This window comes from Chenopodium quinoa, unplaced genomic scaffold, assembly GCF_001683475.1.
Source record: "Chenopodium quinoa cultivar QQ74 unplaced genomic scaffold, ASM168347v1, whole genome shotgun sequence".
Taxonomy (NCBI): Eukaryota; Viridiplantae; Streptophyta; class Magnoliopsida; order Caryophyllales; family Amaranthaceae; genus Chenopodium; species Chenopodium quinoa.
The window spans coordinates 846,095-918,183 of record NW_018742412.1 but is presented as its reverse complement, the minus strand read 5'-3'; positions in this window follow the sequence as shown (position 1 = coordinate 918,183).

The window sequence follows — 72,089 nt, the reverse complement described above, 5'->3', positions numbered from 1 at the left end:
AAACTTAATTTATAACAATGATAGAGAGGAAGAAATTTAGTGGAGCCAAGGGTGAAGACCCAAATCTTCACATTGCCGACTATTGTCAATATTGCAATACCATCAGGCAAGCCGGGGTCACTCAAGACCAAATCAGGGAGATTCTCTTTCCCTTCTCTTTAACTGGAAAAGCTAAATTGTGGTTTAATGGCTTAAATATAATTGCACTTGGTATAACTTACTAGGAAACTCTGGTTTTGAATTTTTATAACAAGTATTATCTTACAAATAGAACAGCCGTACTACGGAGTGCGATTCTAAACTTTGCCCAAGAAGCTGATGAATCTTTATATGAGGCTTGGGAGAAGTTCAAGGATCTACAAAGAGACTGCCCCCACCATAATTTAGCACAATGGCAGTTAATCCAAGCCTTTTATAATGGCCTTGGAAATTCTTCTCGAATAATTTTAGATTCTGCAGCTAGTGGGAGATTTATGAATCTTGATGTTGAAGATGCAGGTCAGGTTATTAAAGACATGGAGATACACAATTCTCAATATGGGAATCCTAGAGGATTTGCTAACAAGGGGAAGCATAGTGTTGACTCTATATCCTTTTTGCAAGCTCAGCTGACCTCTATTTGCCAAAAATTAGATAATCTAAGCACTGCTAATGTAGCTAATGTTTCTGCGATTAATAATAATTATAATGAGGCTTTCTGTGAAAATTGTGGTATTTTAGGTCATTGGGAACAAGATTGCAGGAGTTCCGTGGAGCAAGTTAATGCCTTTCAAGCTTATAGGCAGAATAACCCATACTCCAACACCTACAATCCTGGGTATCGGAACCATCCGTACCTTTCCTACCGGAGTACTAATGTTCAGAATCCACCACCACAAGAACCACAGGCGCCACAACAACAGCAGCATAAATATTACCATCCCAATGCTGGCCAGAAGAATCAACCACAACAACCCTCCCCATATTCCGACCCTTCTTTGGTGGAAATTAGAGCAATGTTGGTTAATATGCAGAAGCACATGGAGAGTAGAGATGTGACAATTGATTCTATTCTAGCGCATAATAAAATTGTAGATAATCAAATTGCGCAACTTTCCGCTAATCTACAAGCCCGCCAACAGAGAGCTCTGCCGGCATAGCCGACCAGGCCTACGGATCAAGCCTATGCAATTACTCTAAGGAGTGGTTCAAACTATGAAGGGCCCCCTATGCCCAGAGTTGATGAACCTGTTTTATTAAATAATGCTAATCTTGATTCCGTTATACCAAACAAGGTAGTTAATAGCTCTGCAGGGCTAAAGGATAGTACTAATACATCTAATTCTACATTATAGGGTACGACTCCAGAGAAGGTGGCTACTCCAGATAAGAGCAATAATGCTCCAAAGCCAATTATCAAACTTCCATTCCCCAATCGTCACTTGAAGACAAATTTAGATAAGCAGTTTGGTAAGTTCCTGGAGGTGGTAAAAGATTTGAAGGTAACAGTTCCCTTCATTGAATTAATTACACAAATTCCTTCATATGCAAAATTTATGAAAGAAATATTGACGAGGAAAAGGTCTATTAGTGAGGTAGAGACAGTAGCTTTCACCGCAGAGTGTAGTGCCGTACTTCAAAATAAGTCTCCACCTAAATTAATATATCCGGGTAGTTTTTATATCCCTTGTCACATAGGCAATCTAATGATTGATAATGCTTTGTGTGATTTGGGTACTAGCGTTAGTGTTATGCCATTATCTGTGTGTTCGAAGTTGAATATGGGTAAATTAAAATCTACTAATATTGCTTTACAAATGGCCGACCGTTCTTTCAAATACCTCTTAGGTGTTTTAGAGGACGTCCCCGTTAGAGTAGGTAAATTTTATATACCTGTTGATTTTGTTGTTCTTGATATGGCTGAGGATATGCAAACCCTAATTATCTTGGGTAGACCATTCCATAACACTGCAGGAGCAATCATAGATGTGAGAAGTGGTAAGTTAACACTATCGGTAGGGGATGATAAAGTTATTTTTAATTTTAATAATACCCTTAAAAGCTCCATGACTGAGGAGAAATGTTTTAGTGTTAATGTGGTTGAGAATTATTCTAACAAGCCCTAAGCTCTTGAAAAAGATCCCTTGGAGGCGGTATCTTGTGTTGCATCATTTTCAGATGAGATAGACAAATGGCAGAAGGAAGTTGATGCAATAGAAAGAGCACTCTACAATGTTGGTATTGGTTTTGAGGACGAAAAGGTGGAATCAATCAAGCAAGTTGTGCGATTGGAGCCTACGGTAAGTGTTCCGCCAAATGGAGTTGCAAGTGTTGAATGCAATGACAGTTTGAAGCAACCTTCGATCAAAGAAGGATCTTTAATGCGTAGAATTGAAGACCCCCCAATCCAAGTAAAGGAGGATCCACCAGATAAAGTGAATGGCGCCCCACAGGGTATGTCATGAAACCGCGTCGCAGCCGAAACACCGTTAGACCGGGTGAGAAACCACCCGATCAAGCACTAGGACAAGGGTCCTAGTCATTGTACTTGGTAAAAAGGTCGTGCGGGACTTAGATAAACCAGCGCTTTGCGGGAGGCAACCCGTATTTTTAATGCTTTTAGACTAGTTTCTCTTTCCTTTTTCGTATGAGAGGTGAGATGAGGGAATTTAATGAGTATTTGTACAGGTTTGAAGGAAAAGAGTTAGTCAAATTTTGAAGAAATTAAGAAAATGTGGAAGCTGATAATTAGCCTCGGGCCCGATCGGGCGAATGCCTCCCGACCGGGCGCGAGAGCTAGTCTTCAAAGTTGAGCATTTCGCCCGACCGGGCGCGAGAGGTGTCGTATAAGGACTACTTTTTCCGCCCAATCAGGCAAGCCTCGCCCGACCGGGCGCGAGAAGGGGCAAAATTTTGAGCGATAGATCGCCCGACCGGACGAAGGGCGCCCGACCGGGCGCGAGAACCTCCAAATATTAGAATTCCAAATCGCCCGACCGGGCGACCCACCGCCCGACCGGGCGCGAGGGGCGTCCGCGTCTTCTACTTCTTTCTTTTCCTCTTTCTTCCTTCATTTCTTCTTTCTTCCATTACTTTCTCTCTCTAAAACTTAAATTCTCTCTACCTTCTCTCTAAGATTTTTCCTCCATCCCTCAACCAAATTCAAAACTTTTTACATTTTTGTAATCCTCTCTTCATCCTCTACATTTCCATATAATAATTTTCAGATTTTATTCAAATAAATTTTCAACCCATTTCTATCATGGCTTCAAAGAGGGCTAGGTCTATTTTCGGTAGGAGCTCTAGTTCGAGGGAGAAATACGACCCGGATTTGCAACTCCCGTACTGCCCGACGATTCGTATAGCTAGCCGAGAGCAAAAGGAGCGGCTAGAACACTTAATCGGGCGTGAGGAAATTCCTTCTCGGTGGTTACACCGCCCTACTTTGGAATCATTTGGTTTGTATGATTTTGTAAAACGATTTTTAAATGACATTGGCATGAGAAAATTTGTTGATATGCACTATCCTACATTTCGAGAAATTACTTGTGAATTCTTGTCTACGTTACATGTAGTTAGTAGTAGAAATGGGTCGAATTTAATTTTTAGGTTGAACAATAGGAATATTAGTTTAACTTATGTAGAATTTTGTAAATTATTTGAATTAAATTCTGAACTACCTCAACAATGGCATGCGGACTATAAAATGGGTGACATATATTATGCTTTGAGTGGTTTGCCTACTCCCGACCCCCAACATGCTAGTACCAAACCTATTCACCACCCTGTCCCAAAAATCTGGCAAAGATTTGCGGGTTTGTGTTTTTTAGGTAGGAACGAGCCCCATAATGCCCAATCTAATGAACTAGCTGTCATAGGAAACTATGTGTATGGGTACGGGAAATTAAAAATAGGTAGGTTTATTATTCACCATCTGAGCAAGCATGCCACGGCAAGCACTACCTCTCGCACCCCCATCCGTTTAGGAGGCCTTATCACTCGAATAGCAGTGAAAAAGGCCGATTTTGTATTGGTTGGACCCCACCAACTGATCAAATGTGGACCAGATACCTATATGACTGCTAGGTATTTTGAGGAGTTGGGGTGGGTACGACCGGATAGCGAGCAGACACCCTTTTAGTGTATTAGGTCTGGGAGCGAGCAACCTTTGCCCATCTTTCCCCTACCCAGTCCTGACTTGATCGCCTTTCCCCCAGGGCAACCATCTTACACATATGATGTTTTAGTTGCCAACTCTAGGGGGCAGGCACCATCACCACCAGTTCCACCACTCCAGCCTCAGCCTCAGCCCGAGGTGGCTTTCTCTCCACCTCGCATGTCTCACTCCGTCCCTCATGTTGACTCTGACCTAGTTTGGGACCTTCAGAGTATAGGTAAGGCTCTAGGACGTATCGAGCATTCCCATACTGAACTTAGGAGGATGGTTGGCTCCATAAACCATAGGTTAGGGTACCTAGAGAGGAACCAGGGTAGAGCTCTCTACCCTATGTATGATGATTATGCTCGTCGGGGCAACATTCTCGACGACGCTATTCACCCTGACTGGTTTTAGCCTCCACCCAAGGGATACGATAGGGATCCCACTGCCCATGGTATTTACACTGACTATTCTTCTTTCTATGGGTACGGCCAGGACATTCCTTTTGGGGGACCTACGGGGGGGGGGGGGGAGTTTTCATGCTGATTATTTTTGTGGTAGCTCTTCTGGTGCAGGTGGTGCAGGTGGTAGTGGAGGTGCGGGTTTCGGCTCGATGGATGAGGTTGATCAGGACTAGCTATGCTGGGCTAGTTCCCGAGCCAATGAGGACATTGTCTGATTCTGGCTTTGGGGAGATTTTGGATTTGATATCTTTCTTTTTCTCTTTTCTTTTTTGTGTGTTTTCTTAGGTTAGATTTATTGCTTTCTAGGTTAGTTTTATTACTTTCTTATATATGAAAAATAAAAAAAAAATGAAAATAAAAAAATCCAAAAATACATTCCAATGAATTGTAAATTATGCTTCCTTGTGCCCCTTACTTGAGAAAATTGTTTTGATTCTTGGTATTTGATGATAAGCATTGTGGATTAGTTGATCATGATTTGATGTTTTATTGCCTTGAAACCTTAACATGAGTCAATTTTTCCCAACTACTTGTGAATATAGTGCTTGACTAGTTGATTTGATTAGGAATGTGTGATAGTTCCATAGTTCACGGTATGTAAATGAATTTGAGTATTGGTTGGAAACTATAAGTAATATTTATATGATTCATTATTATGCATATTGTGGAGGATGAAGGCATTTGTTCTTTTAGGTAGCCTCCAGATGATTGTAGATTTATTTGTTCCCTTCTTGCTACCCATGTTGTTGCCTTGACTTTTTGTTGTTTTATTAGCCACATTACAAGCCTATTTTGCCCCATTGGTTACTAGTCCCAAGCTTGGCTTGGGGGAGCTATTAGTGAGTGAGGTGAGGGAGTTTGTAGTCTGCTTATTATTTGCACAGCTTGGGTGGGTTTTTGAGAAGTTGTTTTGTTGTTGATCATGTTTATTTTTGATGAGTTTGAGAGTTATATTTTCTTGAAAAAAAATAAAGCATGATTTTATGAAAAAAAGAGAATTTCAAGAAAAAAAATGTGAAAAATTAAGTGAACTTCAAAAGAAAAGAAAAATTGTTCAATGTTCAAATGTTCTAGTTGGAGGTTGATCAAAGAAAAAAATAGAGCTTCAATGAAAAATTCAAGTTTGGAAATAAAGTTTGTTTACTCACTCCACTTCTTCATTATTATAATTTTATGAGTGATATGTAAGAGTTGGGATTGTTTATTATGATTGGAGTATATTTGGTTGATGTTAGAGTTGGTTATGTGGGAGATGTTGATCATTATTTATTTTGATCATGGGTTTTATTAGGATTTGCTCCCTTAAGCTTAGCTTTTCTTTCACTTATTCCCAGATTTATCCTACCCTTTACCCTAGCCTTACATTACAAGCTTTAAAGACCTTCCGACCTTTGTGCATAGAATTGTATGAATGTGAAAGTGTTGTTTATCAATGCAAGTTATGATTTGGCATATTTTGAGTCGACTAGTAGGATTGAGTGTTCATTGTTTTATACACAGGAGAGTGTGAGTTGGGAGGGCATTGTTCACAAAAAGGGGTTGGATGGAGAGCGATCGAGTACATCTTTTACTCGCCACAAAAATGAGAGCTGAGTGCGTGAGCACTAGTCTTGAATTCTATATGCTCTTGTGGTTTGCTCTGTTTGACAATTGTTAGGGAAGAGTGGTAATTAGATGGATTTGATTAGTTGATTTTGAAGCATGTTTATTTGATTTAACCTGGATCGTTTGTGCTTGATTTTTACTTTTTGGGGTGAAGCGTATTTATTGATTCATTGATGAGATCTTTTCTTAGGGACAAGCAAAGGTTTGGCTCATCGCAGGCTGATGTGCCTATTTTATATAGTATTTTACCCCCTTCCCATGGTCATAATTAGTAGTGTTTTTGGCTCTTTAGAGACACTTTTATTATGGTGTTTTATAGTGTTTTCGTAGATTTTGTTGACTTTTGCAGGGATTTATGCTTTTGGAGTATTTTCCCGACATATTTTGGAGCAATCGCGAGTATTGGAGAAACACGACCAGATCTTTAGCTCAGGGCCGGTTAGAACCATCAAACCGGTGATTAAGGGCTCGGTATAGGTGATACCAGGGCATTAGGACCGAGTATTCAAGACCGGAAGAGGAAGCCCAGATTGGCCCGAAGAATTGGAGCCAATCGTAGTCCAAATAGTGGCCTAAGTGGCTGCCCGGCCAAAGAGGCTGGCGCCCGGAGCCGCGCTTGGCTGGGCGGGAGAAGCTAAGGTTGGCGCCCAGTGACGCGCCCGGCCAGGCGCGACATTTCACTTGAAGAACAAAAAGGCGCGCCCGATCGGGCGGTGCCTCGCCCGATCGGGCGCGTGTAATTGTTAAGAGATGATTAGCTTCGTTTTAGTTTAGGATTTGTACAGAGTATAACTACTCCTCCGTAATACGATTTTACGCTCTCTCTCTCTCTCTCTCTTTACTCCGACTTTACTCTCTTAAATGTTTTCTTAGATTTTCTCCTTTAATTCCAGCTATTTCATTTATTTCTTTGATTATGTTTTGTTTTATTTATTTGATTAGTTTAGTTATGATTATGTGTGAGTAGTTTCATTCTAGGGTTTATGGAGATCCACAATTAATATGAAGGGATAATTTGTTATTATTGGTATTGCATGATAATTTCTTATTGAATTGTTTTAATTCTTTACAATTAGATTATGAATCGAGCAGATGTAATTTGATTGTGAATGTTTAGCAATATTGAATTGATGAATCGAGTCGATGTTAATTTAATATTAAAAGCTATTTTTAATAGGAACTTAGATCTAGTAAATTGTGAGAGCCTGTTAGATCTATGTTGATTAATAAATTGCGAGAGCCTGTTAATCATGTTATTTGTGCAATGCTAAATATTAATTATTATGTTTTATCCCGAAATATTAATTTTTGGTGACCCTGTGACCCTAGGCCTTCTTATTATTGTTTCTCTCCTTATATTTGATCTTCGTAGTTTAATTCATTATTCAAATATCAATATTGGTTACCTCATAATCTAGATTATATTAGTTAATTAGGAATAGAGAGATCTGTTTCTCTTTGGATTCGACCCTACTTCCCTATCTACTTTAGTTAGAGGACTTAGGTATTTATTTTATTAGGGGATACGATTTTACCCTGTCACAGGCACCGACATACTAGTTCACAAAGCAACAAAAGCATCGACGCATTGGAATAGCAAAAGCAAAATTCAAGCAGCATTAAGGATCAACAAGCGTTGGTCTTTGATAGTTTCTTTTGGAATATTATCGCAACAAATGAGGATGACTTCAAGTGAAGTTATCTTCGACATCATTCGCTAAGATTGTGGAAGTTGTCACCAAAAATTTGAGAAGATAGCACGAGATGGGCGGTCTTCGACAACATTAACTAAGATTGGGGATGTTGTCACCAAATATTTGATAAGATAGCACGAGATGAAGTCTTTGACAGCATTCTCTAAGATTGTGGAGGTTGTCACCAAGAATTGAGAAGATAGCACGAGATGGGCGGTCTTCGACAACATTCGCTAAGATTGTGGAGGTGTGGAAAGTATAATGTTGTGGTTAGTTTTTATCTCTCTTTTTGTTTTTGAAAACCTGCTCTATTTTAATAAAATATCCAATCCAACTTAGTTTAGTCCATGAAAAGGGTCTAATAATGGTGTAGTTGGATAGGGCTTGAAAAGAGCTTTCAAACGATATATTATAAGCCCAATTTCGATGAATAATGAGGAAGTTATGGCAAAATACTAAACTGGGTCCGGGTTGGTTCTTATATGCTGCCTAATGATCTAGAGGAGGGCCTATTATGACTTATCATTCCTAATGAAATTAGGATTGATTATAATTGTAGGCGTCGTTCGAAGTGCGCCTACGTAAACGCATGTGGTGAATATGCTTGGCACTCATAGGAAGTAGGAATTGACATTACGATTAAGGACAACGATTAGGGACAAATAAATTAGGGAGCCGCCAACAAGTTTTTAAGGAACTTCTAAACCGTTCATGGATCATAAAAAGGCAACCACGATTAAGGGACAACGATAGGCAACAACAATTGACCCGTGAAGGTTACACCCCATTCATAATCCATGAGATTACTAACTCCATATGGTTCGGAACCACGAAAGGAGGATCGGGGATGATGGTACGAAGTGAGTCATGGAGTCACATTCGCCCGTATTGGCCTCTACTCGATTCTTATATTGAAAAGCATTCCTGTGATCTCAAAGGCATACAAACAAAATATTCAATTCGCTCCAAGCTATTATTTAACTAAATAGGTTTAATATTAATGCACACATAATTCTAAAATATTGGTGATCACTTGAATTAATTAACAAGATTAAAAAGGATCCTAAACCGGTTGTCCAAATTATCTTATTAGGCGTGATTTTCAATTACATATTCCCTTTAATATGCAATATGGTGATCATAATAACAATAGAACAAACATTAATATTGGAAACAATTTAATTACAACTCCAACAACATAAAATCGTTAGAAAAATAATAGAAATAAAAGGAACATGATCCTTACTTTGATTATGTTTGTTTGCAACTACAAAATAATAAACGAGTTAGTAACTTCAAGGAAATAATAAAATAATGATTAAATTAAATTAAATAAAGTAGAGTTAATTTGGGGCTAAACCCTCAAACAGTTCTACCTTTCACGCCTAGGCTTAAGGACAGAACCACGAGTAAAGTATGGACTCCTTTTAGTACTTGAAGAAGGAATTTTGAATTAGAAAAGGGTAGGCTAGTGTTTAGGCTAAATCATAGAAGAGAGAAAAATAAATCAGAGAATTACTCGGTGCCCCGTACATCAGAAATGAGGGGGTATTTATAGGGAAAATGTGTTGAGGGAGCACACGGAACCCTAAAATGATAAAAACCCTAAAAAAGTATCATGTTACACGGAAAACTGTACCGTGACACGGGAAGTCCCACCGTCAGACGACACACTTTCCCTTGTCACGATACATTTTTAGTGTGACGCGGGAAATTTTCAGAAAACGGGATAGAAAACGCGTTAAGGGTTTACGCGGAAAAGACACGGAATGCCCCGTGTCACGGCAAACTTCCCGTGTCACGGGAAATCCCATCGTCAGACGGAAAGGATTCCCGTGACACGGTGGGTACCTGCTGTGGCGCGGGAATTTCCAGCCTGTTTTTCCGTCTAAGTACATTTTTAACCCTAATTTCATTCGGCATTTTAAGTGCCGATTGATAATTTCGGGCCTTTTCTGACTTATTATTATTTGGGCTAAAATAAGAAAATATAAATAAAAATAAATAAAAGGTTTGGGCCAAAAATAAATAATAAAACAATAAAAAAGGTTTGGGCTAAAATTAAATAATAAGTTGGGCTGAAATTAAAACTATGCTAAGACTAATCCATGGACTGTTCAAAAATATGAATTTAATCAAATACGATTTTTAAGCACTCTCGGGATTAAATACTAAACCCGACCAATAGTGGCGGTGAAAGGTTGTTCATCATTAGGTTTGGTTTTGGGCAGACATTTTTAGGTGTCTATAGAAGCCCCCACTTTGACTGAGTTTGTAGAAACGTCAGTTTCGAAAACGATAGTCAAAGTAGCCGATAGGGACGGAGAATGACTTAAGACGTTCTACGATCCTAAATCACTCTGTATACGCCGATACCTGCAAAAAAATGTTAATTCCATAGATAAAAGAGTAAAGGGATAGAATACGTATCTGGCACCAGTGTATTGGTGACAAACGAATTTGCAGCTTTTTAAGCTTGAAGGAATCCACCGAGTGACATTTGTTGAAACACTTTCCATGCTTGAGGAAAGCCGACTAAAGAGCTTGGTAGCTTTCTAAGCTTGAAGAAAGCTACCGGATAATAATTTCCATGCCTGAGGAAAGTCGACGAACGAATTTGGTGTCATTCTATGCTTGAAGAAGTCCACCGATAATGCCTTCCATGCTTGAGGAAAGCCGACAAAGGAATTTGGCGGTTTTCTATACTTGAAGAAAAATCCACCAATAACGCTTTCCATGCCTGAGGAAAGCCGACACAGGAATTTGGCGGTTTTCTATACATGAAGAAAAATCCACCGATAACGCTTTCCATGCTTGAGGAAAGCCGACTTGGCGGTTTTCTATACTTGAAGAAAAATCCACCGATAACGCTTTCCATGCTTGAGGAAAGCCGACTTGGCGATTTTCTATACTTGAAGAAAAATCCACCGATAACGCTCTCCATGCTTGAGGAAAGCCGACGATTGCTGAAATTTGTAAGTGAATCATGGTTCGATTATCCCCGAACGTGGGCCGCAGATGATTCACACCTTTAAGTCGATTATCCGACCATATTAGGTGCTTAAAATGCCGAAAAATAGACTTTGATGCTTGCTAGGGGTAAAATGGTAAGTTTAGTCCCCTTTAAGTATCAATTACAATTTTCCGCGTAATTCCAGCGAAAAATAACTGTATAAAAATGTCAAAAAATCGTGCAACCTTAGTAAAAAATGTCAGGAATATTTGCAAATAACAGTACAAAGCCACCGTGTCACAAAAAATATTCCCTTTACACGGTAAGGGTCCCCCGTCACGCGGAGCTGCTTCCCGTGACGCGGCAAGGGGGTCCCGTGGCACGGGAATCAAGTGGCTGAAAAAATGGTCAAATGGCATCTTTGACCAGTCAAAGCTTGTGCACCACACAAAATCTGATCGTTACGTGGGAACGGGGTTCGTTGCACGAGATTTTTATGTTTTAAATATCAAACATTTTTCTCATTTTGGCTCATCCTCTTTCTCGTCCGATTTTCAACCAAAAGCTCGAAATTTTTTTTCCTTTTGCTCGGTTTGCCGTGTCTCGGCTGCTTCTCACCGACGCTTGGTGTTCGTTCCCGTCAGGCGGCTTGCCTCACCGTGTCACGACGGTTCTGTTTTCTTTCTCTTTTTTTTTTTATTTTTGCTGCGATTTGCTGCTAATAGTTGGTGCTGTTGCTGTAGCCTGAAGTTGCTGTCGGAGTCGCCGGAGCTCCGTCTCCTCTCAGGCTCACCGTGACACGGGACAGACTCACCGTGTCACGGCGTTATTCGACCGTGTCGCGGCGGTCTGCTGGGTTACCGGAGTTTTTTTTACTTTTGTTGCTCGATTTTCCACCAAATTTACTCCAAATTTTTGCCATACAAGGATCTATGTAAGTTCTTCTTAATTTGTGTCTCAAATTTGCTTCAAATAAGTAATTTCATGAAAAACCCTTAAAAATCAATTTGGGGATTTTTGATTTTAAGGTTTTATGTTGAAATTCTTGCCATGATTTTACTTGTATATGTATGTACGCGTGTTTGTGAGAAATTTGAGACAAAAATTGCATTATATTTTTGATGGAGAATTGAGTAAATCACCATTTTTGGGTACTACTTTTGTGAAATGATGTTCATGTTACTTCTTTGCACTTGAAATGGTGAAAATATGGTGGTAGACTTTGTAAAATATTTCATGATGTGTTGATTCATTGTTTTTGTGCAACTTTGAAACATATTTTGCGTATGTACTATATTGTCATGGAGAACATAGTATCATGCGGCTAGGAGAACTGTAGTATTAGTTTGTCATGAAGAAAGTAGATACCATAATTTTGCCAATTTTTAGCCTAGAGGTAAAAATTTAGCGTATAATTCGATAAATAACTAAATAACTTAGGAAATGATGCTAAGTATTTAGATCTTTAATTTTATAAAAATGCAACTTGAACTAAATGTCTTAGGAAATGATGCTAAGCATTTAGATCTTTATAATAGCATGCCTAGGCGACGGGATCGCGATCTTTCTACCCAGGGCCGGCGTCAAGCTTTTCGGGAGGACACTCCCACTATTCCTGAGGGTATGGACGACGATGCCTTGGAATCCGAGCCTCGGGCTTCCACGAGTAGAGGTAGGTGGGTTCCACCTCCGTGGACTCCAGACCAGTTGGTTTTCTGCCGTGAAAACCATGTTTCTCATTGCCCACTCTCCGGCATAGTCGACGACACGCTTCGCCACCACGGTCCTAGAGCCGGCGATTTGATTCCTCGACTTCACCAGATCATTACGAGGGATCCTGCTACGAACGCCCAATGGGAATCGGCTAGATTAGTAGATTTCTATACAGCGGTTGTAGGGTTTCGCAGCCCCTGGGGTTGCGGTGCGACGATCGTTCGCGCCTTGTTGGAGTATTTCTGGGATACTAAGCTACCAACACTTTTCATTTTGCTTTGTGAGAGATGACAGTAACCCCTCTGGACTTCAGTATGATTAGCGGGCTGCGCTTCACCGACCGGGCTGTAGCTCAGATGTCTGATCTGTCTTGGGGATCGGCTGAGGCAGCTAATTTGTTTGGTCTGATTGTTCAGCATATCAGGACCCGACCAGTGTCTCGAGGTGGTCCTAGGAGCGGGCGATTGGAGCTGGCTTCAGTTTTAGCTCGTGGCTTTGACATGGAGGATACATAAGCTGAGCAGCGAGTGCGGATTTTCATCCTGATTCTGATCTCCATGACCCTTTCTCCTGATAGGAGTTCACGCGTACTCCTTTGCTACCTCCCTTATCTAGTCAGGATCCATGAGATAGGATCCTATAGCTAGGCCAGCCTCGGATGCGCCGACCTTCTCTTATTGCTACGTCATGGGTGTCGGCAGCTGAATGACGAGTCTCGCATCACTGTTTATGTTGTGTGGAGAGTCGTAGAGGTGATGATCTTTCCCTCTTTTGGTTTCACTTTAACTTGTTCGACTCATGTGCTAAATATTACTTTTCATTGCAGCTATGGTTTTACGAGTACTTCCCAGGCTTGGCTCCTCGCCAGCGTCGTGGAGCGGTCCATGACTTCCCTGTCGTGGCCAGCTAGCGTTATCGAGGAGAGTCGCGGGTGTAGTCTGTCCCTGCACTGCGTGGACTACTACGCCGAGGCACCTCTTCTGTTGGCGTAAGGATTAGTTTTGTTGCCTGTTATTTTCCCTCTGATGTTGTTTCTATTGTTTCACGCCAACTTTTACGGTTTCCAGGTTGCCATTGATGTCCAGTATCGTCCTTGGGCCGGGATGGCTGATTTGCCTGAGGCCTTGGGTCTTTCAGCGCACCGCACCATTTTGGTTGGTACCGGACGCTTTGCCTGGTATTTGGGGGAGCGAGTCGTTCGTCAGCATAGCGGCGATCGCTTTGTGGTGCCCTCATCTCCACTAGAGTCGATGCTGGACTCACGCTTGATCAGAGAGTTGATAAACAGGGGAGAGCGCTATACTTTTCCATGGCAGGAGCTTGTACACATGGAGAGTGACTATGAGCGGGACTTTCTTCCCTCTCTGACTCCTCCACCCCGTCTTCTTGAGGTATGATTTCTTTTGAGGATCTTCGTTACTAGTCTCTATTTTAAATAGTCGAATAACTTGATTATTCGATCATATTTTCAGACGACTATTCGCCCTGTGGGGAGGATCGAGATTCCTCCTCAGTCTTTCCGCTATCCAGGGCCGATTGGTATCACCGAGGACCATATTGCTGATGCGCCAGAGGGTTACAGACAGGCGCAGGAGTCTCTGCCCGAGGTCTTTGAGCCGGTAGGCTTTTTGATGCATTATTCATCCTTTTAACACCACTTGTTACTGACTTTTCTTTGTTTTATCCTCAGCCTAACCGCCCGGAGATGATGGGATTCATGAAGCTGGTTGACGCTCTGAAGTACTGCATCATCAAGCTTCGGCGCGGTGCGAGTTGTCGGAGGTATCATTCATTTTTTTCAGTTCTACCATTTGTTTTATTTTGCATTGTTGACACCTTTTGATTTTGTATCTTTCGGGAGCAACGGAGGTCCCGCTCGCGCTCCAGGCATAGAGGCTCGGATGAGGAGGAGCTTAGACGTGTTAGACGATCTCCTGAGATTCACCGGCGTTCTCATTCTCGGCGAGAGCCTCAGACTACTCAGCCGTTTCAGCAGGCTCAGTGGCAGCAGCCTCAGTCTTCCCAGCGCTTTCCGGGCCAGAGTCATGGGCAGCGGAAGTCGTTTTCACAGCCTCCACAGCTGAGCTTGGGTCTGTTTTGACTCCCTTGGATCCTGGTTCATTTTCAGCTCCATTGTCCGGGATTCCTCCACCGGTGTCGGGCTTGTTCTCAGTTCCGATGTATGGGACGATGCCTTCACCGACGATTCTTGTGTCTTTGAGCCAGTCTACACCGTTTTCCGACTGTACGGGTCATGCCTTGATCAGGCCGAACGTAGCTCTAACTGAACTTTGCACAAGTGTATGTATACCTCAAAGAGGTCTTTCAAGGGTTGTAATGTGGTTAAGCTGATGGTTTAAGGAAGAAAGTAGTAAAAGGCTCAAGACCCGAGAGAAACCCTAAGACGGGTAATTGTGAATTGGACTTTGCAAGTTTTATTTTCAACATTTTTTGTTTTGAATTTTTTTTTTTTTGTTCTTTTGAATCAATGTAGGCAATCTCAAATCATGCGGTCCATCACTCACTTAGCATTCATGTTTTTCAGGCACGGTACCAAGCACTCGATGAGAGACGCAATTCGAGACGTGTTCGTATCAAAGACATTGGAACACTTGCCCTTAGACATCGTTTTATTTTTGCTTTGCTGCTCCTTTTTTTTTTTTTTACTTGCTTTTTGAATGTTACACAAATTGCACATCTTCCAATTCCAGGGTTGAGTGAATGTGGGTTGAAAAAATGAAGGACAAACGTTAGACGAGGCTCAAAGTGGTTTATGAAAAAATGGATATGTGATTGAATGGTTAATGGGGAATGAATGGGTTGCAAAGGTGCCTCAAGTCATTGGTGTACCTTGTGTTTAGTTCAGCAATTTATTTTTTGTTTTTTTTTTTTTTTTTTTGCTAATCACATGATCGAATGTAAGAAAGAGATGCTCATTTATGAAGAAGGTAAGAAATGTGACAAATAGACACATGGATAAGGAGAACCTATGCTAGACTTTTTAGGGGGAAGGGTTTGAAACAAAAGAAGAAGAAAACATGAAATATTGGTGAGAAGCTTGCATCGTGCTTTGTCTTCAAGGCTGTTTATGAGTTACTTCTTGCCGCCTACTGAGGAAAAAAGTTTCTTGTTGTTGATGCTTTGATTGGAAGGAAAAAAGGAAGGAGTGACGTTCCCCTTATTCTTCCAACTATTGCCTATTGATTTTAGACTCGAGTATTGTGTAAGGACGAACTCATCTAATGCATTAACTCAATACTTGGATTGGAAAGGAAGAGTGTATGAAACAATTTTGAAAACTTATGGGAAATACTCCACTCATTCCTATTACGACGGAAAGCGATGCATGCATGGTCCTAGTATACGATCATAAACAATATAGTGCATTACTCTAAGACAAAGTGTGTGCAATGACTCAACATGTGTGATTAGGTGAGTTTATTAAGACTCGTGGTATGATCGCATGGCTAGACATGAGGACGCTGTGAAAAAACAAAGGACCCAATGACCAAATAGCTCGGAAGATTAAAAGACAAACTAACTTGATTAATTTTGTCAACTTTTAATGTTTATGCTATTTACTAGGTGAAAACAGTCCATTGGCAATCATTAGTCATAAATAAGATCAACCACAATCAAAGACAAAGAACACATGTTAAGGTTAGCACAAAAAATCACAAGAAACTAGGAAGAGGACTAGAATTCTAGAAGAGTTATGACTCATTGGGGGTATAAAAAAAAATTAAATAAAAATAAAAATCTATAATCCTATGTTATACGAGTTGACATGAATTAAAGGACTCGGATAAGAATAGCTTGACACGAAAAGATAAAAAAAAAAAAAAAGAAGAAAGTTGACGCTAAAAAGACACCTACACTGGGCAGGATGTAGTGTATCGGTTATAACTTTCTATCTGTGACTCTGATGTGGACGAAACCAATTCCAAATGAAATATAAAACTCGGGGCTACAGATCCATAGGTGGTACGACACGTAACTCTTTATAGAACTCCGGATATGAACAAAACAAGTTGACTCTTGTGCAGGATACGGGAATAAAAATCCGGGTGACTCAAAAATTAAAAAAAAATAAAAAAAATCTATGGCTCGACTCTACAAAATAAAAAGGGTTTGATAAGAGAAAAAAAAAATAATTAAAAAAAAATTCAATAAAAAATGCACATATAAGCACATCGTTAAGCATGATGCAATGAAGTTCGCAACCTAATGTCAAGATCTATGTTCCACTATGGTCAAGCTTTTAGGTGTCAAAGGGTATCATGGTTAAGAGTTTGGACGCGTTATCAAGGCAGCCTCCCTTGAGGGTGTATGCCAACGGGCGGCTCCGCGAGTTCGTGATGAAATTGAACTCGACTCCATGGTTTGGGTGGATTTAAAAACTCGGATGAACCCTTATTGCCAAGAGCGTTTTCGGGTTGATAGAGCATAAATCCCTCGGGCTAGCCACATACGTAGAACACGTACTATTGTGGCAAAATAGGTAACCTAAAAAGTATATGCATATGTAACAATGCCAATTAAATCGCAGGAATACAATTCAAGAACCTTTCAAGTCTCATCTCCTCATCTCAATTAAATACCGATCACTCAAATCGATAAATAACCAAGAATTCTCCCCAGTGGATTCGCCAAATTGTAGGCGTCGTTCGAAGTGCGCCTACGTTAAAAGCATGGTTTGAATACGCTTGACACTCATAGGAAGTGGGAATTGACATAATTCGATTAGGGACAAGGAAAGTAGGGAGCCTCCAACAAGTTTTTAAGGAACTTGTAAACCTTTCACGGATCATAAAAGGCAACCACGATAAGGGACAACGATAGGCACCAACGATTGACCCGTGAAGGTTACACCCCATTCATAATCCATGAGATTACTAACTCCATATGGTTCGGAACCACGAAAGGAGGATCGGGGATGATGGTACGAAGTGAGTCATGGAGTCACATTCGCCCGTATTGGCCTCTACTCGATTCTTATAGTGAAAAGTGATTCATGCGATCTCAAAGGCATACAAACAAAGATTCAATTTGCTCCAAACTATTATTAAGCTAAATTGGTTGAATATTAATGCAACACATAATTCTAAAATATTGTGATTACTTTATTAAATAACAAGATTAAAAAGGATCCTAAACCGGTTGTCGAAATTATCTTATTAGGCGTGACTTTTATTTACATATTCCCCTTTAAACATGCAATATGGTTACCATAATAACAATAGAATTACCATTAATATTGGAAGCAATTTAACAATAAATTGTTAGTCAAATCAAATAATAATAATAACCTAATCATGATACTAGCAATATAAAATAAAATAAGAGTAATTAGTTTAATTAATTACTCACATTCCGCGCGTTCCTTTAAATTGCTACATCATGAATAAATTGTTAGTAACTTCAATAAAAAAAATATAAAGCAAATGAAAATTAAATTAAACTAAATCAAAGTAGAGTTAATTTGGTCCAAACCCTCAGTTAATTATACCTGTCACGCCTTGGTTTAAATATAGAACTTCGGGTATTGTATGGACTCCTTGGAGTGCTTAAGTGAAAAATGGTGTAATTAGGAATATAGGTTTAAGGCTTAGAATATGAGAGAGAGAGAAGAAGAATGATTTTTGGTGTGAAAGAGAGAAAGAGAGAAGGATTTGATCATCAATATTGTTGATTCGAAAAGGGGTGATTTGACCTCTATTTAAAGGGAAAAAAGAGGGTCGAAGAATCAAGAAAAAGATAAGAATTCGAATCGGATAAAACTCTTGCGATAGACAGCAGTTTTTGCGGTTTTTGTTTTTATCATATCTTTTGAACCAGAAATCAGAAAAATATGAATAAGATATGGTTGGAAAGATCTTGAAGTCTACTTTCTAATCCAGTTAGAATAAGATTAAAATATTTTGTAGAACAAAAGATATAGCCGAAATAGTGGAACGGTGTCAGTTTTGGATAGAGTTTGACATTTTTTCATATCTTTTCCGTTATAGCTCGGAATTGATATTATAATAATAAAAACGGTCGCAAAAACTAATTGCGACCGTCAACGGTCGTAAAGCGGTGGTCGTTATTCCCTTAGTTGCAAAAAAACAAAATTACGACTGGTTGACGGTCGCAATTTTATTACGACCGTTTCCTATATTTTCAACGACCGGTACCAAAACGGTCACAAATAAATTTAATTGCGACAGGTATTTAAGCGGTCGCAAAAATTGCCATTTGCGACGGCTTTAGGCGGTCGCAAATAGTTTTCAGCAAAATTAAATAAAAAAAAAAAGCAGCACCCACCCTAAACAACCCTGACCCACCATCGTCGACCACCCAAACAACCCTTAACCCAAAAAAATAGATCCAAAAATTAACCAACAAATTTATCAAAATCAAACAAAAATTAACAAAAACCAAATCAAAATTCTAAGTTAACAAAAAAATATCAACAAAATATGAACAAATATCATGATAATTCGAAAAAAATAAGACAAAATTCACGAAAATTTGAGCAAAATAAACAAAAACTAAAAAAAAAAGAAAATAAACGAAACCAAAACAAAAATTCAAACAAAAATCGAAAAAAAAAACAGACTATTCGTATGAATACAGACATAAAAATTCAAAAACTAATAAAAATAAAACCTAAAAACAAAGAAATTCATATTTTCATGAAATCAGACCCAATAAAAAGATTTTCGAATTTTCATAAAAACAAAGAAATTCGAAACTAAAAATCAAACCCAAAACTCAAACAAAAATCGAAAAATAAAATCAAACTTAACCAAATAAACAAGGAAATTCAATTAGATACAAAATAAATTAAATCCATGAAAATCGAAAAAAAAACCAAAATAAACAAAATTTTAAAACAAAACAACATACCTTATCCAATAGTTCTTCCTCTTTAGGTTTATACGGTCAAATATGACCATAAAAACACCAAATCTGGAATTATTATGGTCAAATTTGACCATGAAAACCACAATTTATTTGATGATGAAAATCCACACACCACAATTTGTTTGATGGTGAAAATCTTAAGAAAAAGCAAGAATGGAGAAGAATATGAGAGCGAAAATGGAGAAAATTAGAAGAAAGAGAAAGCAAAGAGAAGAAGAAGGAGAAATGAAATAGAAGGAGATGGAGAGGCATGAGAAAGGAAAGAGAAGAGAGAGAAAGAGAAGAGAGAGAAAAAGAAAGAGGAAATGCGGCGTGTAGTTATTAGGGTTAGGGTCCGTATATTTTATACCCAATTTTCCAAAAAAAACAATTACTGACGGCTAAAGGCGGTCGCAAATCTGCGACCGGTCTATGATCAGTCGCAATTGTTACAATTTGGGATGGCTAAAGGCGGTCGCAAATCTACGATTGGTCTATAGTCGGTCGCAATTAATGACATTTACGACCGTCTCTCTGACGGTCGCACATTATGACATTAACGACCGTCTTTGACAGTCGGAGATTATGACATTTACGACCGTCTCTTTGACGGTCGCAGATTATGACAATTACGACCGTCCTTGACGGTCGCAGATTATGACATTTACGACCGTCTCTTTGACGGTCGCAGATTATGACATTTACGATCGTCTTTGACGGTCGCAAACGATTTATTTTTAATTGTTCAAACATCCTAGTGACCAACTAAAAGGCTAAAAACAGTCGCAAAACGGTCGCAAATTTGCGACCGTTGTCAAAGCAATCGTAATATTGCGACCGCATAAAAAAGCGGTGTAGAAAAAAAATCGCAATTTAGCCGAATTTTAGTAGTGTATCACTAAGTCACGATGCAAAAAATTTGGAAATTTTTGACGAAATCCACGATCCATTTGCTGTCCATGAGAATCGGTTAAATTGTCTTGTTCATGTGGACTAGATTCAATAGAAGCCTGATCAAGTATTGTAGGTGTGGGTTGCTCAAGGGACTCAAGGGGCCAAACAGGTGTTGTTTTTCCATTATGAGGATCAGAAGCGTAAGTGGGCTTCTTGTGCGGCCTAGCGGACGAGTGGTTACCAGTGGGCTAACAAGATGGAGATGCGGGCTAGTGGGAAGATGGCCTAGTGTTTGCTGGGCTTAGATTTGGGCTCTGCTGAGGGGCTGCCTGCGTTTCTGGTAAGTCACCAACCTCTACTTCTTCATCATAAATAATGCATGAAAAATCCTCATGAATATTATGGTCATTATACTCATTATTTGCAATGTTTACAACCTCGGGACTCATAAAAGGGAAAACCTCTTCAACAAATTTCACATCCCTTGAAACAAAAAATTCTTTTGTAGCTAAATCAAACAACCTCCACCCCTTTTTACCAAATGAATAACCCAAATATACACACTTTCGACTGCGACTAGAAAATTTTTCGCCCGTAGTTTTCTGATTATGAGCAAAACATAAACACCCAAAAGTTCGAATGACATCAAAAGAGGGGGGTTTATCAAAGAGAATTTCAAAGGGATTTTTATTATGTAAAAGAGGGGTAGGAGTACGGTTGATCAAATGAGCAGCAGTAAGAACACATTCACCCCAAAAATAAATGGGTAATTTTGCTTGAAACCTCAATGCACGACTAACATTCAAAATATGTTTATGTTTCCTTTCTACCCGCCTATTCTGTTGAGGGATCCCTACACAAGATGTCTGAAATAAAATTCCAGTGGCTCTAAAATAGTCAAGTAAACAATTAAACTCAGTCCCATTATCACTTTTGACCACTTCAATTGTTTGGGAAAATTGTCTTTCAACCATTGCAACAAACGCCATAAACATTTGAAAAACTTATAATTTATCAACTAACAAATAAACCCAAACCGCTCTTGAAAAATCATCAACAATGGTAAAAAAAATACCGAGCTCCACACGACGAAACGTGTCGATATGGACCCCACAGATCACAATGTATTTTCTCAAATATTCGAGAAGCTTTATTTTAACTTAAAGGAAACTTGTCTCTCGGATGCTTAGCATACATACATACTTCACAACCGATATTTAAATGATCTTTACTACCACTAACATGAGGAATCAACTTAACTATTTTTTCGGAGGGGTGCCCGAGCCGGCGATGCCATAACTGCAAATTTGATGTAGCTTCAACACTTGACACAAATTTCGGTTTGCTAAAATAGTACAGTCCATCTTTCCTAGTTCCTGTTCCGATCAGCTCCTTCATTTGATCTTGTATAGCACAAACATTAGAATCAAATTGAAAAATAGTGTGTACATCATCATTAATTTGAGAAACGGAGTGTAAATTGCAATTCAAGTTTGGAACATAAAGAAACCCAATGAGAGTTATTTTATCCGACAAACTAACGGATCCCATCAAAGTAGCTACCACATTTGCACCATTCGCCAATCCAACAGGACATTCAAACTTATGAGTGTCAAATAGCCGAGAATCATCTCTAGTCACATGATGAGTCGCTCCAGTATCAATAATCCAAGAACAGGCATCAAATTTACCGGTCAAATTATTTTCAGAGATTTGAGAGTTACATACAAGTCCTGCAATAGTCTTCCAATGTTTAGGGGTAGATAATTGTCCCAAAGCCAAAACAAAAGGAGAATTAGGTAGAGAGTTAGGCTCAATTTTGGCAGGAGGTGGTGGTGGGAAATCGTTATCACCAGCCATTGCAATTTAGAGAAGAAGTAATATTATTGGCCTGATACCGTGATAAATTTTGAAACAATATGAAATGGGCCTGGGCAACTCGACCAAGGAGGAGGAGAGTTTGGTCCACAAACAAGGTTTTGGAGATTCCATACTAAAACCAATTGGCAATAGTAGGAGTAACTCCTCTATCTTATAAAGTGGAACCACCTCTCCTCTTTCTCCAATGTGGGACACACACAAGTGGGTTACAATGGGTTTCAACAGAAATGTTGGTGGCAGAGTCGATGGACTTAATTTAACGATGTTGTGATTTATAGGTATAGTTAGATAAATCAACCTCTGGACTACATAAGCACTTACATAGTTGCAAACAATTATAGTAGTTGGACTACATTCTCCGGAGCAATATTTGAAATATGGGTGTATTTACACAACTTTCCCAATGAGAAGGCGGTGGTGGTCACAGAAGTAATGCCTACCGTTTGTTAACTTGGACATACAGTTTACTTTAGATGTGTCAAAGTTGATGGATACTACACCGAATCTAGTTGGCCGGACCATGAATGTTAAAGTATTCGAGCGAAGATTAATTGTGTCTTGGTGGTTGCGCAAGCGGAAGCTCGTCCGTGAACTTGCTTGTTGCACTAGTTGCAATGCTTATTTCGTGGTATAATACTGTACATTACATGGATTTAGTTGTAGGTATGAAGTTTTAGAGGTAATATTTGTAAGTGATTTTGTTGATCAAGGATTTAGAATTTGTTCTGTAGTTGTGGGGGTGTTAAACGGTTAATGTACAATTCTTATTAAAAGTCAAACTCATGTGGTTTAGCTCTGTAAGCAATTTCGGACAATAGTGAACTTCTTATAGAACGTAAAATATAGTGGAAGGTACTTTGAAATGTGCTACACAAAACTTGCTTGATTGCAAGAATAATTAAGGGATTAGCAGATCAAATATATGATCTGCTCGCTTTAGTTGTTAAAATCATCTTCTTAATAGTGTTTTGCTGTTCTGGAAAAAAGATAGCAATATAACATCTGCTAGCTGTTTATTCTTATCCTATTCTTTATTAAACATCTAATAGTTGAACTGTAGGGAATAATTTCAAGCCTTTAAAAATCCCACTAGCTTGAACCCCATTGTGATCATACACTAAAGTACGGTGTCGTCCAAAAGGGAAGAAGATAGAGCAAAAGAGTCGCCAACAAGTTTTTAAGGAACTTGTAAACCGTTCATAGGATGAAGGTTACACCCCTTAACGATCCAAGAGATCGTCAACTCCATAAGGTCATGAACCAAATAAGGGTTCGGGGATGATGGTACAAATCCAACCTAAAAGAGATTAAATCTGTCCTAATAATAGGCCTCTACTTTATTCTGCTTGTATTCATGTGCGCTTTCTGACTAACATACAATCAATAGGATTAACCCTAAACCTGTTTAATCTATGTTGGTTGAATATTAATGCACAAATAAATCTATTATTGACGATCACTTGAATTTATAATCACAATTAACCCTAACTAGATTATTAAATATCTTATTAAGCATGGTTGCAAGTACCAATTCCCTTTAAACATTCAATAAAGGTGATCAAGCAATAGCAAATAAAATAATATGCATATCAAGCAACATAATAAATAATCAACATAATCAATAAATAATAATAATCAATCATAATCATAATCATCATGTTAAAGCATAGCAAGATACTAGGCATGATACTAACAAGATTAATAACAAATCCTAGCATGTCACTAAGCAATATAAATCAAATCTTTAGCCCTAACATGATACTAACATGAGTAAATATTAGGAAGAAAATAGGAAGCTTCATACTTTTAATCATACTTAATATTAAAGATACCCTAGACATGATACTAGGAATCAAAATAACAATCTAAGCATGATTTCTACATCATAAATCAATTAAACCATTAAAGTACTTACTTGGATGCCTCGTACCTCTTTCTAATAACAAAATACACACGTTAGTAACTTCAAGGAAAAATAATAATCAAAACAACTAAATTAAATAATTAAAATAGAGATTTGGGACCAAACCCTCAGAAATTAAAACCTTTCACGTCTAGGGCGAAGGCAACTTCGAATATGGCTAGGTGTTTCTAGATCTTGTGAATGCGGAATTTTGTATCAAAAATCAAGGAAGAAAAGAAAGAATGAATGTTAAAGAATTAATGTTATTGAAAATTGATGAATGAAGAGAGTTGATGATCGATGATGCTTGTTGATGAGAATTCGTGAATGAAGAGGGTTGATTAAAACTTAAGAATAAAGAGAATTGGTGAATGATAGATGTAGATGATGAATGAAAACGGAGTTTTTGATACGATATTTATAGAGAAAATCATCCAAAAAAGATAATTTATCAAAACAGAGTCTGAAGACCACAAAACTAACTTGGCGCCAGCCCTGGCTCATTGGCGCCAGGACCAGTGGCTAGCGCCAGGCGCCAATGGCTGGCGTCTAGCGCCAATCCTGATTCTAGGCGCCAAGGCCTGGGGTTGGACGCCAAATTGGATTTCAACGCGTTTTCGAAAATCTGATAAATTTCCCGTACTGGAAGATAAAATAATATAATTTCAGTCGAAAATGCTATTTGATCTTGATTAAAACTCTGAAGAATCCTAATTGAATTAAGAATGATAAGACCTTCTAGAATGTTCTAGAAGACCAAAACCATTCCTAATTACATTAGGAATAATAAATCATATTAGGCCCTCCCCTAGATCATTGGACCGTACTTAAAGCTCAAACCGGGCCCAGTTTAGTAAATTGGCCATAACTTCCTCAATATTCATCGGAATTGGGCTTATAATATATCGTTGGAAAGGTCTTTGCAAACCCCATCCAACTACACCACCATTGGACCCATATTATGGACCAACCAAACTGGATTGACTGTTTTCAAAAATAATGTTTTCAAAAACAGAGAGAAGAGAAAAGAAAAGAAATAAAACTTTCCGCAACACTTGACCTTTCCACACTTTCATTTCATTCGATTATGACTTGACGTGAAAGGGACTCATCACTGGGTTTGGTTTTGGGGAGACACAAATGGGTGTCTATAGAAGCCCCCACTTTAATTGAGAAACGCAAGTTTCGAAAACAAAAGTCAAAGTATCGATAGGGACGGAGAATGATTCAGAACGTTCTGCGATCCTAAATCAATCTTATAACGCCGATACCTGCAAAACTAGCATAGTTAAACAGATAAAAGAGTTAAGAAACGCGTATCTTGCACCGTCGAGCACACGTCTCTGAAAGTAACCGATTGTTGCTGTTGCTGTTGTTTTGACGACCTCCTGCAAGCTGGAGAATGCCATCCCGCTTGAAAACTGCTACGCCCGTAACTGCTTCCAATATAGAAGATTGCTTCGCCTGAAACTATCCTCCTCCGCAATGATAATATTCCACGTCCAAGAGAATACAATCGAAGATTTCTTCTCTTGAAACAATCCTCAGTTTTTTTTGTGACAACCCTCCACAATCTAGGGAACGCCATCTTGCTGTTTGTTTTTACGATCTTCCGCAATCTAGGGAACGTCGTCGATCAATGTTGCTACATCTTGAGCCTTTTCTTGAATCACTGTGACAACCTTTCCAATCATAGCAAAAGTCGTCGAAGACTGCCCATCTCGTGTTATCTTCTCAAATCTCGGGTGACAACCTCCACAATCTTAGCGAATGCCGTCGAAGACTGCCCATCTCGTGCTATCTTCTCAAATCTTTGGTGACAACCTCCACAATCTTAGCGGATGCTGTCGAAGACCGCCCATCTCGTGCTATCTTCTCAAATCTTTGGTGACAACCTCCACAATCTTAGCGAATGCTGTCGAAGACCGCCCATCTCGTGCTATCTTCTCAAATCTTTGGTGACAACTTCCACAATCTTAGCAAATGTCGTCGAAAATAACTTTACTTGAAGTCATCCTCAGTTGTTGCGATAATATTCCAAAGAAAATTACCGAAGACCAACACTTGTCGATATTTAAAGCTCGCTCGAACTTTGCTTCCGCTATGCCTGTACGTCGACGCTTTCATTGCTTTGAACCTATACGTCGGTGCCTTTTGCTAATGAACCTGTATGTCGGTGCTTTTTGCTAATGAGCCAATTCTTAGGCGCTTTAAGCTTAGTGAGACGATCTTTTTATCAGGTCGATCACTTTATGTAATCAAGCCGATTACTTAATCATGTCAAATTTCTTAGAGGGGCTAACTGGCGTACCAAGGAACCCAAAATACGTTGCAGAAAACTAGCACAACCCCAACAGGTGGCTGGCTGCTTTGGCGTCGCTGAAAATCAATCAGCGCCAAACATATGGCATTAGTGCCAGGCGCTGGAATTGGCGTCTGGCGCCAAGCACAGAAAGTGACGCCAATGCCTAGGGACTGGCGCCAGCACGGATTCTCCTTTAAATTCAATTTTCCATTTTATTTCTTGCTTTGTTCGTCGCGAACGCTGCGATAGGGTCTTCCCTGTTCTGCTGCACCTGTATTTATTTTGACGATAGAACTTTGCCAATCTCTTTAATCATCTTAGGGTTGAACTAAGGCCTAACGTTGCTTGACTCATTGACTTGACACGACTCAAGGTATAAACTTGACTCGATGTGACTGACTCGAGGTTGACTCGACTCAAAGTGAGATGACACGTGTGACTTATGACCCGTGTGTGCATAGTGTTGATTATGCGACTTGAAAAAGCAAAAATTTTCCGTCATTTTTGTTGAGGGTACCGACTTTCTCCCGAAAAGGAAAGACGCGACAAAGAATCGAAAGTTTGAAGATGCATGTTGAATGAGCTTAGTCAAATGTCATTCGATACTATCTCTCAAGGTGCAAGGATTAATCCATCCTAGGCTATCTCAATGGTTGACTCCATAATGAAAGTATTTGGGTAACTTAGGCACGGAGGCTAAGCACTTCATACTTCTATGTAATGACAATTATGAGTGATGAGTGATGTGACAAGGCATGCTTCAATGTTGTGTTAAGATTTCATGACAAAGGGTTCCTAAGGAAAATATATTTGGTCATGTATCTGTGCAGTTTGTGATAGTGACACTAAAGCTAGGCCGCAAGAGCTAAATCTGTGGAAAAATATATTGAAAAGAGTCAAATGGTGGTGACTCTTAGGCTAGGTAAGCTAATAATGTAGGGATCAAGCCCCCAAGTCTAGCTTTAAGTGAAAAGGGATGAGCATAGTAAATCCCTTGATATGATCACGGTGGAAGTGTGTGAATGTGAATATGAATGCATGTTTATTACAGCCGCACCTCGATGTGAGGTTGCCTACGTATCCGTTAGGAATCAGGCCGAACGTAGCTTTAGCCGAACCTCGCACAAGTGTGTGTATACCTCAAAAAGGTCTTTTAAGGGTTGTAACGTGGTTAGGATAAAGGTTAAAAGAAGAAGGGGATAAAGGCTCAAGACCCTAGATAAGCCCCCAAGGTGTGCAACCTTGCTTTTGAATCTTTGTATTTGTACTTGAGTTTCTATTCTCTTTTTTTTTTAGCTCTTTTTGCATTAGCATTTATTTTATTTTTATAAGTGTGGGCAATCCCGATCATGCGGTCTACCACTCACTTGGAATTCATGTTTCTCAGGAACGGTACCGAGCACTCGATAAGAGACGCAATCTGAGACATGTTCTTATCGAAGATATATTCATATCAAAGACATTGGAACACTTCCCCTTTGTACACTTATTTTCGTTTTTTATTATTGCTTATTTTTTTCTATTGATTTCTTTTGAATATGCTCAAGCTCTCTTTAGAATTGCATAAGTTGCACGCCATCCCATCCCAAGGTTAGGTAGATGTAGGTTGAAAAAAGAAGGTTCTATCGTTAGACGAGGCTCAAAGTGGTTTATGTAGAAAGGATTGTATAATTGAAAGGTGAAAGGAGATATGATGTGGCTACAAGAGGGTGCCTTAAATCATTGGTATACCTTGTGCTTAATTCGACATGGTTTTTTTTTTTTTTTTTTTGAATGCAATGTAATGAAATGATCATATACAAGGAATTAAATGCTTATTTTATTAAGGGAAAAAGGAAAAATCTACAAAATTAATCTAAAGGAAAAGAAAAGGTGCCTATGCTAGACTTATTGGGGAAAGAAAAGATGAAAAAGAAATAGAAAAAAGAGGCCATGAAATCTTGTCGTTGAAGCTCGCCTCTTGTCTTGTGTTGTTTGCTTTATCATCACTCGCTCTTCTTGTTAACTGGAGGCATGGGAAGCTTGTTATTATCAATCAAATGTTGGATAACCTCCTTTAGCTTCCAACAGCTCTCAGTAGTATGACCCCTACCTTGATGGTACTTGCAGTGTTCGTCTGGATTCCAACTAGGCAATCTCTTTTCAGGTGCGGGATCTTGAATAGGTCCAATGGGAGTAATGAGTCCTTTGGCATGGAATCGATCGAAAGAAGTATCGTAGCTCATCCCAATGGGGGTGAATTCTTTCCTTAGTTGCTTCTTAGATCCTTTGTTATCCATGGCTAAAACTTCACTGAGATCAAAGGTACTAACATTGTTACTAGAGTGGGCGTTTTCGGAAGAAGAAGGATTGTCGTTCTTCTTTCCTTTCCAGCCACCGTGGTTACTATTGTTAGTAGCTTTTTGCTTTGCAAGGTCATCTTCGATTTCAATTCCGATGTCATAAACGGCCTTGAAAGTATTCAAATTGTGTTGATATTTTAGGTGCTTTGAATACTTTTCTTGGAGATTCTTGATAAACATCCTCACAGATTCCTTTTCGGTTGGGACTTCAATCATCTTAGAGGAAGTTTCCCTCCAATTATTAAAGAAATAAGTAAAGCCTTCATTTTCTTTTTGTCTTAGCATCTCAAGTTGTCTATGATCGATTTCAACTTGGATATTGCACTTGTACCTATCAACGAAAGCGTTTACTATCGGTTCCCAGGTAGAGGTTTTCTCCTTGTCAAGGGAGAAAAACTATTGTTGGAAAACGATTTCAAGAGATAGTGGGAACAGAGAGGGGAAAACCTTCTTATAGATACCCTTAATGGTCATTATAGTTTCAAAAGCTCTTAGATGGAAGTAAGGATTATCTGTTGCCTTGAATTTTGGGATGTCGTTGGCATTGAACTTCTGCGGAAGAAGTTCTTTATCCAGCGAGACCCCTTGTGATGTAAGCTCTTGAAACTTGTAATCGCTAGATAACTTGCTTAGGCTCTCTTGCATGAGGTACATCTGTTGTAGCTTCACGGGATCATCAACCTTGAGGGTGAGTAGCTTCAGTGTTTCAGTCATGGTAACCAATTGGTTCCTAAGCTCATTGAATTCTTCTTGAGTTGCCATTATCTTCTGAGCCTTCCTCTTTTGACGAATCATTTTATCAAAAGCGAGACTTGAATAAAGAGGTTGTCCTTGATTAATCGCCCTTCTCTCCTCGACCAAGTACTGTGAAAAGGAATTTGGGGATACTTATTGTTAATTATTTGACTCAAACTTTATTCAACATGCAATGGATGAAGGAGGTGAAGAAAGATGGAAGAATGTGAAGAAAGATTTAGATGGAGGTGGAGGGATATGAAGAATTAGGAGTAGAATGTACCCCAACTCAAATGACGGAAAAGACCGACTTATGCATGAACCTAAGACATGGCCATGGTGATGTGTACTCAAAGTGTGTGCTAAGACTAGTGAGTGTAGGTGACATGTTTAGACTCTTGTGTAAGACCATGGGACTTAGTGCCTAAACTAAAAAATTGATTCAATTAAGCATTATTGCCAGCAAAATTAACCGAATTAAACAGGAAACTGATTAATTAGACATTAGGTGATGACTCGACAAATAATCCGAACTGTCGGCCAAGCGACAGGACTGGCGTCACAATATGGTGGTTGGCGCCAGACTTTTTAGTAAATGTCTGGCGCTACACACAATACAGTGGCGCTACAACCAAGATTTTGGCACCAATAATGGAGCCTCGGTCTGGAACTGTTTTCGATATTATTATTCAACTAGGGTATGCCTAAAGTCGTACTAGGTCAATTCCGATTAAAAGAAGAAAAAACTTTATTGACTCAAATTAATTAATTAATTAGGCAAAGTTCTTTAATTCATTAATTATAATCTCAACACAAATCATCAAACGGTTAGGAGGAGCATAGAATATATATGCACAACAAATAATGCAAAATTAGGCAAGTAAGCACAATATGATGCAATGAGTTCGCAACCTAACCATGGCTCTAGTTCTCTAAAGTTCGGGATATGGTTTAGTCAAACAGGGTCCATGGTTAATTGTCCAGATGCACCGCGTAGAAGCCTAACCGTGAAGGGTTAACGCGTGTGGATAGAACACTGCGAGGTTTTTTAGAAAAAAACTCACTTCCATGGTTTGGTGTATTCAACCTCTCAGATGTACCCTTTGTTGCCAGGAGCGTTCAATCGGGTAGATAGAGCATGAATGCCCAGAGGGTTATGTCCATATGTAGAACACATATGGGTTTCAGAAAAGTGAGAAAATATTCAATCAAGAAGTAGGATCGAGCAAACAATACGAAAAACCGGTCGAAATTAGAACACATATTTCTGGCTCGGTATTGGGGGAAATTGGCGTCAGCAAACAGAGACTGGCGCCAACTTTTAACTGTAGCACCTGGCGCCAATATTGGCGTCTGGCGCTACGACAAAAAGTGTGGCTCCAAACTCTGGTCCCTGACGCTACTTCCCACATGCCTCAGCAACTTTCTGTGCTCAATAAAATCATCCAGTTTTGCGTGGTGTTATTTCAGTCCTAGTTGTGAAAGACATTTCTCAAATTTCCTACGTGTAAAAATCCTATGTTTTTGACTCATTACGGATGGTCTTTCCAATGAGAACCTTTTTATGCGTATCACAATAATGTTAATCAAAATTACGCACATGAAATACTTAGAACTTTTTGAGTCTCATCCACTCATTCGAAATCATTGCCGAAACAAATTCAGGAATTAAAATAGAAATCCTCCCCAGTGGAGTCGCCAAAAACTGTAGGGAATAATTTCAAGCCTTTAAAAATCCCACTAGCTTGAACCCCACTGTGATCATACACTAAAGTACGGTGGCGTCCAAAAGGGAAGAAGATAGAGCAAAAGAATCGCCAACAAGTTTTTAAGGAACTTGTAAACCGTTCATAGGATGAAGGTTACACCCCTTAACGATCTAAGAGATCGTCAACTCCATAAGGTCATGAACCAAACAAGGGTTTGGGGATGATGGTACAAATCCAACCTAAAAGAGATTAAATCTGCCCTAATAATAGGCCTCTACTTTATTCTGCTCGTATTCATGTGCGCTTTCTGACTAACATACAATCAATAGGATTAACCCTAAACCTGTTTAATCTATGTTGGTTGAATATTAATGCACAAATAAATCTATTATTGGCGATCACTTGAATTTATAATCACAATTAACCCTAACAAGATTATTAAATATCTTATTAAGCATGGTTGCAAGTACCAATTCCCTTTAAACATTCAATAAAGGTGATCAAGCAATAGCAAATAAAATAATATGCATATCAAGCAACATCATAAATAATCAACATCATTAATAAATAATAATAATCAATCATAATCATAATCATAATCATAATCATCATGTTAAAGCATAGCAAGATCCTAGGCATGATATTAACAAGATTAATAACAAATCTTAGCATGTCACTAAGCAATATAAATCAAATCTTTAGCCCTAACATGATAATCCTTTCACGTCTAGGGCGAAGGCAACTTCGAATATGGCTAGGTGTTTCTAGATCTTGTGAATGCGGAATTTTGTATCAAAAAGCAAGGAAGAAAAGAAAGAATGAATGTTAAAGAATTAATGTTATTGAAAATTGATGAATGAAGAGAGTTGATGATCGATGATGCTTGTTGATGAGAATTCGTGAATGAAGAGGGTTGATTAAAACTTAAGAATAAAGAGAATTGGTGAATGATAGATGTAGATGATGAATGAAAACGAAGTTTTTGATACGATATTTATAGAGAAAATCATCCAAAAAAGATAATTTATCAAAACAGAGTCTGAAGACCACAAAACTAACTTGGCGCCAGGACCAGTGGCTAGCGCCAGGCGCCAATGGCTGGCGTCTGGCGCCAATCCTGATTCCAGGCGCCAAGGCCTGGGGTTGGACGCCAAATTGGATTTCAACGCGTTTTCGAAAATCTGATAAATTTCCCGTATTGGAAGATAAAATAATATAATTTCAGTCGAAAATGCTATTTGATCTTGATTAAAACTCTGAAGAATCCTAATTGAATTAAGAATGATAAGACCTTCTAGAATGTTCTAGAAGACCAAAACCATTCCTAATTACATTAGGAATGATAAATCATATTAGGCCCTCCCCTAGATCATTGGGCCGTACTTAAAGCTCTAACCGGGCCCAGTTTAGTAAATTGGCCATAACTTCCTCAATATTCATCGGAATTGGGCTTATAATATATCGTTAGAAAGGTCTTTGCAAAACCCATCCAACTACACCACCATTGGACCCATATCATGGACCAACCAAATTGGATTGGCTGTTTTCTTAAAATAAAGTTTTCAAAAACAGAGAGAAGAGAAAAGAAAAGAAATAAAACTTTCCGCAACAATAGACCTTTCCACACTTTCGTTTCATTCGATTATGACTCGACGTGAAAGGTACTCATCACTGGGTTTGGTTTTGGGGAGACACAAATGGGTGTCTACATGAACCAATCAAAAACATTTGTGCTGTAGCTTTCTTTGACATTTTTGGAAATTTCTGTATCCTTTTTCTGAGCCAATAAATCGAACCATCATCCGACCAGAACCCACACGAGGCATACTCAAGTATACGAGTGATACTATTGAACTCCATATATGCAAGTGTTGCCTTAAACATTGATATAAATGCAAATGTTGAACCCTCATGTGCCGCATACTCATATTAATTATACTCTACAAACTAGCTCTTTAAATTTTCATAATGTAGGTCTAATAGGGGGGCTGCCCAGTTAATCTTCATGATTGAAAAACTTTGTCAATCTTGATTTCCATGTAAAAGTTGGAGGACGTGGACAACTACTCAGCAGGCGAGTCAGAAGAAGCCTTATACATGTTGGCATATTCTTTTTAAATGGCAGTCACGTTATTCGTTAGGTGCTACTTGACGGTGGAAGATTTAATTTATGTTTGCATTAAATGTTGGTAGGTTGTGGTTTGTAGACCAGACAAATTTAGTTGTTTGACTCATATTAACTAAATGTAAAAGAAAAGCTACTGAGTGTTTGTAGTATTACTATTATACAAGTATGAAATACTCTTTTTTTTTTCTTTTTTGCATCAATTTGGCTGGTACATTTGCTGAAACGCAACTTTGACCATCAATATCTTTAATTGTTTATTACAGTAGTAAAAGTTATAACAATATTATATCATGAAAAAACATTATGAATAATCTAATGTATATTATATAATAATTTTTTTTTTATTTTATAGAGGTGAAAATATTAAATCAACCATGATAGGTATATAATGCAAAAAATCAAAGTGATGCATTTAAAAAAACGGAGGGAATATATATTACATAAAATTACACAATCTGTTTTTAAATAAATGTTACTATTTGTCCGCAACATTTTAGGATTTGAGATGATTTAACTTACATGGTATATGCATTACAAATCATAAATTGTGTACCGAGTTTAATATTTTATTGAAAAGTAATGTGCAACAAGACCTAAAAAGAAGTTGGTGATTGTATAGGATTGAATTACATGATACGTCCAAAATTACAAATATTATATTGTGGACCAAGTTTAATATTTTATTGAAAAGCACTATGCTACAAGACCTACAAAGAAGTAGATGATTGTAGATGATTAAACTTACATGATATATGCATTACAAATACTATATTGTGGACCAAGTTTAATATTTTATCGAAAACTAATAAGCAATAAGACCGAAAAAGAAGTAGATAATTGTTGATGATTGGCTTAAATGGTATATGCATTACAAATAATAAATTGTTGGTCAAGTTTAATATTTTATTAAAAAGTAAAGTGAAACAAGGCTAAAAACACGAAGATGATTATAGATAATTAAACTTACATGGTCTATGTGTTATTACGGATGATATACTACAAGAGGGGCGGTGAATTGTAGTATGTCCCTAGTGCCTACTTTTCGCGGAATATAAAACTGATTGTTGTTAGGAACTTAGACAATGCGAAGCGGATTTTACGAAGAAACCATCCAGGGCCCAACTGGAAGTAAAACCTCGACCCTCCAAGGGATTTCAAGCCAAACCAATCCACTATAATAGGGCAAACACCAAGTTACAAACCTATTAAATGACAGACCTTTACTCACAAGTTCCTGACTAAACTTGCTACACGATAAGACCCTATTTTACCCAATCTAAGTCCCAAACTTAGATTCACTCAGCACTCCCAAAGTGCCTACACTCGACCTCTCACTAGAAGCTCATTCGGCTTCACCCTAGAAGCTTACACATTGCACTCTTACAATACAGTATTATAAAAACGAGAATCCTCACGAACTCTCACACCCCAATACATAAAACACTCAAAACCCTTTTTCCCAATTACAAGATCTCAAAGAATAACTCTAAATACATACCAATGAATAAAGAGATAAAACTAATATGCTGGACACTTCAAGATCTGTCTGGAACTTACTGGACGAACTGTAACTGGAACCTGACGGGAATTTCGACCTGGAGGTTTGACTTAGCTTCGTGGTGAAGGATGAAACCATTAAGCACGAACACTAAGCTTCATCAGCCTCAACTTTGAATGAATACATATGAGCATATTTATAGTACACCCAAATTATTCTTTTCGTAAAAGATAAGTTTTATTAAAAGATAGAAATAAAAGATATTTTCCAAAAATAAGTTTTCCCAAAATATATCTTTTGTTAAGAATATATTCTATCAATAATAATAAGATATATTTACCATAAAATCAGATTTTATCTAAATCTTATATTTCCAAATATACTAATATATCTTTTAACAAAAGATATACTTACCATATCTTTTTACAAAAGATATACTTGCCATATCTTTTTATAAAACATATACTTATCATATATTTTTACAAAAGATATATTTACCATATCTTTCAACAAAAGATGTACTTGCCATAAAACTAGATTTTATTTAAAACTTATTTTACTGAAAATATTTTCCAAAAATAACTTATCTTTTTCCAAAAGGGATTTATTAGAAAATAAATATTTTTATTCTGTAAAACTAAATCCCTAAAAGATATGCACGTATTAGGTAAATATTTATATCATTAAATTCGACCTGCGACCTTTAACGACGTGCAGACCTAAGTTCCGATTAGGTTCTGGAACTCTGACAGTCTCTGAGTTCCTGAAAAGTCAGTAACTCTAATTTCATTGACTATCATGAGTTCACCTTGGTTCTTTAGACTTGTTCCAGACTGACTTTTATGTCCAACATACTTACATGAATCCTACAGCGACATACTCCGATTTCTCCGTCTTCATGTTGTTTCTTTAAAACACTTGTTCTGGAATCTTGTAATATTGATGTATTCTATATCTCGTGGCAAGTTCCTGTTAGGGAACTTAGATAGTTCTTGTTAGAGAACTAAGTTCCTGTTAGGGAACTCTTCATGTACCTGTTAGGGAACATGCTCCGGCTTTTGTGGGAAAGCCTGCCGAAAGTTCCTTCTGGATCTTGTTAAAGAATACCTTCAGGTTCCTTCGTGGTTTGGTTCTCATGGGAGAACCTGCTTTAGGTTCATTCATTCTCTCTTGTTCCTCTTGAAGTCTTCTATGTTCCAACCCATTGACTTCACCCAAGTCAGTTCCTGTCTTCACATAAACACTTAAGAGAAACATTAGATTGAAGTTTGTTTGTCATAAACAAACTTCAAGTGAGAGAACTAATTAAACTTAAAGCTTATGTAAATACTCCTACACATATACAACTCATGTATGCATAGTGTACTTAACTTATGAAGCTAACATATGCAAACACCTATTTACATAGTTACCTTCATGGTTCTTTAGCCATCTTCATGTTTATCAACCATAACACTCATCATTGTTCTTGTTTCTCTATTGTTTATCATATATATTGCTCAGGTTCCTTATATATATATATATATATATATATATATATATATATATATATATATATATATATATGTGACTGCTCAGGTTCCTTGTATCCTGTTCCAAGTATAACTTGTTCTTTCTATGCACAACTTAACAAACACATTAGATAGATAATCATCATTAGTTTACAATCATCAAAACCTAATTACTCAACAATTTCCCCCTTTTTGATGATGACAAACTAATGATGCTTATCACACATTAAAGGATATAAATCGTTGTACACTTATTGCCCCTTAGTTCTTCAAGGAAATAACATTTAGAACAAGTTAGGAACATACACATGAACTTCACATAGTTAGAAACTTAACAATACACATCCTTATCAATATATATATACTTTCAAAGATCAAAGATCATGTTGTAAGAACTTTAGACTTAACTACTACATACCATAAGAATCATACATATTCTTCCCCCTTTTGTCTTTATCAAAAAGGGTATTGTTCCACAAGTTTTTTTTTCCGTAAATTACACACACATAAAGTCATATGTCACACCTACCACCATATAATAAGTAAATATATAATGGTTAAACACTTGTTGTTCCTAAAAGCCTCAAGGTACTCACTTTTCAAACTGGATACTATTTCCACACTAATTTCCAACTCACAATCCAAAGGTCCAACTTCAAAACCCTTAATTGAACTTGACAAATAAGAAGTTAAAAATCAAGTAAAGATCAAAGCTAAAAAGTTAGAAATGGATTGCATGAATAGGAAAAGGAAAGCGCAAGCTCAAAGGATATTTAAAGAAGCATATGGAACAAAATAAGTAGAGCGAACATGAAGTGAAATTTTTGCTCTTCGTTTAGACCTTTTGAGATGATAAGGTTCACCACATTTGTTCTTCATTTCATACTCTTGAACCTCCTACTAAACACAACACATATTCATCTTGCTAATTGATAACCAAGTTCCCTTACTTCAACTGCCAACTTCTTTGAGAAACATTCTGCTTATTGGAACTTAAACAGATTTCAGCTTCATAGTCAAGTTCCTTCAACGTTTAATGTTGCTCCTTCACTAGCTAGCTTACCAAGTATACGAGTACACGACATCAACATAGTCAATATTCTTCATATTTAGATATCTAGGAAATTAAATATTGGATCACCCTTATTATTCTTAGGGTGTCATTACAAAGATTTTGCATGCTTTCCTAGAATAACACATTTTAAATCAATGAAGAAAATACTTACTCATACACTTGATTTCCACAACCAAATATGAACCAAATTGATTTCTTGGTTCCTACCTTATTCCCCCTGAGTTCCTTACCATTCTTCTTCCTTTTCAAGTGCTTACTTCTTTTCTTTTTCTTCAACTTCCCCCTCAACATGTAATTACTTTCTTCACGTTTCATTGAACCATAAAAAGATGATGAACAAACTTAGAGTACGTGGGAATTAAGAATAAGAAGTATGGCTATATAAAAAGATAAGGAAATAGGGTCAATAGAATTCCGAATATATGAAAATATGAAATAAGTATAGCGCAACACGGATACACAACTAAAAGTTGTTGAATAATGTTGCATTCGAAGAAATATGGTGTGGATGCTTGAAAGTTGGCTAATAGATAGGTTAGTTCCCTCTGAAATTTAAACGGGTGAGATACAAACGGTCTGGGAACTTACCTGTCTTGTTTCATCAAAGTTTCTTCCATTGTTCCTTTGGCAACTTAGGAACTTCGTGTTTGACAGCACCCATAGTTCTATTATGAGACCTCTAATACTCTTAGGCAAGTGAGTATGTATTTTACAACACAAGAACTAAGTGTGACACATAAAAAATAAGCGTACATTCTTTACTTCAAGTTTAACATGCATAAGAACCCCAACTTGACATAACTTAAGGGAAAAATACTTTATACTCATGTTATGTTTCATCAAGTCTTGTTCCATTAAGCAATATACAAGAATATGACATGTTAAGACATAACCATAAGTCAATCAATTCATAAATTCACATATTGCATTCATACCAAAAATATATCAATTCAATTCATCTAATGCCGCGTCATGTGAACAGGAACTTATATCTTATGTAGTCTTAAACTAGTAAAAATATAACTTTTAAAACTTTTGTTGATATGATGGCTTACCTTGGAGTTCTTGAAGTGGTTGTTTTGTTCCTTGATGATCTCAAATCTAATATGAACTTCCACTTCTAACTTAAGTTCCATTGTCAATGGTTAATGCTTATGAATATATATTCTCATCATAGAACCATAAAAAACCAATGCACAATGGCTCGTTAGTTGTACCAAAAATATAATCAATGTAAATAAGTACAACTAATACCTTAGTCCATCTTGAAAACAAAAATTGACAATTTTAAAGCTCAATTTTCAAGAAGGAACTTGGATAACAATCTATCCTAGAGTATGTTCCACATAGACATCTATAACAGAAAGTTATACAAAAGACATCCATGTGGTACAACTCTAATCCCATATAAACAGCAAGATAAAATAATATTCAATTACCTTCTAGTCTAGCTATACGAGCAACAAGTTCCTGAAAAACAATACATACCTTTGTATTGGTTGTTTCCTATAAGAACCAACATGGCCTTGTTCCAATCACGTGCCTTACTCAACAAGCTTTTTCCAGAACACCCTTTTTAATCTCCAATCATTTTTAGGTGTTCTAGAATAGGTTCAGGATGTGACAAACACCTTCTTCCTTTTAAGCTCATTGAGTTCTTGTTACACATCTAACCTTCAAGCTCCATACTCAAATGCTTCAATATCTTGAGGCTCGGTCTTAGTTACATATGCATATAAGACACTGTAGCTCCATAGTTTGTTGAGATTTTACTGGTCGGAACAAATATTATCTCAAGAGGGGGGGTGAATTGTAGTATGTCCCTAGTGCCTACTTTTCGCGGAATATAAAATTGATTGCTGCTAGGAACTTAGACAATGCAAAGCGGATTTTACGAGGAAACCATCCAGGGCCCAACTGGAAGTAAAACCTCGACCCTCCAAGGGATTTCAAGCCAAACCAATCCATTATAATAGGGCAAACACCAAGTTACAAACCTATTAAGTGACAGACCTTTACTCACAAGTTTCTGATTAAACTTGCTATACGATAAGACCCTATTTTACCCAATCTAAGTTCCAAACTTAGATTCACTCAGCACTCCCAAAGTGCCTACACTCGACCTCTCACTAGAAGCTCATTCGGCTTCACCCTTGAAGCTTACACATTGCACTCTTACAATACAATATTATAAAAACGAGAATCCTCACGAACTCTCACACCCCAATACATAAAACACTCAAAACCCTTTTTTCCCAATTACAAGATCTCAAAGAATAACTCTAAATACATACAAATGAATAAAGAGATAAAACTAATATGCTGGACACTTCAAGATCTGTCTGGAACTTACTGGACGAACTGTAACTGGAACCTGACTGGAACTTTGACCTGGAGGTTTGACTTAGCTTCGTGGTGAAGGATGAAACCACTAAGCACGACCACTAAGCTTCATCAGCCTCAACTTTGAATGAATACATATGAGCATATTTATGGTACACCCAAATTATTCTTTTCGTAAAAGATAAGTTTTATTAAAAGATAGAAATAAAAGATATTTTCCAAAAATAAGTTTTCCAAAAATATATCTTTTGTTAAGAATATATTCTATCAATAATAATAAGATATATTTACCATAAAATCAGATTTTATCTAAATCTTATATTTTCCAAATATACTAATATATCTTTTAACAAAAGATATACTTACCATATCTTTTTACAAAAGATATACTTGCCATATCTTTTTATAAAACATATACTTACCATATCTTTTTACAAAAGATATATTTTCCATATCTTTCAACAAAAGATGTACTTGCCATAAAATTAGATTTTATTTAAAACTTATTTTACTGAAAATATTTTGCAAAAATAACTTATCTTTTTCCAAAAGGGATTTATTAGAAAATAAATATTTTTATTCTGTAAAACTAAATCCCTAAAAGATATGCACGTATTAGGTAAATATTTATATCATTAAATTCGACCTGCGACCTTTAACGACGTGCAGACCTAAGTTCCGATTAGGTTATGGAACTTTGAAAGTCTCTGAGTTCCTGAAAAGTCAGTAACTCTAATTTCATTGACTATCATGAGTTCACCTTGGTTCTTTAGACTTGTTCCACACTGACTTTTATGTCCAACATACTTACATGAATCCTAGAGCGACATACTTCGATTTCTCCGTCTTCATGTTGTTTCTTTGAAACACTTGTTCTGGAATCTTGTAATATTGATGTATTATATATCTCGGGGCAAGTTCCTGTTAGGGAACTTAGATAGTTCTTGTTAGAGAACTAAGTTCCTGTTAGGGAACTCTTCATGTACCTGTTAGGGAACATGGAACTCTTCATGTACCTGTTAGGGAACATGCTCCGGCTTTCGTGGGAAAGCCTGCCGAAAGTTCCGTCTAGATCTTGTTAGAGAATACCTTCCGGTTCCTTCGTGATTTGGTTATCATGGGAGAACCTGCTTTAGGTTCATTCATTCTCTCTTGTTCCTCTTGAAGTCTTCTATGTTCCAACCCATTGACTTCACCTAAGCCAGTTACTGTCTTCACATAAACACTTAAGAGAAACATTAGATTGAAGTTTGTTTGTCATAAACAAACTTCAAGTGAGAGAACTAATTAAACTTAAAGCTTATGTAAATACTCCTACACATATACAACTCATGTATGCATAGTGTACTTACCTTATGAAGCTAACATATGCAAACACCTATTTACATAGTTACCTTCATGGTTCTTTAGCCATCATCATGTTTATCAACCATAACACTCATCATTGTTCTTGTTTCTCTATTGTTTATCATATATTGCTCAGGTTCCTTATATATATATATATGTGACTGCTTAGGTTCCTTGTATCCTGTTCCAAGTATAACTTGTTCTTTGTATGCAAAACTTAACAAACACATTAGATAGATAATCATCATTAGTTTACAATCATCAAAACCTAATTACTCAACACTATGCATTACAAGTCATAAATTGTGTACCGAGTTTTATATTTTATTGAACTTTAATGTGCAACAAGGCCTAAAAATAAGTAGGTGATTGTATATGATTGAATTACAAGATGTGTCCAAAATTAAAAATACTATATTGTGAACCGAGTATAATATTTAATGGAAAAGTATTGTGCTACAAGACCTAAAAAGTACTTTATAATTAGTACTTTCTCCGTCTCATAATAATAGTTGATATAAAATCCTTCTTTAGTTCTTTGGGTGTTTATGGCTTAATAAGATAATTGAAACAAAAAAAAAAAAAAAAAAAAAAAAAAAAAAAAAAAAAAAAAACTAATGATTGGAAGTACATGTGTGCATTTGAGGTTAAAGAGAAAGAGAGAAACATAAAGTAGATGGGTATACCTATCTTTGTACATTTTACAAAGAGATTAAAAAAATATAATTTCAACAACTTATCAAAAGGAGAGTAATTATGTCAATAATTGCAAACTATAAATATAAATTGGTCTTATTTTTTTGTTTTTACCTTACATTTTTATTTGATTAATTTACTTATTATATTCTCCAAAACAGCATACAAATTAACCCAAACACTAATCACCAACACAAACCAATTATTTCCCAAACAAAACATAATTTAATCTACCTATAAATCATTATCTTCTTAGAATATTTATTTTGTTGATTAAATCATTTATGACAAAATTTTTCACAATATATTAATTCTTTACGGCAATTGTTTATATATGTTTTTTTTAGCATATTATGGTATATTATTATACAAAAAATTGTCATATAATTTTTGTGGACTAGTTGTCTGGCTTGTCCCTAGTATGTCCTTGTCATTGTTGGTATATAAAATTATATACTATGTGTCATTAGGCCTCTAACTAAACGCCCAACACTTATTCTATATCGGTGTCTTCAGTGAGTCAATGAGTAGGGGCCTAAGCATTTAGCTTTCTTATATTCTCACAACTAACTAATATCTTGAAATTGGGCTGCTTTTTTTTTTTTTGCTTATTCTCTCATATCAAATGTCCAACAAGTCAAAACAAAAGCCATAACATTCAAAGTGTTTATTGGTTTATCAAAGTGTTTATTGGATAATCAACTGCTTGACTATTTACTCATATCACCATCTACATTTGGGAGGTCGTATCCTTAAAGACTTATTTCATAAGCAAATACCGTGTACCAAGGATATGAGAAACATCTTACACAACAGATACATAATATTTCAATTAGTCCAGATATAAATCAATTATGTATTGAACAGTTCCATTTCCAATTCCATAGATCTACTATACAAATTTATATTTTATAACAATTCACAAATTAAATTACAAAACTCTTAATTCACAATATAATTTTAATATTCTACTTTACCTAATTAATCTATTTATTTACATGTTGATGATTTACACTAGTAAATAAAGTTAAATACTCCCTCCGTCCCAAAAATTCGACCCTTATGGCCTAATTTTATTGCCAAATAGATCGACCCATTAGTATTAAAATACCCACCAATTTGCAACAATATTTATGCAAAATTAGCTTGCCCATATAAAATTTTGTTTTTCCATATACTTTTATTACTATCTTCCTCTACTTTTTTACAAACCCCTTGTAAATTTATCTTTCCAATATTTTATTTAACTTTCTTAATACCCGCAAAATCAACCTCAAAAGGTTGATCTTTCAGGGACAGTGGGAGTAACAATTTTACATAAAAATCCAAGGTTTTTGTAAATCAGATGCCTAAGTAAGTATAAATCAAGGGTTGTGAGACAAATGGAAAGGTGTCACAACTATTAAAATAACATAAAAGTATAAGAAAGAGAGAGAAAGGAGGAGAGAGATAGGAAGAGTGAAAAAATGGTGTGGGCCCCACTATAGCTTTTCAAACATGTATCACGTGCAAAAATGCACAAATTTTTTTTGGACCACTACCACTGAGTTTATATTTTGTTCCACTAAAACTCAAGTGGAGCTTTTTGAAGTATCATTGAGACTATATTTTGTACCACTGAGAGTTTATTTTGTACCACTGAGAGTTTATTTGGTACCACTGAAACTCCAATGATATTATTTAATAACTCAATAAGACAACTTTATCCTGACGCCTGAAATGCCGATATTACCCTTGTGAGAAATGACTTTATTGTCTCTCAACCCCCCTTTATATAACCTCCAGATGCCTCAACTCATTTTTACCAAATCAAATAATGCCTCAATTTTGCCGAATCAAATTATGCCATGTGTATGCCCATTAATGAAATCAAGTTATGGCATTAACAACATTGAACGTGTGGTACTAGGAAGTCCAAAAGGAGGGTTGCGAGACACGAATCTAGTGTCTCACAAGGGTAATTTAGGAAATCCTCTATATTAAAGTACCTCTATAAAACACTAAAGTACCGCTAGTGGTCACAGTGATATATTTTAAACGACTAGTGGTACATTATCATTATTTATCTATAGTAAACGATTAATTTAGACTAAAGAGTTAATTACAAGAATCTAAGTTAGTTTTTAAAAGCCTTAAACTCTCGGTAGTATTATTACGAATCTTAATAGTACAACATTATTGTTCTGTGATATAAAATAACTACCTAGTGGAATATTTTATATAGACTGGTTGTTTCCAAATAAAGTTTAATAGCTACTTTGTTTATCTCTAAAAAAATCATGTTAGTCTTAAGTGTCGCGTCCATTTTGGTATCAGAGCCATACAATTAAAAGCATAACAAAGTTGTTAATTTATTAATTAAATAAAACTGGAGAATAATAGGCCCTCTACTAAGTGTAAGAAACCTGATTTCAAGCATTATTATCATATTCTTGAAAAAAACTAGAAATTTTTGCCCAGTCTTTAATTATATAGTAGATCAAATTGGTGAATTAAGATCGGAAGTTGATAACCTACATGCTCTTTGTATTAATATCAAAAATAAAACATCAATAACCACAACCGATATTAATAAAAGAGTAAGCGATCTAAAAGGACAAGTTAAATAAGTTCAACTTGCTTTAACAAATGAAGTTAGGCATCGATTTGGTAAGGAAGTATCACCTAATAAAGAGAAACTTGTCCCGTATAAATATAAGTATCCTTTTCAAAATTTAGATAAAAATAAAAATTTTACTATATCACTACCTAAAAGACCTACTAGTAACCAAAAAAAGAATAAAGAAACTAAAGATGAGCCCACATCTTCAGGAGACAACACTTAACGAACTACAAGCCCTTTTTGATAAAGAAGAAGACCCTAATAAACTTAAAGAAATCATGAAATTAATTTCTAAAAAAATGATTGCTATTGATAATGAAATAGAGGAAAATAATTATGTAACTTTAGAGGAAGATTTATATCAACAGATGGGATTAATGAAATTAAATGAACTAGACTTTATACCCATAGAAGTTATTCGACAATATATTGAAAATAAACTAGGCAAAAGAGTAATGGATAATTTACTAATGATATTGGAGAAGAAATTATTAATGAAAATAATGTTATGCATAGATCTAGGTACCAAGGAGAAGAAAGTTGCACACAACAAAGATACATACCAGGGAAAACTACTTGTTTTAGTGTCAAGGTTATGCCTAATCATATACCTACACAAGAAGTGACTCTTGAACCTATAAGTCAAACTGGTTATGAGCTTAATTTAGATGGTGTAAGAGATAGACAAGATGTTTTAGATTATTGGAAAAAGAGTATTAGTAGTGTACTTAACCTAAATACTAAATGGACTTCTGAAAATTTCTTAAATTATATCGAACGTAGTTTCTATGGTTGTGTAGAAGATTGGTATGATGGTATAGCGGAAGAAGTCAAAATTACGTTAAGAGCTAATGAATCTCCTACTAGAATGTTTAGACAGCTATGTCAATACATTGAGTTGGAATTTATTGGTCCTAGAGTTGATCCTAATGAGAAAAGAATGGAATATCAAAGAAAGTTAAGTAATTTTTCCATCTGTAATATGAAATATGTGGATAACTATACTATGGAATTTGAAACATATTATTATAAAATTGGTGAAAATGAAACAAATCTTGGAATGTTCTATGATAAATTACCAAGTCCTCTTAATGAAGAAATTAGTGAAAAATATCAAGAATAGAGAGAGAAATTCATAGCTAGGGATGCCTTAGGTAACAAAATTGCTTTCCTAAGAAAGTGGATTGAAAAGAAATGTAGAGAGGTTGCAGGGACTCAAAAAATGAAGAGACAATTTCTCATTTGTTGGTATTTCACAAATAACTATGGATGTAAAAGTAAAAACTATTATAATAGAAGAAATTATAATAAAAATAAATTTGATAGATCAAGAGGAGAAACCTATAAGAAAAGGTATTATAAACATAAATATAGAAAACCAAGTAGGTTTTTTAGAAAAGGCGACATATTGTACTGAGAAAAAAAAAGCAAATGTTGGTCTTGTGGAGGACTAGGATATTATGATAATGAATGTAAGAAAACTAATCATAAATTAATGGAAGCCTTAGGTAGTTGGGACTACATAGAAATAGCAGAAGACGAGGCTTTAGAATTGGCTTTAAGTAATAATAAAGGTATAGTAGAAATAGTAGAGGAAGAAAATGAGTATAACGAAGAACTCGAGGATAGTGAATTTGAAGAAGAAAATTATGAAGAAGTAAATAATATGATAGAAAGAGAAGAGTTAGAAAATTCAGAGTCAGATGACAATGAGGAAGATCAAAGCAAAATGACTATAGGTCAACTGAAAAGAGCTGAGTATTCATTTGAAGATAATGACCTAGATCATGTAAACAAAGAAAGTTGGAATTTCCCCTAGATTACTAAGGATAAAATATTTTAAACTTCTTTTTTTAAAACTAGAACTAAATATGTATGTGAAGAAATGGAAGAAAGTATAGTAATCGAACATTGTGAAAAAGGTAGTCAAAATTAATAACATATACTGGAAAAGAATTAAAAAAACATACAGAAAAAGGAAATTATAGTTATATTTGTATTGGTGCAGTACAAGTATAAATAACTCCTTTACATGATTTGGGCAAGGATATTAAATGCTTGAGTTTTATTTGTGATAATAGACATGAAGAATTTTATGATCAAATAATTAGTGGTATCACATGTAACTTAAGTCAAGGAACAGTAACCTATATATGTGAACCTAGATATTATGTGAACTTAGAGGAATCATTTACGTCAAAGATTTTAGCTATCAAGCTATTAAAAAAAGGAGTGAAAATGCATAAAGGAACACGACCCATACAATTAACGTGGAAGGTGCTTTATAAGTTGGTAAATACTATAGACTTATCTTTTAAGAAACAGATAGTCGATGCTCAGACATATGAGCAAGGAGGAGGTCCTAAGAAGAAAATTACACCTATAAAAGTAAATTCTAATGAAATTGAAAAAACAAGGGAGGAATTCTTTATGAACCCTATAGTTAGCAATAGATCGAGTAAGATGTTAATTGATGAATCATGATTACTTCATATTGGAATGACTACAAAACCTAAAATACAGATAAATATGAGTCTTAGAACACCAGGTCTAAGTAGACAAAATTCACCAATAATAAGGATGAAAAAACAAGGTGATGAAAAGCCAGAAGAGGATGAAGAAAAAATATTAGTTCTACTAAAGAAACTAAATGAAAAATATGAAAGTAAAAAAGTCTTAAAACAACAGGCAAGGCATAGCATTGATATGGGGTCATATTCTAATTTAGAGTTAAATGAAGATCGAAATAATTCTATTGATAAAAGAAAGGTAATTGGATATAAGACCAAAAGGGTTAGTGAACCCGTATATGAAGGTGAAGTTAATATGCAAATAGAAGCTTGTAATGAATATCTAATACCAATCCTAATAGCATTTATATTCCAATTGATATATGCATAGAGTATTATAATAAATATAAATTGTGTGCATATATTGACAGTGGTTGTTCTATATGTTTTGGAAAGAGGTCATTATTTCCAGAATTCTTGTGGAAAAAGGCTAAAAATCCTATGCAAGTTAGAATTGCTAATAATAGTGTCATGATACATACGATGATAATCAAAGAATTATTAATAGAAATTTGAGGAGTTTAATATGTTATTCCTATTTTATGGGCAACTGATCAACCTATTCATGATGATAATAGGAAATAATTTTAAGAGATTATACTCTCCATGCACTCAGACCATTGATTAGATAATCTTTACTATTAATTCTCATTCTTTTCCTATATAGAAAATAACAAAGGCTTATACTCATCAGACTATAGAATGTATGTGCAGCCAACGTGGTGATAGAGTTACACCTACACAATGAAAGGTTGCTAATATGTCTATTTTATTTAGTATTTTTTCTCTGTCCTTTGGTCATAATTGGTAGTGTTTTTGGCTGTTTTGAGCCACTTTTATTACTAATTGGTGTTTTCTAGTGTTTTCGTAGTTTTAGTTGAGTTTTCTAGGGAATTGCTTTTTTGGAGCATTTTCCCGAGATTTTATGGAGTGACTACAAGCATTGGAGGAGCACGACCACTTTTCGCAGCCCAAGGTAGGTTATAGTCATCAAACTGGTGATTAAGGGCTCAACTTTGAAGATACCGAGGCATTAGATCGAGTGATTACATCCCCAAGGAGGATATTTGGTTTGGGCAAATTTACGAGCCCAAGAAAGAAGTTCAATGTGCCTAAGTGGCCTTGCCAGGCCAAAGAGGTCTCGCCCAAAGGCGTGCCCGATCGCGCGGGGCGGAAGAAGTAAAGAAGTCATTCACCAGAGCTCGCACCCGACCGGGCGCGAGAGAAGACCTCTGATGGAAAAAGGCCGGCTCAATCAGGTGGTGTGACACCCGACCGGGCGCGTGTCTCTAAAGAAGGTTTAGGCATTGTTTAGTTTGTTCAAGTTTAGGATTTTCTTGCCTAATATATATACGTTTTCTTTAAGAAATTTTAGGACTTCTTTTAGATCTTCTCTTAGACTTTCTCTCTCTACTTAGTTTTATTTCCTCTCTTATTTTCTCTCTCTACAACTTTACACTTTGTTCTTGATTCATCTTATTATTTTCGTTAACTTTGGTAACGATTTCTTCTCTATTAATTTTAGTAATTTTATTTTTTTAATTCATCTTGACTTGTTTAATTGCTTTGATAAGTTTAGATTTAATTATGAGTGAGTAGTTTTCAATCTAGGGTTTATGGGGATCCATAAATCATATGAAGGGGTAATTTATTGTTGTTGATTGTCAATGTTTAATTAATTTCCTATTGATTGATTTAATGCTATGCAACTAGACTTACGCAGGTTTTTTATGTATGAGTTTAGCAATGTTGATTCGAGATTCGAGAGATGATAATTGATGTTAAGGCTTAGTTTCAATAGGCGGGCTAATTTATAAATGGTTAAGTCGAGATTTGAGAGATGAGATTTAATACCAGTAAATTAACTATGTGATTGTAATACGTAGTGAAAGCCTTTTAAGATCATATTAATTGATGCATTGATGATTGATTATTATGTTTTACGCTGGAATATTATGTATTGGTGAACCTATGCCTTAGGTCTTTTATTCATTGATTTCCCCCTACTTTTATTTCTCCCTACTTTTATTCTTCGTAGTATAGTTTCTTTATATAACAACAAATTGGTTACTAAATAATTTAGATTTTTCTTAATTAGGAATAAATTGACTTGTTTCCCTGTGGTTCAACCCTTCTTCCTTATCTCCATAGTTAGTGGACTTAGGAATTATTTTTGATAAGGTGATACGACTTTAGCCTCTTAATATTTGGCGCCGATACGGGGGAAACGGTTTTATTTTTATTTCTGATTGTTTTTTGTAGACTAGATTACTCCCTCTTGTCTCAGAGAACGTTAGTTCTTTGAGGCAATTCTTATATTTGTCTTTTAGTTCTTTTTTTATGCCCAGGTGTTCCAGATTAGGTTATATTCCATTCGATCCTGAGATCGAGCGCTCTTTCCATAGGCAAAAGAATCATTACAGGCAAATCCTTGCATGTTCTGGGTAACGATATTCCTAGAGACCCTACAACTAATTCTAGTGATTCAAAAGCTCCTTCAGATTTAGAATCAAAGATGACAACACCTAAAAAGCTCAGCGATTATTCGCAGCCGTCGCTTACCAATTTTCCACATCTCACTCCCACTCCTGCTCTTGATGGAGTGCAATTCGAAATAAAGCCCCAATTTATCAAGTTGATAGAAAGGAAGCTATTCAGTGGAGCTAAGGGTGAAGACCCAAATCTTCATGTTGCAGACTATTGTCAATATTGCAATACCCATCAGGCAAGCTAGAGTCACACAAGACCAAATCAGGGGGATCCTTTTTCCTTTCTCTTTATGTGCGTGGGGAGGTTAAATTAAGGTTTAATGGTTTAAATAGAATTGCACTTGGTATTACTAACTGTGAGACTCTTGTTTTTAATTTATATAGCAAATATTACCCTATAGAGAGGACAACTTTGATAAGGAGCGCAATTTAGAACTTTGCCCAAGAGCCAGATGAAACTTTTTATGAGGTTTAGGAAAGATTCAAGGATCTGCAGAGAGAGTGTCCCCACCATAATATAGCATAGTGGTTGTTAATCCAAGTCTTTTATATTGGAATTGGAAATTCATCTAGAATAATTTTAGATTATGCAACTAGTGGGAGGTTTATGAATCTTAATAATGTTGATGATGCAGGTCAAGTTATCGAAGATATGGCAATCCACAACTCCCAATATGGGAATCCTAGAGGCTTCGCTAACAAGGGGAAACATAGTGTTGACTTTGTATCCTTTTTGCATGCTCAGTTAACCTCTATTTTTCAGAAATTAGATAATCTTAGCACTGCGAATATAGCAAATGTTTCTGCTATTAATAATAATTCTAATGAGGTTTTCTGTGAAAATTGTGGAATTGTAGGTCATTGGGAACAAGATTGCTAGAGTTCCATGGAGCAAGTTAATGCCTTTCAAGCCTATAGGCAGAATGACCCATACTCTAACACCTACAATCCTGGGCTCCGGAACTATCCATATCTTTCCTACCGCAGAACCAATGTTAAAAACCCGCCACTCCCACAACAATCACAGGTACCACAAAAACCACAGCAGAAATAATACCATCCTAATGTTGGCTAAAAAAAACCAACCACAACAACCTTCCTCATCTTCTAACTCTGCTTTGTCAAAAATTAGAGCGATGCTAGCTAGTATGCAAAAGCACATGGAGAGTAGAGATGCTCAAATTGATTCAATCATAGCCCATAAAAAAAAATTGTAGATAATCAAATTGCGCAGATTTCCTGTACTCTACAAGCTCGTCAACAGGGAGCCCTACCATCGCAGCCAACCAGACATACAGATCAAGATTTTGCAATTACTCTAAGGAGTGGTTCACACTATGATGGGCCCCCCATGCCCAGAGATGCTGAACCTGTTTTAATAAAAAATGCTAATCTTGATTCTGTTACACCAAACAATATTGCTAATAGCCCTATAGGGCTCAAGGGTAGTACTACTATTTCTAATAATACATTACAGGGTACAACTCCAAGGAAGACTACAATCTAGGATGAGAATATCAGAGTTCAAAAGTCAATTATCAAACTTGCATTCCCAATTCGACATTTAAAAACAAATTTGGATAAGAAGTTTGGTAAGTTCCTGGAGATTGCGAAAGATTTGCAGGTAACAGTTCCTTTTACAGAACTAATTATACAAATTCCTGCATATGCTAAATTTAAGAAGGTAATATTGACTAGGAAATAAATCTGATGATCGATAATGCATTATGTGATTTAGGTGCTAGTGTCGTACTACAAAATAAATCTCCACCTAAACTAAAAGATCCGGGTAGTTTTTCTATCCCTTTTCATATTGGCAATCTGATGATCGATAATGCATTATGTGATTTGGGTGCTAGCGTATGTGTCAGGCCATTGTCTGTGTGTTTCAAGCTAAATACGGGTAAATTAAAAGCTACTAATATTACTCTACAAATGGCCGACCGTTCTTTTAAACACCCCCTAGGTGTTTTAGAGGATGTTCCTATTAGAGTAGGTAAATTTTAAATACATGTTAATTTTGTTGTTCTTGATATGGCTGAGGACTTATAAACTCCTATTATTGTAGGTAGACCATTCCTTAATACTTCAAGAGCAATTGTAGATGTGAAATGTGTTAAACTAACACTATCAGTAGGGGATGATAAAATTATTTTCAATTTGAACAATACCCCTAAAGCCCCATGACAGAGGAGAAGTGTTTTAGCATTGATGTGGTTGATAATTGTTCTAATAAGCTCCAAGATCTTGTTAAAGATCCCTTTGAGGCGGTATCTTGTGTTGCATCTTCTACAGGAGATATAAACAGATGGCAAGAGGAAGTTGATGCAATAGAAAGAGTCCTTTACTGTTAAGGTCTTGGTGACAATGAGAAGGTGGAGACAAGTGAGTAAGCTGGGAAAACTCAGCCTATAGTGAGAGTTCCACCGGATCAAGTTGCAATTTCTCAATCAAGTAAAAAACCAAGGAAACCAAAGGCCAAAAAGAGTTCCCTTGCAAGCAGTACCGAAGAACCACAAATTCAAGCCAAGGAGGATCCACCCGATAAGGTTAGTTGGCGCCCTTCTTGGCGTGTACGAAAGAAGACTCGTGGTCTAAAAACCACTCGACCAGGTGGGGAACAACCCGATCAGGCAATAGGCCGAGGATCTTAGCTTCCCGACATATGGTAAGAGGGTCAAGCGTGACCTTGATAAACCAGTGCTTTGCGGGAGGCAACCCGTATTTTCTTACTTTATAGTTTAGTCTTCTTTCTTTTTATTAGTGTGAGGAGACAGGATGGAATTTAATAATTTTAATGAGTTTGTGTACAGGTTTAATGGGAAAAAGTTAGTCAAATTTGGTACAAGAAAAGAAGAAAAAAAAATTGAACTCAGTGCTGCAGCGCGCCTGATCGGGCGTGAAAGCATGGGCTTAATTTGAGGAAATTTGCCTGACCAGGCGAGGCTCTGCCCGACCGGGCGCGATAGCAAGGATGAAAAATCAATAATAATTGCCAGACCAGGCGGGATGGCGCCTGACCGAGCGCGAGAGTTGACGAGTACAGAGTTTTCTATCGTCCGATCGGGCGAGAGCGCGCCGAACAAGAGTTGAAGACAAATTTAAAGGGGAGCTCGCCTGACCGGGCGCGAGTTTCCCAATCGGGCGCGAGAAGAATTCAGAATAATGCCTTAGATCGCCCGATCAGGCAGTGTGGCACCCGACCGGGCGCTCGCGGAACCTTTCCCTTTTATTCTTCTTCTTTCTTTTTCCTCCTTCTTTCTTTCCTCCTTATTTCTTATTTCCACCATACTCTCTCTCTCTAAAACCTTAAATTCTCTACCTTCTCTCTAAGAGTTCTTCTCCATTCCTCACCCAAATTCAAAAATTCTTACATATTTCTTCTCCGCTTTTTATTCTCTATATTCCTATACCAAAATTTCCCAATTCCAAACAAATTTTTTGTTAACCCATATTTGCAAATGGCTTCAAAGAGGGAAAGAATGTTGATTAGGTGGAGTTCTTCATCAAACCAAGACTATGATCCAGATTCGCAACTTCCACAGTGGCCAACAATCCGAATCACCACCAAACACAACGGGAGTGGCTTAAAAAGCTCTACGAGCATGAGGTAATCCCTTTTTAGTGGTTACACCGCCCTACTCTTGACTCCTTAGGTTTTCACGATTCATGAATGATATAGGAATGAGAAAATTTGTTAACATGCATTATCCTACGTATCGTGAACTGACTTGTGAATTTTTATCCTGTTTGACTTTTGTAAATAGCAAAAATGGACCAAATTTGCATTTTAGGTTGAATAATAGGAATATTAGGTTAACTTATGTGGAATTTCGTAAATTATTTTATTTGGAATCGGAACTCCCCCACCATTGGCATGAAAACTATAAAATGGAGGATATATATCATGTTCTAACCGGTTTATCAGCCCCTCCCTTCTCAACATGCTGGTGCTCGACCTATTCATCACCCCGTGCCTAAAATTTTCCAAAGATTTGCGGGTGTTTGTTTCCTAGGTAGAAATGAGCCACATAATGCCCAAACAAACGAGCTAGCTGTTATTTGCCATTATGTGTTTGGGTACGGTAAATTAAACATGGGTAGGTTTATCATCCATCATTTAAGTAGACATGTCACGGCTTCTAACACTACTAGTACTCTTATCCGATTAGGAGGCCTAATTACTAGGATATCGGTTAAGAAGGCCAGTTTTAGTGAGACTAGGGCCCACGGTCTCACTAATTGTGGGGGGGATACCTATTTGACCACTAGGCATCTAGGGGACCTAGGTTGGGTAAGGATGGATGGATAAATCCACTTTTAGTGAGTTAGGGTAGGAACGGAGCAAGCATTGCCTATTTTTCCCCTTCCTAACCCACATTTTGACCTCCACCTCACATGCCTCCACCTCAGCCCAAGCCTATGATGCCACCTTCCCAACCTCACATGCCTCCATCTCCCCATAGGCACGACACAAAGACCATTTGGGATCTCCAGAGCATAGGGCAGGCCTTAGACCGTATCGAGGGGAACTATGGGGAGATTAGGCAGATGGTCGATTCAATCGACCAACACTTGGGTTATATTGAGATAAACAAGGGTAGGGCTTTATACCCTATGTTTGATGATAATGCTTATCGGGGTGCTATTCCCGACGATGCTCTCTACCCTGACTGGTTTAAGGCACCACCCCAGGAATACGTTGATCCTACCTCCCATGGTATTTATACAAACTACTCGACCTATCATGGGTATATCCAGGACATTCCTTTTGGGGAGCCTCCGGGGAGGACTTATAACCCTAATTATTTTGGTGGTAGTGTAGACATCTACTTTTGGCCTCGTGTCCTGAGAGGAAGTGCAATCACGATAAATAAAACCATCTTAGTGTTGGATCGAAGTGAAGAATGCTTATAGATAACTGGTTAAACCACAAAACAAAAAAGACTAGCCTAAACCAAGAAACAAAGCAAAACAAAGTCCAATTAACTAAATCCAATCATAATTAGGCTTAATCCCGTCCTTAAAACTCAATAATGACGGATTTAGGAGCACCTAGGTTAAAATAAGCACTGCTGCAGAAAATAACGCGCGCATCTCAAGGAGTCGCGCTGGGCTGGCACGCCCAACTAATTTAGTTTTGCGTGACACTCAACGCAACTGCCAGAGTTGTGTTTGCGAAAGATTCATAATTTCAAAAAATTGGAAAATCAAATCTTGTCATAAAGCCACGCGCAAGACCATTTGTTGCGGTGCCTAGAATATCGCAGCTCAATCACTTACGCTGGGTTTCCACACGCAACTCATCTAGTTGCGCGCAACACCTGCTACTCCAGAATGTTAAAAACCCTAAACCTACCTATTCCCTATAAATAGAGGCTTAATTCGAGGCTTAAACAGACAGAAATTAACCCTAAACTCTGGCGAAAAACTTGTGAACTTGTGCTACCTAACCCCTCTTGTCCTAAACACTCACCCCTTTTCATATATTGTTACTACGGTGGAGGTTCCCGAGTAAGAAGGAGTCCATAAGTATTCTAAACAGAGATCTAACAAAGCGAAGTGCCAAATTCCCAAGCACTTAGATAAATCACTTTTACTTTCTTGTTTAAAATAACATTAAACTAATTAATTAGTGTTGCTTGATCACTTTAAAAGGTTTAATTAATTAATTCCACATAGTATATTGCGTTAAATAAGATAATAATTGAATAATTAATTGTTGGTTGATCACTTAAGCTAAGGGGAATATTGTTTATTTCTTGTCCCATTCACGAATTTGATTAAATAAAGAATAATGACGTTACAATGTAATTCCTACGTGAATTAATGTGTGTAAAAAAAAGCAATTAACTTACTTTTAGGTATCGCATTGCATATATTGTTTGGTGATGAAATTGTAAAAAAAGAAGAGCTAGTAGAGGCCGCACTAGGGCAAGGATAGCGATTCTTCCCTAAAGGGAACGTTATTTTAGTACCCTTGCTGCCGAACTCATTTCTGGTTTATGTAGACCAATTTGGGCATGGGTAAACTTATGATTCGTGCTAATTATTCCATGAACTCAACATGAAAGAAAGGCGTGAACAAGGTTTATGAGTTTTCCTAAAACTCATTTGCGACTCTTACTTGTTTCTTATAAAAACGCGTATTGATAGAATCAATTCTAGTTCAACGTCCCCCAAAAAGATAGGAACTCAAATCCTACTACACCTTAACAAGTGTAAATTCATGGGCGTTTAAGTGGCCATGGGCATCTAAGGAAGGACCCCCTTACGATGGGATAACCCTCCTTGCACTGGCGACTCCGCTGGGAACTTAGAGGTTACATGATTAGTTCTTATTTATGGTCCAAGGTTTCCAACATTAGGTTGCCTATGGGTTGTAACGGGAATTAACTTAGATAATCTCTAGTTAGAGAGGGAGACTTGAACGCATAATATCTTCCTTTTTCACAAGAGTAAAAACCAAACAAGCAACATTGCATCATGCATAATCATAGCACACTTCAACCTTTGGGGATTGACTCATTGATTAGGGGTCACCAACACTAGGTTTCTGTCTCGAAATCCATAACAATCATCCCACCCATATCGCCAACAAAATGTTGGGAGAGCGATGTCATGAGTCAACACATTGAATGATTGATTTGTGCGTCGTTTCTTAAGATATGGTACCTTTGGACACCCAAGCCTTTTTTACCTTAGAATGGCATTGCGCGAATCATGGCTTATGACATGATTTATGTGATTATGTGACTATATGAAACATGTTAGGATAGTCTTCTTTTTTAGTTTTTTCTAGGTTCCCAATTACGAAGCTGTCTCTTCGTAACTTTGATTCGTATTCGAAGGGTAACATAAAAAAATTAAAAAAAACGATGAAAAACAAAATAAGGGCTCAAACTAAAAAACAAAAAAAAACCTTACAAGCAGCTGGTGCGCGCAATTCAATGAGTTGTGTGGCCCCTACCACTGCAAGTGATACGGATGCGCTCTCCAGCCGCGCGCAGCTTAATTACTTGCGCGCGCCCACTTTTACGAGTCGATTTGATTTCTCTAAAAAAAAATTAACTCGTTCAAACAATGTATTCATTGAAGAATTATTTAAGGGTGATATTATCCGTTCAAATATACCTCGCGTCATTTCTTTTTTCCTTTCCGCTAAACAAGCGTATCAATTTACTTATCTTTTCGTACTTCTTTTAGGGTCGATTTTCAAGCTTGGGAACAAAGACTCTTGGGTGCTTGTATTCTACGTTTACCATCAAACAATTTACCCCTTTCGAACCACCTTCCCTCGGCAACTAGTCCTAGTTCAACAACAATGTCAACCATCGAACAACTGCAAGAAGAGATTGCTTGCTTGAGAGAAGAAAAGGCTCAAGAGGCCGAGGAAAGAAGAATTAAGAAACTTGAAAAGGCTGAAAAGAAAAATGTCGAGACACTAGCCTTGCAACAAAATATGGAACATTTATCTATCAAAGAAAGGTCCTTGGAGAAGCTTGTTCTTCGTTCAACCATAGGGAACAAGTACTTCGACGTAGAAAAGTTTGCTCCTCCTCAGGATTTGCTTTACTGGAAAAGTTCGTAGCTATGACTTGCCAATATTTAAGTTGACCAATAATTCACAAAACCAATTAATGTGTTTTATTGGCACCACGTCATTAAAGGGAGTTGATCCTAAGATTTATGCTTTGACTTTCCCTTTATCTCTAGACCCAATAGCAAGAGAGTGATACTATGGGTTAGATCCGAAATTCAAAACAACATGGGAAGATGTAGTTTCATCTTTCATTACCCAATATAAGAGTAACGTAGAGTTCAAATCGACTCTACGTGAACTTGAAATGCTTAAGCAAGGCGACACTGAAGGTTCCCTTTCTTTCTATGGTATATGGAGAGAAAAGGCGGCTCACCTTTCCCAAAGGCCACCTGAACTCGAGTTAGTATAAAAGTTCATTGACAATTGTCATGAAAAGTACAACAAGCATCTACGTTACCTTGGTTTAGACACTTTTTAAAAGGTCTATTATGTGGCTACTAGGATTGAAGATGATCTTGCTAAAGAAAAAGCAAACAAACCTTCTCATCATCAACCTAGGAATAACTACAAATAGGGGAATGATAATACTTTATCCTCTATTGATGTATTTGCGACCTCCACGCAATATAATAACAGTAATGATCCACGAAGAAGATGGACAAAAGAAAGAAAATTTACACCATTTCCTGTAAGCTATAAAGAATTATTAGAAAAATTGAGCAAAAAGGCTTACTTACACCAACAGGGTCAACACCACCCACTCCACCGGAAAGAATGTTTGCTCAATGGTATGGTAATGCTTATTGTACTTATCATAGAGGCGTTGGGAACGATACTGAATGTTGCTACGTCTTATAACACAAAATACAAGATTTAGTAGACGATGGGAGAATTCCCACGCCTAAACCTACCAATGATGCATCCCCATTAGGGGTGTTTCATATTGATAAGGACCATTTGGGAATTGATACGTTCAATCCTTTGGACTATATCACACCTATAGGAGAACCTCTGACCACAATACTCATAGGGGCAACTAATTAATAAAGTATGTGGACTATGGGGCGACGAATTTCAAGACTTATATGTCTCTAAGTATGCCGCCGTCACACCTCCATCTTGTTTACAAAATGAGACAAATGGAGCGCTTGATTGAGATCATTTCTTAGGGAAGTCACAAGACTTATCAAATCTCTCCTTGGATGAACAGTGGAATCAAGCACAACTCATTGAACATCTTGAAATGGAGGCACATTCAAAGCCTCTAGAAGAAAGTTAGTTCACGAGTCGTATAACTAATCCAAATGAGATAGATTATCTAACTCGTTCTGAGCGAGTTTACCAAGCACCACCAAATAGATCTTTGACCACTTAAAATCTAACTCAAGGTCAAGTACAAAATCCAATACCACCTTCACTTGAGGTGGAAGATCCATTGGTTAAACAACTTCGTCAATCCAAGGCGAATGTTAGCATTTGGGAACTCTTAAGTACTTATAAAGAACATAGGAATTCTCTTATGAACGCTCTAACGGCTTTGTCTGTAAGCACAGACACAAGCCCTCAGGATCTCGTTAGCTTGCTTACTCGCGAGAAATCCGATAAATCAATCATTTTCATTAATGATAATTTGCCTTTAAAAGACACTACCCATAACAATGCTTTATACCTAACTGTGGGGTGCAAGTGATACAATATCCCTCTTACTTTAGTAGACAATGGGTGTAATCCCCCGTATTTTTAAATATTTTATAAATGAAAATTTATTTTAATTATAAGATTTATTTGCATTTTTGTAGAATTTAATTTCAAAAGTTTCAAATTATTAATTTGAATCGTAAATTATTTTGGTACAAATTATTTTATGCACTTTCATTCTACAATTTATGTCGAAACAAACAAATCTTAGTCCATTGTTATTCACTTAATTGGCCCATTAATTTCATGAGGCCCAATCTTCCCACTTATTCTACAACTCTCTCTCCTATAAATACCCCATACATCCCCAAAATTTTCCCCACACATAAAGGTTAGTCTTATTTTCTTTTCTCTTTATTTTATTTATTTTTCTTTTCTTTTCTTTTTCCTTTTTTTCTTTTCTTTTTTCCTTCTTTTCTTTCTACTTCACGTGAGAATTCACCTTGCTGCCCACCATTGTTGCTGTTGCTGCCACCACGAGCTGACAGAGTTGACGCCGGCCACCAGTCCACCGGCGCAGCACCACCGACCATCTATGGCCCAGTCGTGCTCCCTTTTTTTTTCCTCCTTTGTTTCTTTTGCTCAATATTTAATCTAATTGTTTTAGGTTTTGGTTTTAATTGTTTGAAATTGATTTATTTAGTATGAAAAAAATATATTTTGATTATAAATTCAGATTTATACTGTTGTTAATTTTTCAGATTTTATAAATTATAAAACTTAAGGTTTTAATTTGTTTAAATTGAGATTCTAGGGTTCTTATGATCAAATAAATTTGGGGCTTTTGTGTACTTAGTGTTATTTTTTTATGATTGAGTACAAAAGTGATATGTTGATGAAGTTTTGAAGGGTTTTTAATTAATCTAAAGTGTTGGAAATAGTTTTAAGTACTACTTTAGATGTTTATAAAGAGGGTTTAATCACCAATTAAAAAGTGAGATTATTTAGGGGTTTTCAAATAATTTTCAGATTTTTAGTAAGCTTTAAACTTGCTGTAATTTCAAGTATAAGGGTGTATTTTAAGGTTTTTAGCAAGGAAAATTAAAGAACTATTTATAAGTTTTATATTTTAATTAAAGGAAAGGTTTGAAAGTGTTGTTTAATAGGATTTTGGAGGTTTTAAAGTAAGTTAGTATTGCTTTAAATTTTATTGCTCGGATATTGATTGAGATTTTGTTGTTTGGTTTAGGAGAAGACTTTATAGAAGGTGTTTTTAGTTGGAAAAGCGGTTTACCAATTTGTTTATTATTCAAGGTACGTACAAGTTACGAAACCTTGGTTTTAGGTGCATGTTTAAGGACGGATCGAGAACTTAGTATCATGTATAGGGATGACTGGGTTAAATTGATTGGTTATACATTGTAAATTTCATATGATGTACATTATTTTATATTGCAAGTATTATTTGTGCTCTAATTATGCAAACTGCGCTTAGAGGCAAAGGTATGTGATTGGTGTAATGATTAATTTATTACTCATTCATGATTATGCAAACAGGATGAGTAAAGCAAGAATTTAAGTCTTATATGACGAGGTTAAGTTTGTGGGGTGCCTTATGCACTCAAGGTGTTTATACACCGAGGTAGTTAAAAGATTAAATAATAAATGTTGTTTGCCACTAATAAATCAAGAATTGAAATTGGAAACTTGCCTTGTTTATTGAATTGTTATTAAAATGTTTGTATTGTTATGCATATGAGTCATCACCGAGTCCAAACTTGTAAATCACGTAAAGTGCAAGATGGATGAGCAATAAAACTCTAGATTGGTGCACATCTGGAGTAATGACAATCAGGGATTTGGGTACACAGGGTATTAGCCGTGCACTTTTCTCAAGGACGTCTGATCTATGAGTCCCTTATTTCAAATATTTTTTAAAAACTAGGAGTTAGGTGAGATCTTATACTAACTACAGTCACGGAGTCACGCCCGTGGTCGTTGGATGTTTATTCATGTTTCCGAAAGAAGGCATGGGGTTTTATTTTTATTGATGTTCCAAATGGAGCATGGGTTGGACAACCTTGTCTATTTCTTAATCCAATGAATAAAAATGATGAGTTAACTACTTTTAACTACTGAAGTCTTAGTAAATTGATAGTTGAGTCATGTGTTGAGTTTACAAATTAATGATGTGTGTGGATTGATTATTATTAGCATGCTAAGGATTTCTTTTATGTTTTGCAGCTTGTATGTACTCAGCTTTGCTGATTGCGTGCTTTGTGTATCTTTCTTTGGTCATGGCCTTCGCCTTTCAATGACCATGTGACGATCAAAATTTTACACTTGTAATATTGGGGAATAGATTAACTAGTTTTTACATGTTCAAAACTTGCATCAAGGTAGTGGGATTTTGAGTGGAGTGTTGATTACCATTCACAGTTTACTTTATTTCTTTCTTTTGAATTAATTTAGACTCTGTTTCATTTACCTATCACTTTTATTATTTCGGGTTTTGAATAAGGGCCTTAATGGTTCCAAGTTGTAAAATTTAATTTCGTTTTGTTTATTGTTTTTGAAACTTATTTATAACTTAGTTAGTTTTTCCGCTGCTATTTTCTAATAAAGCCTTAATGTTTGAACCTGTGGCGATAGCACACCTGTAATTCTCTTGAATATTGTTCAGGTTCCTCACAGGTTTAAAGAAAGAAGTATTGCGGTGTTGCAATGGGTTGGTTGTAAACGTGTGCCTATTACGAATAGAAAAATATCTAGGCCTTAATCCCGAAAAAGATTTTCATTCAACAACACAAAGCATTAGGGCTTACAACAACTCGAGGAGATTAGTGTATGGAACTGTTAAGCTACCAGTCACCACCGGCCCAATTCAAAAGACGATTGAATTCCATGTCATAGATATTAAACCCACATTCAACCATCTACTTAGACGTCTTTGGATACATGATCTTGGTGTAATACCATCATCACTTCATCAAATGATTAGGTTGAACTATAAAGGGCTTTTTATGTCTATACATGCTTCTCCTCTCAAAATAGCTATAAATGACCAACCACTTATAGAAATAAACCATGATAAGGATGAAGATGACATGTGGGGATTTGCCGCCGAGCCAATCTACACAATCAAAATGGAAGAGAGACTTGAAGAATCATTCAATCTTGATCCATACTTCACCCGAAACGTAAACATCATCTTGTTTAAGAGTAGTTACTTTCCTGGGATGCCTTTCGGAATAGGAATGAAGAAATCTCTTTTACTCCCTATCCCAAAGAAAAGTCTCTCCTTTGTATTGGGATACAAACCAAACAAGGAAGAACTAGAGTCTCACGATGCTAAAAAAAAAGCACGTAAAGACAACAATAAAAAGGGGATAATCACTTTGCTCCCATCTTACCAACAAACCCTTAATGGTCAATTCATTAGGGAGGGAGAAGATTACCCTTGCTATGACTTTCCAAAACCACTAGTTCTGGAACGAATTAAGAAGCCTGGATTCGAAATATTTCACGATTGCTAGTTCTTAAATGACGATCTTAAAATCGTTGAATTAAAACACCCAACTCCAGGGTGCTATGATGGGCAAGCATTCAACTTGCTATTTGGACTAGAGAAAAATCATGTCGCTACAATGACTAATCAAAATGCCATTCAAGAAGAAGATTTTCACCCAATCTCGTTGATCACCCCTTCTAATGGAACCTTTGAGCATTGATGGAAGAAGTCTTTCAAATGGACCAATCACAAAGGCGATAAGCTAGAAATCGTTACATGCGAAGGGAAGATGTTTGAAGAATCGGACGACAAATCTAGTATAGAATTTAGGGAAGCTGAAAATTTAGGCCTTGTGGCCATTACTGAATCTTTATATTCTAGTTCTAAGGACGAAAATCCTAAAAAGGATTCTTTTCTTGATGTACTCTTTTTTAAATTTAATAATATGAGCTCTATTTCCGAGTATATGCCTTCTCTCGAGTCTTTTGGATGCTATAACAATCAATCAAATGAAGATGATAATATTAATAAATTGGTTGAACAGATGAATGAATGAGAAGAAAAGAACCTTATAATTGAAGAAACCGAAACAGTCAATATAGGAACTAATGAAAACAAAAGAGAAGTCAAAATTGGCTTATCTCTAAATCCGGAAGAGCGATTGACCCTCATATCGACGCTCAAAGAATTCGAAGACGTGTTCGCTTGTTCATACAAGGACATGCTTGGAATAGATAGGGAAATTGCGGAACACACCATTCTCTTAAACCCTGCCTCTAAACTAGTAAAGCAAAAAATTTGACGAATGAAACCTGATGTCACATTAAAAATAAAAGAAGAAGTACGAAAACAATTGGACGCAGGCCTCATTCACGTATGTAATTACCCAGAATGGGTAGCGAACATCTTCCCATTCCCTAAAAAGGCTGGACGAATTCGGATGTGTGTCGACTTTAGGGACCTTAATAGGGCTGGCCCTAAAGACTATTTCCCAATACCATATATTGATATATTAGTAGATAATACGACTGAACATGCGATGTTATCCTTTATGGATGGATACGCGGGTTACAACTAAATTTTAATGGCAAAAGAAGACGAAGAAAAGACATGCTTTATCACTCCTTGGGGTACATATTGCTACACCGTCATGCCATTTGGTTTAAAAAATGCAGGAGCTACGTACCAAAGAACGACTACGACTCTCTTGCATGATATGATGCATAAAGAAATAGAAGTGTATGTGGATGATATGATTGTAAAGTCCAAAGATAGAATGGGACATATAAAATCATTAAGCAAATTTTTCACTCGCATAAAAGAATACAAAATGCGATTGAATCCACAAAAATACACCTTTGGAGTAACTTCCGGAAAGTTACTCGGATACGTAGTAAGCACACGTGGTATTAAGATCGATACCTCTAAAATAAAGGAAATTGTTGATATGCCTCCCCCTCAAACAGAAAAAGAAATTAGGGGGTTCCTTGGCAATACATTAGTCGATTTATTAACAAATTGACTATGACTTGTGAGCCAATATTTAAAAAATAAAAAAAAAGAAGAAAAAAATGAATGGGACGATCAATGCCAAAAGGCCTTTGAGAAAATCAAATATTATCTCAAAATTCCACCAATTTTAGCCCCACCAGTACCCAAACTACGTCTTAGGCTTACATCACAGTTGCAGACACGGCCACAGGCGCTATGTTAGCACAAGAAGTTGAAAAAGTAGAGCGTGTAATATATGACATAAGTAAAAAAATTCATTCAATATGAAACAAAATATAGCACTTGTAAAAAACAAGTTTAGCATTAGTGTGGGCAACTAAAAAACTACGACATTATATGCTACCACATACTACTCATGTGATTTCTCAACAAAATCCGATAAAGTATTTGTTTGAACAACCACCTATACAAGGAAGAATATTCAAGTGGTTGGTAATGTTGGACAAATTTGAGCTAAAATATATTCCTCAAAAATCAATAAAAGGGAAAGTAATTTCCGACTTTTTGGCATAACAACCAATTTAAACAAGTCATGCAAAAACTTCTCATCTTCCAGATGAAGAGATTATTGTGATACAAGATGACAAATGGGTAATGTACTTCGATGGTGCGTCAAATAAAAAAGGATGTGGCGTAGGAGTGTTACTCATAAGTCTAGAGGGAGCACATACTCCAATCTTTGTCAAACTACACTTTGAGGTTACTAATAATGCCGCGGAGTGTGAAGCGTGCATTATTGGATTAGAAGCAACAGCTAGCATAGGTGTGCAAAATTTAGAGCTGTATGGAGATTCAAGTTTGATTATAAATCATGTACTGAAAAAATGGAAAATAAAGAACTCCACAATGATATTATAAAAAGCACACCTAGAGCAACTCATCGAGCATTTTGAACATATTGATTTTAAATATCTCCCAAGGGATGATAATCAATATGCCGATGCGCTAGCAAAATTAGCCTCAATGATTAACATTCCAAATTACTTCAATATGATGCCATTATGCGTTGATAGAAGAGAAGAACCAGCATATTGCAACGCAGTAGCGGAAATAAATGACATTGAAGGAAACAATCCTTGGTATGATAATATCCTCTAATATATTACCCATGACACATATCCTGAAAATACTTCATCGAAAGACCAACGAGCCTTGAGAATACTTGCAGCCCAATACGATCTATTGAATGGTTAATTATGCAAAAAAGGACCTAATGGTCAAAGTTTATTGCGTATAGACCAACCTGAAACCACACGCCTTATAGAGAATACTCACAAAGGTGTTTGTGGACCTTACATGAATGGTAAAATGCTTGCAAAAATAATTTCACGACAAGGGTACTATTGGTCCACTATAGAACATGATTTCATACAATATGTTAAAAATTTTCCAGAGTTCCAAATGTTCGCTAATTTACAACACCTTCCACCATCCGAACTATACAATCTCACTTCTCCCTGGCCTTTTTCAACTTGGGGAATTGACATAAATTGTAAAATTTCTCCAACAGGAGCAGGAGGACACGAGTACGTATTAGTAGCCATTGATTACTTAACCAAGTGGATTGTGGCTGCTTCTTACGTAAATATCACTTCTAAACATGTCGCAAAGTTTTTCGAACGAAACATATTTTATAGATATAGAGTTCCACACGAACTAAGTAGTGATCAGGGATCTCAATTCAAAGCTGAAGTTGAGACCCTCTTAACTCTTTATAAAGTAAAACATCATCACTCATCTCCATATAGACCTCAAATGAATGGAGCTGTAGAATCGGAAAATAAAAACATAACAGTCATCATTAAGAAAATGGCAGAAAATTATACGAACTGGTCGAATAAACTACACTTTGCACTATGGGGTTATAGAACGTCCATTCGACCAGCTTCTTTGATCTCCAATCACCACCATTCGATCTCACTAAATGTCATGCGCGAAGCTCGTGTGGTGGTTAGATCGAACCGAGGGCGGGTTCGACCGAACTCTGAGCTGGTTCGATCGAACCATGGGTGTGTTCGACCACGCCTCTTCAAATGAGAAAACTTCGAATGATTCTGACTATTTTTGCACTTTTACTTCGACCGAACTTTACAAAAATTTACCCAAACCCGATTGAAATTGGATTTGCTCTAATTTGGGGCTGTTGCTGTGCGATTTGTTACGAAGCTGGAGATGGGAGGTTATTGCAGGTACGGAGCGGTGAAGGGCTGCTGCAATTAAGGGTGATTGGTTGTGTTTGGAGAGAGCAGCGGTGGCTGGAGATGTAGAGATGCGGGCTGCTATAGTTTTGGTGGTGTTGTTGTGAACGAAGGGTGGACGAAGGAGGTTAATTGGCGTGGGTTTTGGGTGCAAAGGTGGAGTTGCGGGAGGAGGCATTGCAGCTGGTCAGCGGCAACATGGCAGCTATTGAAAGGTGGTAAGGGGTGCAGTTGTGATTGGTGGTGTTTTGGTGGAATATGGGAGCAGGGGAGATATTGTTGATGCGGTTTGCGTGAATTGTTGGGAAAGGTGAATTGGTGGGCTAATTTGGGGTTATCGGTGGGCTGATGGTGTGAATTGGTGAAGGGAAATTGGCTGGTGTTGTTGTGGTCGAGGATAAGGGAAAGGTAAGGTGGTGGATGATGGTGGCAGCAAGGTGTTTGGTGGCTGCGGGAGTTTAAGGGCCTTGATAACAGTTTTCGGTTGTAATTGGATGGCTCGGCTTGGACCTTGAACTTAAACCTACACACAAAGAAACCTGAGGGTGAAACCGAGGCAAATAAAATAAAATAAATAATAAAATAGACTAAATAAACTAAAATAGAAAATGAGAGATAAAACTAAAACTAACAAAATTAAATAAAACACAAACAAATAAAATATGAAAAAGACTCAAAACTCATTAAAATAAATAAAAGTAAAATAGAATTCTTCAAGGAAAATAGAGGACGAAATATAACAAATAAAAAACAAATAAAATACAAAAATAAACTAAAACTAATTAAATAAAGAAATTAAACTAAAACACTCTAAAATAAAAAGAAACTTTATCAACGAGAAAACAGGGTAAAATAAGAGAAACCGAGCCTGAAATTGACTCTAAAACTACTCTCTAAGAGTGACATAAATGTCACTCACCAGTCTCTTGCAGAACCTGTTCCAAAATACAAGGACTGTTAGCAAACAAATGTATATGAAAAAAACATATAAATACATATACAAAAGGAACATACCGACTCAACTTTCTCAGGAACAAATGGTATCCCCGCCTCATCCTCCGCTGCTGGAAGGATCTCACAAATTACCGACCCAACAACATCGGTATATGTGATCTCCGCCGTAGGAGGCACCCAACCACCTAGCTTAACCCGCTAAAAATACAATAAAAGGGTCAAGCTAAGGTTCTGAAAGAAAAATATATTAAAAAAAATTGTTAAAGTACTAACCTGAACAAAGGCTGGGAAAGGAGTCAGCCTGGATTCAATGAAGGTCAGATAAGATGCATCCGGCAGCACCAGCTGCTCTGCTAAATAACCAAGGATCATATGAGCTCGATCCTCGGTAGACAGCAAATATGGATGTAACATCCGGATCGGAGGATCCGTAGGAACCCTAGGCTCCTAAAATGCAGACTGCCAGAGAACACGCTCGTCGAAAAACCAAGCGTCTATCCTCTGGAGGACTAGAAGTCCCTGATAAAGGGCCCGGTAATGGCAACAAATCATGCCAGACCGGAAAGCCTCAGGAACTCCAACGATCAAACTCCAAGGATGGAGGTCGATCTATAAACACAACCACATGAAAAATCATCAGAAAACAAACAAAAAGTCAAAAGATGCACATGTGGTTGAAATACTCACTAACGCACGAGTCGCCGAAAGGATCCTCTAGTGAAAGTTGCCGGTTGAAGTGGCTCGTCTCTTCTTAATCATGACCAGTGGATGGCCGATAGGAAAACGAGCAGCCCCAAGCATCCTGGGGGCTAAGAAAGACAGTTATGAATATCCCCAAGCCTATAAAAAATAAAAAATAATAAGAAAAAGAAAACAAAAATGGCGATTGTAGGGAATATTTCAAGCATTACCCGAAACTTGAACCCAATGTGATCATACACTAAAGTATGGTAGCGTCCAAAGGGAAGGAAGCTAGAGCAAAAGAGTCGCCAACAAGTTTTAGGAACTTGTAAACCGTTCTCAGGGTAAGGTTACACCCCTTAACGATCCATGATATCGTTAACTCCAATAGGTCTGGAACCAAGACTGGAAGTTCGGGGATGAAGGTACAAATCCAATCTAAAAGAGAAAGAAGCTACCCTTATAATATGCCTCTACTTTACTCTTCTCGTATTCATGTGCGCTTTCTGACTAACTGAAATCAAAAGGTTAACCCTAAACATGTTTAATCTATGTTGGTTGAATACTAATGCACAAACAAATCTATTTTTGGCGATCACTTGAATTATAATCAAATGAAACAAGATTATTAATTATCTTATTAAGCGTTATTACAAGTACAAATTCTCTTTAAACATGCATAAAAGGTGTGATCAAGAAATAACAAGAAATAATATCTAGCAACATAATAATCATAATCATAATAATAATCATTATAATAATAATAATCATAATCATGTTATTAATAAAGCATAATAATAGCAAGATCCTATGCAAGATACTAACAAGATTAATAACAAACCCTAGCATGTCATTAAATAATAAATATTAAATCTTTAGCCCTAACATGATACTCAAATGATATTAAGAAAGAAGATAGGAAGCATCATAGAAATCATAATTGATATAAGAAACTTAATTATTACCCTAAACATGATACTAGGAAGCACGACATTTTTTGCGGATTTTGTTTTTATCATATCTTTTGATCCAGAAGTTTAAATAAGTCATATAATATGTTGTTGGAAAGATCTTGAAGTCTACTTTCCAACACAATTAGAATCTGATAAAATTCTTTTGTAGATAAAAGGATATGGGTGAAATAGTGGAAGGGTGTCAGTTTTGGATAGAGTTCCATATTCCATTAGTATCTTTTTCGTTATAGCTCAAAATTAATAGTATAATATATCATTGGAAAGATAATTTCAAGATCTATCTAAACATATAATATTTGGATAAAGATTATGAGGCACGAAAATAATATCTGACTGTCTTTGAACATCTTTAAATTCGAATAGAATTAGGAAAGTTTTATTCAAATTCAAACTCTTTGATTTTATCTTTTCAAAAAGGATAATTAAGATCTTTTATAAACTGATAGAAGCTTCTAATAAATCCTAATTAGTTTAGGAATAGGATTAAACCTTTGGACCCTCCACATGATCATTGGGTCATAGATAAAATCCTGTTTGGGCCCAGTTTAGTATATTGTCCATAACTTCCTCATTATTCATCGGAATTGGGCTTATAATATATCGTTGGTGTAGACACCTAAAAATGTCTCCCCAAAACCAAACCCGATGATGAACAACTTTCACCGCCACTATTGGTCGGGTTTAGTATTTAATCCTGAGAGTGCTTAAAAAATCGTATTTTATTAAATTCATATTTTTGAACAGTCTATGGATTAGTCTTGATGTTTGGTAAAAGCATAGTTTTAATTTCAGCCCAAACTTATTAATTAATTTTAAGCCCAAACCTTTTTTATTTTATTATTTTATTATTTATTTTTGGCCCAATCCCTTTATTTATTTTTATTTAATTATTTTCTTATTTTAGCCCGAATAATAAAAAGTCAGAAAGTGTACCGCGTCACGGGAAAGTGTACCGTCTGACGGTGGAGCTTCCCGTGTCACGGTACAGTTTGACCGTGTCACGGGATACTTTTTTAGCTTTTTTTTTTTATCATTTTAGGGTTCCGTGTGCTCCCTCAACACATTTTCTCTATAAATACCCCCCTCATTTATGATGAACGGGCCACCGAGTAATTCTCTTATTTTATTTTCTCTCTTCTATGCTTTAGCCTAAACACTAGCCTACCCTTTTCACTTCAAAATTCCTTCCTCAAGTACTCAAAGGAGTCCATACTTCACTTGTGGTTCCATCCTTAAGCCAAGGCGTGAAATGTAGAATTGTTTGAGGGTTTGGCCCCAAAATCAATTTTACTTTATTTAATTTAATTTAATTATTGCTTTATTATTTTCTTGAATTTACTAACTCGTTTATTATTTTGTAGTTGCAAACAAACAGAATCAAAGTAAGGATCATGCTCCTTTTATTTTTATTATTCTTCTAACGATTTTATGTTGTTGGAATTGTGATTAATTTGGTTTTAATATTAATGTTGTTCTACTATTTTTATTATGATCACCATATTGCATGTTTAAAGGGAATATGTAATTGAAAATCACGCCTAATAAGATAATTTGGACAACCGGTTTAGGATCCCTTTTAATCTTATTATTAATTGAAGTGATCACCAATATTTTAGAATTATATGTTGCATTAATATTAAATCAACTAAGTTAAATAATAGTTTGGAGCGAATTGAATTATTGTTTGTATGCCTTTGAGATCACAGGAATGCTTTTCAATATAAGAATCGAGTAGAGGCCAATACGGGCGAATGTGACTCCATGACTCACTTCGTACCATCATCCCTGATCCTCCTTTCTTGGTTCCGAACCATATGGAGTTAGTAATCTCATGGATTATGAATGGGGTGTAACCTTCACGGGTCAATCGTTGTTGCCTATCGTTGTCCCTTATTGTGGTTGCCTTTTTATGATCCGTGAACGGTTTACAAGTTCCTTAAAAACTTGTTGGCGGCTCCCTACTTTATTTGTCCCTAATCGTATTATGTCAATTCCCACTTCCTATGAGTGCCAAGCATATTCACAACATGCTTTTAACGTAGGCGCACTTCGAGCGACGCCTACAATTTGGCGACTCCACTAGGGAGGATTCTTAATTATTTATCGATTTGAATGATCGGTATTTAATTAAGATGAGTGGATGAGACTTGAAAGATTATTGAAAAAATATTCCTGTGATTAATTTGGCATTTTTGCATCAGCATAGACGTTTTAACGTCGCATTCAGGTCTGTCCCGTAGGAAAAATTGGATAACTTGGTTGCGCGCGAAGGAAAACAGGGCACCAGTCAGATCTTCTGACTGCTGTGCCACGGCATAATCTGCCGTGTCACGGTGCACAGTACCGTGACACGGGAATTTTTGCCGTGCCACGGTACAGTGCACCGTCTGACGGTGCACAGTACCGTGACACGTGAATTTTTGCCGTGTCACGGCAGTCCTAAAATCAGTCCGGTGGCTTATTTTCTTTCCTCACAGTCGACTTCCTTTGATTTTTCTGAAAAAACGTATGTGTTCTACATGCGTCTTAGCCCCGGGGGATTTAAGCTCTATCGACCCAAAAACGCTCATGGCAATAAGGGTTTATCCGAGTTATTAAATCCACCCAAACCATGGAGTTGAGTTCGATTTCATCACGAACTCGCGGAGCCGCCCATTGGCATACACCCTCAAGGGAGGCTGCCTTGCTAACGCGTCCAAACTCTTAACCATGGTACCCTTTTGACACCCAAAGCTTGACCAATAGTTGAACATAGATCTTAACTATCGGTTGCGAACTTTTTTTACATCATCGTGCCTAAATGCTATGTGGTTGTTTGGTGCTAACCTTCATGTGTTTTCTCTTTTTTTTAACCCATGACCGAGGGTTTTTATTCTCACACTGTAATTAGTACGGACCTTAAATCGGTTAAAATCTAGAAAAATCACAAAACTAACCTGGAACTGCGCACCGTGTCACGGCATTTTCTGTCGTGCCACGGTGAACAGTGCCGTGACACGGGGCTGTCGGTCATCTGACGGTAGACTGTACCGTGTCACGACATCTGTACCGTGACACGGTGCCTAGGAAAGTGTCCTGTCAGTCCTTTTTTCGCTTTTTGTGTGAATGTTGTGTCCAGTTTTGTGTCGTGTCTAGCTATACGGTCAAAACACGCGTCTATAACCTCACTTAATCCTCCCATAAGTTTTTTTAAAAAAATAGAATTTCAAAACTATAGATTTTTTTTTTTGATAAAAAAATTTCTTCTTATTTTTTTTTAAATCCGGATGGGTTAAGGTTAAGCTTGGTCATTAAAGGTGTGTTTGTTTCGGTGTCACAGCACTTGGTCAAGAAGCAGGGGTAGATTGTTACGATTCGAGTCCATACCTCAACAACCTCTTATACCAAAGAGGCGTACAAGGAAACCACCTCAATCATCTCTACAAAATCCATCTCCAATCTACTATCAACCAATGGCCACTAAGGAAGACATCGAGAACCTCAACAGGACAATTGAAAGATTGTCTGACATGATGCAGACAATCACCACTAGAGTCAGCACTGTAGAACAGGACAATCAAAACAATGTCACTAATGCTGCAATGGACAAGATTAA